The following is a 52,356-nucleotide window of genomic DNA, read 5'->3' as shown; positions in this document are numbered from 1 at the left end:
TCCTTTGCATACTCTTCGGGTGTTTAAGACCCTACTACACAGAGCCTTATAAATATAACCTAAAGTAACTAAACCAACTCAAGCAGCATTCAGCAAACTAGCAACTCAGACCTAATACTGAACCTAACATTAGCATTAAAAGTGAACGAAAACGTGAAACTAAAAATGGTGCAATTACAATTTTTAGATCAAGCTGAGCGAGCAATTTAGTCGAAATTTATATTGAACAATTTATGGGAAAATGCAATGTTTGTGGATTTATATATGCGAATCTCATGTACATATATACACACCCAGGCAGGAAAAATGTTGGGAAACTTAAGAATAAAAACCCCCATTTCTAATCCCTGATAGGAGAAGTCATGACCCATAACTCATGATGTTCTGGCCTTCGATTTCGCCTAGAAAACGCCCGATTCAGTCTGATATTTATACAGATCGCCAGATGGTAGGCTATTGAAGGTCGGTTCGGGATGGGGTTTGTGTTCGGGTTCGGATTCGGGTTTGGGTTCGGGTTCGGGTCCGTCTGCTGGGATATTGTCTGAGCGGCGCCAAAGAAACTGATTAACCATATTATTATTATTATTATAGATATGTACATGTATATATGTGTACCTCTAGTTACACCTAGAAAGATAACGATGACAACCTATCAAAATTAAGCTTTTATACGCCAGAATTTTTTTCTAAACAACTAAAAAAACAAAAACGAAGGTAAACTAAACTAAACAAACTTAAAGAAACACTCAAGAATATACACAATTAATGCAAGCCAGAGAAGAGAGCATAATTAACTCACAACACTCAATTAACGAATACCGGTTACAAAAAGAAGCCCCAAGTGAAAACTAAATTAATTTAAATATACATTATACAATGATAGAAAAAAGCCTTAACCAAGTAAACACGCGCCTCATTTTCGTTTTTCCATTTATTACGTAAGTCCCACAGCAATGCTAAAAAGAAAAAATTTACGAAATACAAAAAATATAACGGCAAAACCAAACATCCTAAATATATACTGAAAATTACAAACAAACAAAATATTTAGCATTATGCTCTAGACTCTAGACGAAAAAGAACCAAAATTTTACAACAACAAAATGAAAGAAGAACAAACGCGATCAAGCAATGTTAAACATTTTCCACCAATTTGAGAAGCATAGTTGCTAAAATACCAAAATAAAATAAAAGAAAAACAAAACAAAAAAAAGAAGAACTACCTAAAAAGAGAAACCGAAACTTATTTCGAACACGCGCCCTTTGTTTTTAAAATCGAAAAGCTGCCTATTTATATATTTACAAACAAACAAACAAACGAAACGAAATGCGAAATGTAATGAACCTGTAAGAGGATTACAATTTAGCTACAAATTAAACAAGCCACTAAACTACTACATAATTCAATTGCAACATTCCATGTAATGAAAATATACCAAAAATAATAATACAAGCATGTAAAAATAGTTTGAAATCAATTGAGTTTTGGTTCAACGCGCCGAAAACTTAGATACATCGAGCTACGGCTTGGCAGAGCAGATTTACAGTTATATACATACATACACCCACATAAGTATATATATACACGTGCATATACGCCGATATATGTACATATATGTAGGTAGTTTATACCATTTAAAGCTTGCTAAGACTCGTCCTTGAGCCACTGTTTAAACGCCAGGAGACAAGCCGCGAAATCGATCAATGAAACAGAAACAGAAACCAAAACAGAAACAGAAACCGAAAAAGTTGTAACATTTATTTGAGAATCGCTGGATTAAAGCCTACAGTTAATGTGTATAGTTACTTGATTATTGCCGAATTCGACCCACACTGACACAACACACACACACACATACTAACACCAACAACAGAATCAGGATCAGACAGGCTATAAGCCCTTATTTCTGGGTCTAAAACGGATCGATCGAAAATAAGGGAACTCAATACTAAGATCGCGGCGAAGCAAAGAATGATGTTTCAAAACCGCAAAAGGCGCAGAACAGAAGCTAAGACACAATAAATGAAAAGAAACAAAGAAAAGAGAAATACATACATAAATGTTTTTAAAAAATACGATTTACTCCTTTGATTTTTGATCGGTGGGTGGGGAGGAGACTATTCATATGGTAAGTAAATCAACGATTGTCATTTGGTTTCTTAAGATAATACATACATACAGACATATGTATGTGTGCATGCCATCCGAATAAGTATGCTACATATTTTGCAATACCCTGTGAGGTATCAAGATGTTTCAAATAAACTTACCACCAGAGAACTGCAGCCAGCCACCGGCACTCTAAGTGCACCCGCTTAACACCGGGTGTCGTGACACTCTATTTGCGGCAATAACAAACACCCGGGTGTTTTGCCACCCGTAATAATAATACAAAATAATGTAAATAATGTTTTGCCACCCGTAATAATAATACAAAATAATGAAAATAATTACTAATACTAAATACTAAATAATACTAAGAACTAAATACTAAAAAATACTAAAATTTAAATATTATTAAATACTAAATAATACTAAATACTAAAAAATACTAAATACGTAATACCAAATAATACTAAATAGTACCAAAATATAGGTGCCCTCCTCTGCGATTCTCAAAAGTCCTACATAAGCAAACCACTTTTTCGACGTTTTTTTTTAAATACAAATTGTGAGTGAGTGGTGCAGTGATATGTGATATATGGCAGCAGAGGATATCAACAATGTGATTTCGACCTACTGGAGGAAGTTCCTGAGCTAGCTATTTTCCAGGAGCTACAAGCAGCTGTCAGCTCTGACGTGGAAAGGAAAGCTTGAGGAAAGGGGTGAGTACCTGGGGGAAAATGGAGAGGGACGCTTAACTTTCTATTAGACACCCGGGTGTTTACGAGACATAAGTAAGTGTTTTTGCCACCCATCCCTTCTTGGGCACTTGCCTCTTTCTGTCTGTTTGCCTTCTCTGTTCTTCGTTGTGAGTGGCGAGTGTGATCGGCTTGCAGACACCCGAATATTTTGAGGTGTGATTAGGGTGGCAAAGAATGCCACTCTTGCAGTTCTCTGATACTTACTACCCACGATTTTTGATTGACAAACAACAATGAGAATATACATTCAGAATTGATTTTTATTGCATCCTTCCGTTCGTCGCATTCATAATAAATATATATAATTTAGTTATTTGCAATATATATATATATAAATGTAGCATTATGTGCCTTTGCTGGAGTGAGGGTGAGGAGGAGTAGGAGGAGCAGGAGGAGGAAGAGGTGGGTGAGGGCCGACAGGAGGAGGTCACGGAGTTCAGAGGTCAGGGAGCAGGAGTATTATGTACACACTTCTCGTGCTCTCTCTCCCGCACTCGCTCTCTCTCTCGCTCTTTCGCTCGCACTCGCTCGCTTTTACTCCGAATTGTACATTAAATAATTAGTGAGAGAGTTTTTGATCTTTAAATGGGAGATTCGATTCGATTTGGTTTGGTTTCGAGTGTTACAAAATAATATTGCATGGGGTTAAAAATATGCTATACGCTATTTGCTAAACTGTAATCCAATATCCATCGTCTAAATATCAGCTATACCAGAAAATGCCAATCCATTTCCGTTTTCCATTCCATTTCCGTTTAGTGAATTAATATCTAAGGAAATGAAAGTAATATTCATCCCAATTGTGTACTGAGTGTGGGCATTTTTTCTTCTTGGGGGCTTTTAATCTCTACAAATATGTCCGCGAGTCATCCGACTGCGACCAAACGGTCGACCACATGTTCTGCGCCAGTTCCTCGTCGTCATCGTCATCGTCGTCTTCGGACTCCGGTTGGGTTTCCCGCACATCATTACGCTTGATCAATGTGTGTGGCTAAAATGTTTGGGCATTGCGACAGACGCCGCAGCCGAGGGCGAACTCCTCGCCGGTGGGCGGATGCATCACGTGCAGCGGGCACTCGTCGCCCAGCAGCTGCTTGGCTTTCGGTCCGGCCGGGCACTGGGGTAACTTGACCTTGGGTATATTGGTCAGTCGCTGGAAATCGTCGTGGCAGGTGTCACAGAAGTGTGTGGTTCCAAAGCAGAAGTACACCGCCACCGAGCAGCAGTAGCGGCACTTGTACTCCAGGAAATCGGTGCCATGCTTGGGACACATCTGTGCTCTGGCCACATCCGAGCAACCGCCGCATACCAGCTCCTCCGGATCGAACTTCTCGCCAATTTCCGCGTCACAGCGCGCCTCGCCGCCGTAGTACGCCTTCTGGCACTTGAAGCACACATAATATGCATACCGATCCATCGCCAGCTGGGTCATGTTGACGTCCTTGCTGTTCGTGTCCTTTACCACGCCCTCGTACTTAATCCTGCAACAAAGAAAAACAATATGAGTTGGTTCACCAAAAAGGTTGTAGTTATCACTTACCGCATGAGAGCCTTGCGTTTGACGTCCTGTTTGAGTCCATTTATCGGCTCCAGGATATCTGCCAGCAGGGGATGCTGGATGTCCGCCTTGCAGATGGGACACAGGGAGAAGCCAAAGGTGATGCGTGGTCCGCTCCACCGCTTCTCCAGCACCGCCTTGCAGCAGTGATAGTGAAACACGTGACCGCACTCCAGCTGCAAAATGGTTAGAAATGAATGGCATGTCCTGGGACATAAGCTAGCATTTCTCTTACATGTATAGAAGGTGCACAGGACAATGCCTCAACGAAGCATATCATGCACATGTCGTCCGCATCCTGGGTGAGCTTCGGATCGCGCTGCTCCTCGGCCAGCTCGTTTTCGCGCGTATGGCACACATGCTGCAGGCAGGGCAGGCACTTTCGCTCGCCCGTGACTCCGCCACACGCATGGCCACACGGCTTGGTCTTTAGACACGAGTTGGCCGCGTACTCCTGGCACTGGGCATCCGCACACACGTTGCCGATCTCGAGCAGTCCAGAGTTGCCGGTTAGGCCGCAGAAGCGACACCTGCCCACCGCCTCCTGTGGACCCGAGATGATCGTGTGACTGCCATCACGGAACTCCACCATGGCCTTCAGCGTCTTGGAATCGGCCAGGGCCAGCAGCCAGAAGAGCTTCGTTCGGCCGCAGGATTCATGTAGCTCCACACGGATGGCCTCCTCCTCCTCCTTGCACACCTGCAATACAAAATGGGACAATACATATATGGGACATTCCAGGTTATGACTACTCACCGTTCGCTTGTGGGAGCGGGTCTTGCGGTTCAGATGCAGAAAGCGATCGCAGTCGCCGCAGAGGGATCCGCAGGTCTCGCACTGGATGATGGCGGCTGTTTCGCCGTCGTCATGGTTGCTGCACAATGGACGCGTGTCGCACAACTTGGACCACTGACCGGAGGATAGCTTCTCCACGTGGTCGCGCTCCAGGACGCACAGACTGGCCAGTGCCAGCCACAACGTGGAGGTCTTGGTGCAGTGCTCTGGCGAGCGGTAGATCTCCTCCAGCCGTGTTAGATTTAACACGGATTCGGCTATGGCCGCCTTGGTGATCTGTGACCACTTCTCGCTGAGCTTACCCTGTAGAAAGACAACGAAAATTAGGAATTGAAAGAGTTATCACATTATTAAAGGCTGTAAGCCTTCACTTACGCTTGCCAAATCTCTTATGAGACTGATAATGCTCTCCGCCTGCTTGGTGGAAATGACTCCGTTGAGGAACCAGCGCTGGTTGAGGTTTCTCTTCGACTCCTTTCTCGGTGGCAAGGCATCGAACTGGAAGGGATCTGTTGCTCCCGGCTCACCGGTGGGTGGTCGTGATCTCAGCTGCTGCACGGAGAGATCTAGGGAACTGCAGAGTCGCACAAAGGCCGGCGTCTTCTCCTGCTGTCCCGCTTTCAGAGCAGCTCCTCCGTTGCCCGATGAACTGCCGGATACGCCTCCAGAACCAGATGGTCCCGTTGAGGCAACTGTAGTTTTTACCTTCACCTGCAACTGCAGTGACTTGGCAATGACGGCCAGGAATATATCAAGCAGACCCAGGCGGCTCATATCGAAATCACTGGCAGACTGATGAGCGATACTATAATCCGCAGGAGGTAATCTTTGCACACCTAGTAGCTCTGCAAAGCTCTCGGGTGATATTTCCGGAAGAATTCGGCGTAACAGAGCCGTAACCTGTCGTTGGACTCGATCACTACCGGTGTGCAGGAGTCCCAGGAGATCCCGGAGCAAACCATGTTGCTGCGAGAGATACGAGCGACCAACTACGCTGCCCGACAGAGCCAGCACCATGCTAAGCATCTCAAAGCAATAGGTATCCGGCGCTCGACTCCGCTCCGGCGTACTCTCGCAGCTGGCGGATGCGGCAGGGGCGGGTGCGGATTGCTGTTGGGGCGACTGTTTCAGGACGTGCGCCAGGTTGGCCAGTTCCCAATCCTCCTTGGCTCGCTGCGCCTCCTTGCGAATGGCGTGCACAATGTGGACGATCACCTGTTTCTGCAGGTGCGACAGTTTGCTGCGCGAGAACAGAATGCCCACCATGTGCTCCCTAAGATCCAGCGAATCGGCCAGCAGGGAGGTACTCGGTGCTCCGCCACTTGGTGGTCCTATGCCCGCCGAGTCCGGTGGCACCAAGTCCGAACTCACATTACTGATCAGTTTACCAAACACCTGGCCGGTAATCAAGCGGAAAACTCTCAGCGTTTCCGCCTCACAAATCTGCTGTTGGATGCGAGAGGCATGGCTTAAACGCAGGTGAGGCTGGTGCTTGTGATCCGCGGGGTCCTCCGCGCCCACTGCTCCTCCGATGGGCAGGCCCAGCAACTTGATTTGTCGCACACGCAGCGTGTTCTCCGGTCCATGGAGCTCCAAGCGGAAATGCGTGCAGCTGTCATCGCAGATCTTCGCCGAGATCCAGGAGCAGGCCTTGGGATCCACGTCCGCCGACTTGATTACATTCGTGTCGCCCAGCGACTGGCCGGCATAGAACACCACGTTGAGCACCTTGTTCTGGAATATGAGTGGTATTAAACCAATGTCAATATCAGCGATCCAAGTGACCTACCTGAATATCTCGACTATTGTCGATGTGCACCAGAAGATAGCGACAGGCGTAGTTGAGCTTGGTCAGTGACAACTCGATGATCTTGCACTTGTTGCGATCCTCCTCGTCGCTCTCCCAAAATGTTTCCGTAGAGTTGTCCGTCAGTGATTCCGCCATGGCTGGACGCGATGACACGGTGACCTCAAACATGCCAGACAGATCTGTATAGCAAAGGAGCCGTGCTCCCGCACCCGATGATCCGCCCGTCGCAGCCGGATGCACCTGATTGTGCTCCGCATCGCAGTCCGGTTTGAGTATCGTGGAAACGGCCATGGCGTCGTTCTGCTCGTCCGACTTGGACAGTATCTTCGAGATGTTGCCAAACACATGCGAACTGTGCAGGAACTGATGATCCGCCTGGCGAAAACGGATGCCAAAGCACTGGATCGCCACCCGTTGCAATGGCGATCCGAGGGGCAGGTGGAGCGTTAGATCCGCCACCGATTGCAAAAGCACGTGCAGCGACTGGGTGATTAGATGGGCGAATCTGCCGCTGATCTGGGTATAGGCCACCGGATGTTCCAGTGCAGGCTCGGAGGCCTCGTCGCCCCTTGCCTCCGGCTGATGGCCACCAGTGGGATTCAGGGAGCTCACAAACCACCACATAAGATCGTGCAGGCACACACCCTGGGTGACACCGCGCAGCAGCCAGTTGAGCGCTTGCAGGGCATAAATCCTGCACGCAGCGATTCTCAAGCTCCTTCGCATGGCTGCCCTCAGGCGGTCCAGTTCGTGTTTTTGAGTGATGAACGCCATGGCGGGACGGGTGAGCAGCAGGCTGCCGCCACCATTCTGGCCAGCTGACTGGTCCAGTCCCAGCGTGCCAGACGCATGCTCCTTGCCGCTTCCGTCGCCGCCAGCTGACTGCATAACGGAAACGCTGGCCAGCAGCTTTTGCGGCACCAGGCGACGCAGATGCTCCGAGGGATAACAAATCAGCAGGGATCCATCACCCTCGCTGGTGGAGTTATTCCTCCGCCTGTAGACCACTTTCGGTTGACCCTCCAGCGGTGGCGCTTGGTGCTGCTGCAGTTGCAGGTGCATCTGCTGCTGCTGCTGGTGGTGCTGCTGCTGCTGTGGGTGGTGCGCTTGCGGGTGGTTATGCTGGGCCAGCGATGCCCAGCCCTGGCCCATCGAGTAGCTGCGATGGAACTTGGATAGATTGCCGCCACCACCACCCACTGAGCCGGCAGCTGTGGCACCTGGCGCCAACGAGCCAGAGAGCATCTCGTAATTGTTCGGTTCGCAGGACTCGTAGGATATCTCCGACAGCGGCTGAGGGCGCGAAAGTTAAGATTTGGTCAGAAAAGGACTTGAAGCTATTATTAATAGCATCATACTCACCCTATCGTAGCCATTATCATTCGAGTTGGGCCCCAAACCAAACATTTCGTATGGCAGATCCTCGTGCCCAGCCGTGCCCAGGCACTCCAAGCAGGCGAAGCTTTCCGGCGCCAGCCACACGTTCTCCGGCGCCACCGGTGGGCCACCCACAAAGCTTTTGCGGAAGGCTCCACTGCCCACACCTGGTCCAAATTTGGAGCCACTCAAGCGAGCTATGCGGCTGCAACGACTGGTGCTCGGCTTCAGATCGGAGTTGCCCAGCTGGTGTTCGATCACCACGGGCATGGCCACCACGGACATTTGCTGTGGGGAGCGCTTGGAGCTGGCGCTATTGGCGGCCAGGCTGCCTGCTCCCCCGGCTGCCGAACTGGAACTGGAGCAGAGCTCCAGCAGGAATGTGGCGTTCTCTCGCATCGTCGTGTACACCTCAGCATTGGCTATCAATGTGGTGGACTTCACGCCAAACAGATTCAGTTCGTTTCCTGCAAATACGATATACGATAAGGATTTGGATTTCCATCTACATGGTATGCAGCGAAAGACTCACCTTCGGCGGCACTGGACTCCAGTTGGCGGGCGGCACTGTTGATGTTGTTGGCGCTGCGACAGGAGGCGAGATAGCGATCGCGGCACGGATCGCACATGAGGAACCAGGATGAGGCACCCTTGCCACCCTCACCGCAGTTGCCGGCCCATCCCTCGCAGAAAATGCCCACGGAATTGTAGCCCTTGCCTTTGGCCGATTTCCCGCAGCCAGGATGGGCAATCCTCATGTGATAGGTCACGGGCATGGGCAGGAATAGTTCGCAGATTTCGCACCAGCTGCCGTCGTCCTTCTTTTTGCGCTTGCACTTCCTGCCCAGATCCTTCTCCCCGGCGGATCCCTGGTCCGAATTCTTGCCCTCCTTGCCCTCGGTGTCCGCATCTCCGTTGAGATCTCGACCACCGGGTGAGAGCAGCCGGGGCTCCCGCTGCTCCAAGGCATTCGACTGTACAATTTGAACGCAACCGGAGCAGATCTGCTCCCACAAATAGACAAGGCATCGCAGAGCCGGCGGCAAAACGCTCACCATTTCGGGCAGAGCTTGCAATTTCTGGGCGGGATCCTCGCCGGAATTGATGGCTCCACCACCACCGCTAAGGAGATTCTTCCGATACTTGCTGCGATTGTGCAGCGAGCAGTTGCCACTCTTAGTGAGCGTTTCCAACGTGCTCGGCCGGATATTGAGATAGTTACCCGCATTGGCCACCTCCACGGAGTGCCGCTGCTGGGCCTTCTGCTCCCGCGATAGCTGCAACCTGGGATCACCGGCCTCGCCGCGACGCGTGACCACGGTGGCGCCCTCCTTGGGCAAGCCGGGATGGAATTTGAGGAAACTGGCACAGGCCATGGCATCGTGGACGACGCCCTCGTGCCAAAGGAGGGCAGCAAACACCGCACGGATGCTCTCCGCGAATGAGGGAGGCATTGCCCGTTTGATGGGACCCATGGCGCTCCGCTTGCCAGCCGAGGAAGCAGTGGAAGTGGTGGCCAGCTGCAGTTCGCTCTGCTGCTCCCCCTGGCCCGTCGTCGTGGTGGTGATCTGCAGTAGGCTCAGCTCGTCCTCGAGGCCACTGGTTTCGCTGGACACGGCGACGGCACTACGTTTGGGCGTATGCTTCGGGGTGGAAAGCAGCGCCGCCGTTTGACTGGCCGAATAGTTGGGTCTCCGCATGCTGGCCAGACTGAATTCCGGATCCTGCTCCTGCTGGCTGCGATTGCCATTGCCGCGCGGCGAGTCCTGGCCACCCATCGCTCGTACCAGCTCGCGCACGGACACTCCGCCGAGTGGTGGCGAATGTGACGGCGTCAGGGGTTGCGATCCATCGACGGCGTCGCCCTTGAACCACTTCTGCAGGGCCTGCAACTTGATGGCTCCGCCGCCCACGACGCCAGCTATGGCGGATCCTATGTGGGCGGGCAGTAGTTCAACGGCGGGCAGTGCCTCCTGTTCCGGCTCCCGAGCATCGGCATCCTCATCTGCCCCCAGCTGCTCCGCCTCCTTCTCGTGCTCCTCCTGCACGTGGGCCTCCCGTTCGGCGAGATCGATGTGCTTCGCTGGATAGAGAAAGGGATTGGTGGACTGGTGACCGGCCAGGAAGCGTCCTGGCTTGGCCTTGGCCGGACTTAGGACTGGACTGGGATCCGGTTCTGGTTCGGGACTCGCCTCGCCACTAGCTGACGGCGTTACAGGCGGCTGCTCCTCCTCCTCTTCCTCGGCCGTGGCGCCCTTGCGCACGGGATTCACCTCCTTGTCGGTCACGGGCTGGAGCAGCATCCTGGCCAGGTGCTGATTGAACTGCAGACACCAGGCCTCCGTCGGATACCAGCCCATGGTGCAGTGCTGCCGTATGGACTCCGTGGACAGGCGCAGCCAGACGCCATCATCGTTCTCGATCTCATCGATGAACGAGATCACGCCGCCCACCCGCACCACGCCCACCTGCTCCGACTGCAGCGTGGGATGGGATCGTATCCGCAGTCCTGAACTGTGACGAGCCTGGAATCGGTATTGGGGATTACATTATTGCAAGATTAGTAATGTACTAATGTTCTGTGACTGGTTAGTCATGTTACTTTGGTGCCAAAAATAGTAATAAATAGATAATCAATAGATAAAGCTAATGGATAAGATTACTTATCTGCCATTATCTGTCTTAAGTAGTGGCACACGATTTGCCTACCTGAAAGCGACGCAGCTTGCTGGGCGCCTGCGGCCTTCGCTGGGCGCTGCTCCTCTGCGTGGGCGGTGGGAGGATGCCCTCCTTGACGTCGACGCGGTAGACCTCCTCCAGCGGTATGCCATCGATGGTCACCGCCAGACAGTAGGCGCCCACCGAACTGGGCGTCCACTGGACACTGAAGGTGCCATCCTCCATGTCCTTGGCGTTGAGCAGTTCCGTGACTCGCGTCTGCACCGGACTCGCATAGCGCAGCTCCTCGAACGAGTAGTTGGTGTAGGGCTTCATGAAGGTAATCGCCTTGAAGACCATCTTCTCCTTGGAGGTGGGCTCGTAGTTGAGACGCGGCGGTGGCGCCATACCGCCCCAGCCCCACGTGTCGCCGGAGGAGCGACGCATCCAAAGATTGGGACCGGGTGCCGCAACGCCAGCTGCTGATGTCCCGGGCGCTCCCGTTCCGGTGGCACTGCCATTCGGACCCGAGCCCGTGGGTATCGCCTTGATTTCCACCTTGAGTTCCGGCACCAAAACCGCATCCCCGTACTGATCCCGTATGGTCACCGTCACCTGGGAGGGCCAGCCGTAGCGCAGTGGCTCCGTGATGGTGTTCAGCTCGCATCTGGCGGAGGCAAAAGCGGCGTATTAATGGGGAAAACAATGGACATGGGATGGGGCAACCTACTTATTGGGATCCAGTCTGGACTCCGGCTGCAGCCAGGCGGCCAAACGGGCGCCCGACGATCCTGGCGCGCCGCTGATAAAGTCCTTGAGGAACTGCCGCTCATTGGACTGCGATCTGCAAAGATATAAATGCTATTTTACAAGGTGCTGAAGCCAATAAAGTAATAACAATAATAATATTTATATATACTCGTAAGTCAATTTGTAAAGATTCTTCTTAGTTTCGCATAATTTGTAGTTATTATTAGTAACATTAATTATATCTCCTGAAACATTTAAATGTTGTTTGTCATTGCAAATGTTGTATGTATTTAGAAAATGCCTTGAAGGTGAACCAATATTTATTTTCCAACTAATGAAATAATGTTGTAGCAGCATAAATGGGCATATACCCGTCAGAATGCATTGGTTGCGGGGTCAATGGTTAGGGTCACGCACCGAACAGGTAGAATCGCGGTGCACTTAAATCCATTCCATTCCACTCCATTCCAATCCCAACCTATCCATCCCATACAATCCAATAAGACGCACAGCATCAAAGTTGGACCGCCCGGCTGACCTGCGGTGCGCAGGCGGAAGAAGTGCGGCACGTAGGGCGACTGGAAGTCGCGGGTAGGGGGTAGGGGGGAGGCGGAGGATGGCTGGAATGGGTCGAAGGGCACGTAACGGCACAGCGGGCGGTGCACGTGTGCGACTGACTGGACAGGCACACACATGCAGCGACGTGTGAGAAAATAAAGGACGTCGCATTGAACACACTCATTCACCGAAAGACCCGTACCCACACTTATGTATCCCTTTGTTTTCTTATCGTGCTCAGAAAGTGATATTACTTTATGATAAGTATTTTGATTACACGCTTAATACAAAATACTTGGTAGCAATACGTATTATATGCACATGATTTAAGGCTAGAGTAATTGATTTAATTTAATTTTAGTCAGACGATGAAAGTTAAGAGATTATAATGATTCATTATAATGACTCGATCCAATAAAAAACTTTGATATGAAATCCAAATGGAGCCTAACAAATGTTCGAATGCGGTCAACAGGTGAGACTTAGCTCGTGACAATCTTTCCGCTTTGGAAAATTGGGGGTTGCGACCGTTAGCATTTTTGGGGGAAAAAGGGAAATGTAAATGAAAATGGAAATGGGATGGGTATTCCAACCGAAACACACGCAAAGCTGCGTACACACATTTGTATTTACATAAAATGCAAATAAAACAATACCAAAAAAAAAAAAAAAAAAATACAAATGAAATGGAAATGGGAAATGGGAAACAAAAAAAGGGGGAATGGGGAAAGTGGAGTTTTAGTGTTCCAATGAAAATGATTATGTCAGTCGAGGGGGGCCCCAGTGTAGTATAGTACACAACCTCATGGATGCGACCCTGCACTTCACGGCGAAACTAAAAACAAAACAAACGCGATAAACGGGGGAGAAGGAACGAGGGGCAAGGATAGAGAGATGGAAATAACAGCAACAGCAACAACAACAACGAAAAGGGCAGTTGTCCCACATGTGTGTGAAAGTGCGTAAGTGTGCGGGAGCTACCTGTGGGAAACACGTTTCCACTGCAATTTGCCCCGTTACCCCCCTGAAACCGCCCCCCAATCCCCCCAGCTCACGCCTACACTTAGAGAAACACTTTTCATGTTTTTCTAATAGCTCAGAGTATACAATTAGCCTTACTTTAACATGAGACTATGAGTGTTTATTTGTAACTGGAATATATTAAATATAATACTTTTAATATTAGTATTTTAGGTAACGTTGGTACCACATTTCGCTCAGTGCACAATCGCACACAAATGGAAGTGGAGCGGAGAGAAACAAGTTGCGGGGTCCCAACTGGAGTTGCACTGCTAGAAAGGGATGGAGTGATAGGCCCAGTCCGGGGGCAGTGAACGAGAGGGAGTGCGACGGGTAGACGTGTGTGCTCCCTATTGCGGCAATGTAATCGTTCATTCATTCATTCATTCAATTCAGTTTTTATCGTGCCACAAAATGCGGAAGAGTTGCCTTGTCCAAAGGAGCAGCCAAATGAAAGTGGGGGACAGAGAAAGAGGGAAAGAGGGGATAGCCAGAACGCAAGAAAGAGACAAAGACAAACAAAATATATAACATTCATCACAACCTTTATCGCACACTCAACTTTAGGAAAAAGTCGAACCACTACGATATATACCATATATAATGTGATCGTATGAACAACATCATCGTATATTTGTATCAATTGTGATTTCATGAATTCTAAAGAAAAACAGTCATTTGATAACTATAAATACGACATGTAATACGGGATTACCCACAAGAAATGTAATAAGAACAAAATCGAACTTACTAAAAATATTATAAATTGAACTGATATGAGCGGCAATTTGTAAACAATATAAAAAAACCAATAATCCTAAAACGATTTTTGGAAACAAATGTCTGCAATACCTACAAATCGTGTATATCACGTAAACTCCTGCGAAATCATCTGAAAATTGAACGTGAATATCATGGGAGTCTGGTAATTAACTCTTAGGCTATAAAATCACTTTAAATATTTCAAATGATATGGGTATTTTATTGATCCAAAATAATAAAAACGAAATGTTTGGCTTGAGTTCACTCAAATATCCCTGGGGATTCCTCTGGCACGCCCCCATTATAAGTTGATTTTTGTTTTGGAAATCGGGGAGGTTTTCGGAAAGGAAAATATCGTGATAAAAACCGAAACTCAGACAGAAATCACCGATACGACGATGTAATAATTGAGTGGTTCAGATAGGGCGGGGAACCCGTATCTCTGTCCAACCCGGAATGATCATCTCTCACTCTCTTTCACACACTCTCTCTCTCTCTCTCGCTCTCTCTCTTACTATTTTCCTCTGCAACTTCCGCTTTCCGTTATGCCGTCAAATTGAACGCAAATTGATTTGCCGCAATATGTGGGGGATGCACCAAAATGGGGGGAAGGGTCAATATCCATTGCTCCCTAATGGCTTCAATTAAATTTACTAACCAATTTCTTCCCTAACGAAACACTTTTCTACTTTGAAGTTTCTTCGGACTTATAACTATTGAAATTTGATATGGATTTTGTAACCAATATTAGAAGAACGTTACAAAGTATTTACACTGCTTAACACAAATGTGTAGCAAAGCTTAAGTGGACTATAGGAATATGCATTGGATCAGAAAAGATAACAATAAAGGGCGACTTTAAGTGGATTTCAGCTGTTCTTGTTCTTTTATATATATGTATGTATATTTCTTCTTATTCTTCTTGTTATTTTCTTCTCAGGTTTATCTACTCCAGAGAGTCAGCTTCTTACATACACATGGACGTCTATGAACTCAGCATGAAATGAAATAAGAAGCGCAGTTCAGCGGATTTAATTTATTTAAGCCCCACGGAGAAGCCGCGAGATGATCAGCTGTCTGGAGAGAGAGAGAGCTAGTGACAGCGAGAGAGAGAAGAAATAGTATGCAGGGAGAGGCATACACTGGGCGAAACTCTTCTACTTCCACCATTCCCCAAGAGTAGATAATAAACATTGAGTAGGTTTGATTTAATGAGAAGTTATAAATATTCATAAATATTTTCCATTAACGCAGTTAATCAAAAAAATATACCTCAGTTGAATTAATTTTCAAGATACTACAAGGTATACTTTGCAGTGCATTGTCTTATACCACATGAGAGCATGAGAGCGGACGGAGAGAGTGCTATCTCATCGGTAAGGTGGAACATGGAAACGGAACACCAGCACTACTCACCGATCGCCGAAGCGAGTTTCATTCTTCAACGAACTGCCCTCGAAGAAGCAACAAGTTGGGCGCACGCAAACGGCACTCGCGACGATCATTGTGTTGGTTGGAATAGACGACATATATTATTTTTTTTTGCATTTTTTTTCTCAAGTTTTTTTTCTTAAACATTTCTGCGGATGACGAAGAGCCGCATTAATATGTGTTTTAGTGCGTGCGATCGTGAAAAGAAAAGAAGAGAGGCGAAATAGTGCGGAGTGACCTAAGCGGTTTATGTTATTGAGAAAATCGATTGCCGAAACGAAAACGAAACTGTTATAGCACAAATAAACAAAATACCAAAATAATAAGAGAAAAGTTTAGCTTAAGTGAAGGCAACGAGTGAAGACAAAGTGCAGAAAACCAAAATGAATTGGGAATGGATTACACTGGTCCTAGTCGGCATCATTGCTTCGTTTTCTGGCCAAGATGCATTAACCTATCCGGAGCGCACCGATCGTCTGCCCATCTGGGGTGGCTATTCCCAAATTGGTGGGGCGCCGCTGGTGGATGCCGCCCACCGGGAGAATCGAGACAGCAGAGAGAACAGGGTGGACCTGTGCCAACACTGTTTCTGCACCAATCTTAAGGCCATCTGCGACTACCAGCTGAACAAAACGGTGAGTTTAGGTTTTGACACATTTACATATGTATCACTCATTGATCCGCAGTCGCACAAAACCGCACCAAAGCGGTTTTCAATATTACTTGATTGGTCATCGCTTCTGATATCTAGATATTAGGGTTTTCAGTTGACAAAAGGGTTAACAGGGACCAAACTAATGTAGTTCTTCTTGGCTTAATTCAAACCGCATTTGGAAGTGACCATTCCAGAACATTCGGAAGCTTCCAACTGCAAAGGCTTATCTTTTAGCCAAGTCAAGAACAAGCTTTCTGCAACTAGAACTTCCTGCAATCGAACGTGCAGTAAAGCTGCACATACATTTACATATGTACATACATATGTAAGTAAGGTGTCAAGTGATTCATATCAATATTTTATATAGATAAGTGGCACTTTTACTGGACACTGGACACTTTGAAATTTGTTAACCTTGTATTTTGTCTGTTTTGGTGTGACGTTTTTAAATGGACTTCATTATATTGTTGTTGATAAAACCACTTGATACCAAAAGTGGCCCAACATATCTTATGCTAACACTAGGTGCACTTCAACAACAATGCCAATGTAAAACAAGAGAGTTCCTCGACTATCAGATACCCGTTGCTAGTGGAAGCTAGTTAAAGATATTTTAACATTATCTGGAATATCGACAGAAATGAATACTCGATGAGTAACAAGTATATTTACAATATGAATGTATGAATGTAGTGGCATGGTCAATCCATTATTTAAAAGATTATTGCAATAATTCGTATTTTCATATAATAATTTCGAATAAACGCACTAGATGATCTGCTTAATAGATCGCCGATTAACCCGATTTGCAAGCCAAATATTTTAGCAACGCCGTGCTTTTTATTTCAAGTGTGATTTACAGTCATTAATCAAATGGCGTCATACCGATAAGAAATTAATATGGCGGATCCTTCTTTGTACCGAAATTTGAACAAAATTTTCTCGTTGTAATGCTAGCTGAATTTTAAGATTTTCGAATGTAATACCTCCATATTTTAAAAACTTTGCTGAAATATTTTTCTGGATCAAACGGTTACCAAAAAAATCCAAAGCTTAATTAATTTCACACCAAAAAAATAATGTATACAAAATATTTACTGTATACTTATTTCCATGTACTTCAAAGATTTGATCGCCTTGCAAACAAAAAAACAACAATTTTTTTCGCTTAATGTGTAAAGTGTAAAGTATTCGACCCTGGAATTTTGGGGGAAAATTATAGTTTTCCGGACTTGAGAAAATGCGCTTTGCCAGCACTTTTTGATTAATAGCACGCCGAATTGAAATGTAAACAAAAGCCAAAGCTGCGTGCAAAATAAAATGAATGAAAGAACGAAATGAAATGAAATTAAATGAAAGAAGGCGGCGCCGTTGCCGCTCCCTCTTCCACTTGCCGCCCCCTCTACAAGGTGGAACGCCCCACCCCAAACCCCCCCTCTCCGCTCCACCAACCCGTTTGACAGGTTATGCTAATGAGTCAGGTGTGCGTGTGTGTGTGTGTGCATTTGTTGCTGTTCTCTGCGGCTCTCAGAAAAAAAAGAGCAAGTGCAAGTGATTGCAAACTGAATTTGTGGATTCTTACTATATAGACACTAGATAGCAATCTTTATCAAAAAATATAAATATGTATATATTTTCAAATATTATGTTCTTATTAGTCATATAATTATGCTTGGAACTGGGAACACACTCATTAGCTATATATTTCATTACAAAAACAAGTTAATGTGTCAATAAGTTTAACGATCTTGCAGATCACATGAACTACGGTTCATTAAACTAATAAGAATATTGAAAATGCAAGTGATTGCTATTTATAATTGAATTTCCACACCGATAAGGATAAGGGGCTGCAGTAAATAATGCTTTAATTAATTTACTTAGATTTGCAGTCGCTGGCACTTAGTGTTATACTTGTCATACTTAATTGAAAGCAACTATAAAGTATGTATTTCGATTAACAGAAATAAGAAGGTCATTTTAATTATTCGGACTACGTGCGCGTATATAGATTTCATTGAGCAGGGAATACATACAATTCGAAATTGATTTTGTTATTTATTAAGCCAATATGTTTAGAAAACAAATCAGAGTGCCGTTCCAAGAACTAAGAGCCGTTTCTCCACACAAATCAGTAATCAATAATCCAAATGCTCCACTTTTCCGCTACTCAAGATCTGTGTATATATATACATATAAACATACATATGTATATGGAAAAGACATATGACCTATGCATGTTTTGTTCGCTGCGATCCAAAAATATATCTTCTAGTTCCATAATAGATGCAGATATGCCTTCTATCGCCTCTATCGCCTTCCAAGCCATTGGATTCTGCACTTCCTCAGCAATTGAGTGAACTTAGATGCTTTTTCCAGCGGATGTGGGTGACACTTTCCCCACCCCCACCCCCACCCCCTCCCTCTGCCACTTATCGCTTCTTTGTGAGCGATTGAATTCGAGTATGTGCGCCGCATGTGTCGTCATCTTATAGATACATAATTGTATTTATTTATTTGCTGCGTGGGCCTGCAGTTCAGTATCAGTTCTCTGTGTGCAAAGTGGACAGAAACCGAAAGCGAACTGAAAATCGAAAAGCGAAAAACGAAATACGAAAAACGGGTGGATAACCATCAGAACCAAGTGGAAATGCATTCCACCCACTTTTCCTGCCCGAATAGCTCCCTTGAAATCTATTGATTGACAATAATAAGCCAGAGAGACCTCTTATATAGTGTCGACAGCTGGAGAACACTGGAAAAAAAAGCAGGGCAAACTCCTCGAGACAAAAGTGGTTTAGGCATATGCAGCTGCACTGCGAGAAGAATTGACATCAATGCTCTTGTCAAAATTGCTAACGTAAACTACTTTACTACTTTACTACCTTACTGTTTACTACTGTACTGCAGCTTCTTGAGTTTGCTGCTTTAATTTATTTTGTAAGTAAATGCGAAAACTGCCATATATTTCAACATTTTCTAGCTGTGCAAAGAAAGAGGAATTTGGGGTGGGGGCTTATTTTGGTTTCGAGTGTTTCTGCATTAGTGGAATGCGCCTACTTAAATTCCCATTTCGAATGGCTACTTAAACTACTTGGGACCAAATGTTATGGCTGTGAGCTGCTAAAAATCCATCAATTGCCTCAAATTGAATGCTCGTTCCACAAAAACAACAATAAACCAGCAACAAAGTGAGACGACGAGGAAAAGCGGAAAAAGAGGAGTGTGAATGCAATGAGGTGGGCCACAAAAATACATGTATGCATGTACATATATCACAGAAAATCAGAAGTCAGCGCGCTAGGAGGTATCTGAATGTGCACTATCTGTAGAGGTAAAGATACAATATACAATATACAACATGCAATATACAAGATACGAGATACAAGAGATATAGAGCTAGTAGTAGGAGAAAATGTGCATAAGATAGCATTTTGCAAATAATTCCGTCAATCGGTAAACAACTTTCGATTGTTTACACAAGCCAACACAGCCATTGAAAGCGAGTTTTCCACTTCGATATGGAAATGGGTACAGAAACATTATCAAAACATATGCACTCGATGTGTGTACACACTTTGGCTGCACAAATCTGTGTGAAATGTGTGATCCATAAAGCGGGAGTCTCAAAAACCATAAAAACCTCAGTCATTCGGGATGGTGTCATTTGTGAAAATACAAAAAAGATCTTATGTTATCTTAAGAAATAATTCCCGATATATATTATATGTATATTCGTATTTGGTTGCAAATTCATATGATATAAAAATGAAAGTAAAGTGAGATATAGAAATGGTACTTTCTGTTTAAACTTATATTACGAGTCCCAGACATTCGATAAACAATGTTAGTTTGATTCGCAGCCAAGAGGAAGTTACATAAATGTTGTTTATAATCATGCAATTGGTAAACAGAAGGATATTTCAGTGTCGATCGAGCGGATAAACATTTTCGCAGTATAGTATTTTCATTGAAGAAAGCAGTTTTCAGCAAAAAACATTTGCTAATAAAAAACGGTGCAAAAATGCCAGTTGGTAGTTAATGCAATAATACAGCAAAGAGTGTGTTTTCATCATTTTTACTTATCGCATCGCTCCAACTACTGTTTTGTAAACTGTTTTCAAATGCAAAAAGCAATATTATCTAATTATTTCTTGGGTACAAAGGGGGCGAATTAAATGTGGTATGTTTCTCGGAAAAGAAAAGAATTCTTTGCCAGCAAGTCACGTAGTCATAGTGAACGTGTCAAGGTTGCATTATCTCGAATATACAGATAATGCTACGATAACACACCAGATGCACTCGCTGCAGGGCATGTGTGTCCTGGGAAATGCATTGGGAAAGTCCTTTTCCTACCATTTTCCAGCCATGTGACCAGCATGCCATTTGAATTTTGGTTTTCGGTTTTCGGCTTTCAGTTTTCTTGGGCGCATAAAACATATAATGAAATGAAGAGATATAGATACAGATACTGAAAGAGAGCGAGGTGGATCATAATTTATTTTTAATTGGCTTTGTTTGGTTATTTATGTTCTGTTTTTGGTTTTGGCACTTCCAGCCAGGCGACGGCAGCTATTTCCGCTTGTCTGCCACGCCTTCCGCCGATCCGCCCCCCACCCCGACCATCCCATATCTTCCAAAACTCCATACCCATACTCCATACTCCATACTCCATACTATATGATTCCGTTCCAAAAATATATCGCTTAAAGTTGTCGCCGACGAAAAAATGCCCGGAAAATGTGAAAATCGTGAGGCGGAATCTTTTGGAGAAAAGCGCCCTTAGATATATCGGTTTGGATCAGACAAAGAGTGAGAGATTCTATATATAGAGCGTAGATGTTAATATATTGACCATATCTACACAGGGAGAAAAGTCTTTATCAAAGATACTTCCACTCTGAAGGTACATTTATTGTGAAATTGAAGCAAAGTTCTGTGTGGCTTTTACTTAAAGTTCGAATGTATGACTTATCTTAGGAATTATGACTTATCTTTAGGATTTTCTTTTCGTATATATAGAAGCTACCGATGTGGATATATATATGTTTAATACTATGACGATATATGGACGTCGACTGACGAGATGGATCTTCATAAACTTTTTCAGACATTTTGGCCACAATTTTGTTTGTTATTCCTTGTCGACTGATGGTTCCCATAAACTTGAAACCGAATGTGGACGATGGGGCGGAGAATGGGAAATGAGAGGAAAAACAATGTAAAAAAAAAAAAGAGGGAAAATGGGGAAGGGAAGCGCTTGGAAAAACTGTCTGTCAGACAAACAAGCAAATTAAAACTCACACGTAATTGAGACTTCCTCTTTAGGAGGAGAAAAGAGCGAGAAACTGGAGCAATTGAAAGAAATTGCGCCCAAAGGCGTGTAACAAACAGACCGAGAAGCACAAAAAAAGGGGGGCATTCAGCAGGAAGAGGGCAAAAAAAAAAAATATAAATACAAATACAAATCCTAATAATAATAATAGTAATAATAATAAAAACGAAAGCAAAGAAGGCCACAAATCTGGGAAAGAAGCCAGCGAACGGGGAATGGTGTGCTAGTGCCAATGCAGCTGTGGGGGGCTAAAGATCCAGATTCAGGTTCGGATCCAAAGACATTGAACCCAGCAACTTCGAGGCCAGACAAAAGAGCAGGTGGCCAGACTTTCCGATCGAGACGTGCATTTTAAGTACCAAATAGCCCCCTCCGTCCAGAGCTCCACCATTATGGCAACTGCTATGTTGTGTCAATACTCAGCGTTAGTCAGATTTGTTTAATTTCTTTTGGATTTGTTGTAATAATACGCACTTTAGGGCTGGCTTTGTTTATTGCAAGTATTTCACAAGAAGTGTACTCTATACTCCAGCTTGTGAATCGAGTTGCGTGTGAGTCAGCCACAAATCAAACAGAATGGACATACATATGAATGAAAAGCAAACATTATTAATTTATTAATATTGTGATTAATACTTTTTCTTCTGTTCTGCGAATTAATCATTCCAACGCTGGCTTAGATAACGAAATCGTACGCATTTGAAACATAACATTTCCTATTCTAACTTCCGTTTTAGGAAATCAAAGGAAAAGTTTTCTTTTAATTCATATTATTTAACAAAATCACTTCAAAATGATCTAAGATAATCTGAAAGCACATGTTCCTCGTCAAAAAAAAAATCTCTGAAACGATGGGATTTCTTGAGAAATGCTCTGCTCTACACTCCGCTCGGCTTTCCATTCACTTAAGGGCCGAGGTAATCCAGATTCATTAACGCAATGAGCACGATCTTTGGCACTTCAGTGCGATCGTCATCCGCCATCATTTGCGACCATATGCCGTGGTGGACATCTCGTCAGTGGCCATCGCCAGCACTCTGGGTTGCAACTATTTTCACTTAATTTAATGAGAAAATTGCACCCCCGGGTGATGGTTCGAATGTGAGTTCGAGTTCGAGTTCCTCCACCGCTTGGGCTTCTGCCTCTTCAATGGAGCAATGAACGTTGCGGTCAAGTTGGCGTTGTTGTCGTCTGATGTGGCTGCGTTGTTACTGCTGCTGCTGCTGCTGCTGTTGCAGTTGCTGCATCTCCCATTGTTGCTGTCGCAGACACTGCGTTTAAAAATAACACTAGAGTGAGGGATACAGACCGCAAGAAATGTAAGTCAAGCGGCACAGACCCCCGGCAACAGCAGCTCCAGATGAACAAAAAAAAACGTAGAAAACGAAGAAAATTGCAATAGCTGCCGAAAAGTGAGTCATATTCGGTAGATAAGCTAGCTCTTAAAAAGGTTTACAAAGGATTAAACCATGCCAACAAGTTGCTCCAATCAATTGAAATACTTTGTTATTTATAGCCAATTAATTAGTTATTGAGTAGCTAATAAATATGCCTTTAAAATAAGTATATAAGTATACACTTTAGCTATGGCTTTTGCATACATAATATATATGGTAAATAATAAGTTGAAATAAGCCGTGATAAGATAAGAATCACACATTATATGGGTTGAATCACAAGAGTTAGTGGCAGTAGTAAACTCATTTCATATCTGGTTTATCTGTTATCTCCCACAGCTCCCAAACGAATTTAACGACAAATTATTGGTGCCACTGAACATCAAGTACATTGAGGTGCGACTGACTGCTGGCACCCAGTTCGTGATGTACGAGAACTTCTTCCAGGACAACCAGGTGAACTACTTTGGCGTGATCGGAGTGGGGAAAGATGACCAGGTGGAAATAACCAGCAATGCATTTAGCCACAACAAAGGTGGCTATCCCAGCATCGAAATACGAAATGTATTGCGCGTTTTTTTGCGCGAAAAGTTCCTGACAGGTAAGGGATCAGAGTATTTTCTATCTGGATCGGAATTAAAATTATACATTTTCAGGTGCGGAATACAAGCTGCTGGTGGAGGATGTTGCACAGCTGACCGTATTCTCCAATGCCCTGCAGATGACCAATCTGGACTGCTCCCTCAAGCGGATCAAGCAGCTGAATATGATGAAGAACGCTTTCAATCCCGGCGTTGCCAAGTATGGAATAAATGTGAGTAACTTGCAATGGTAGTAAATAAGTTGAATATATGATTGCCTACCCTTAGCATTCAAAATGACAGTGATTTGATATATTCATAAATCATTCGTTTCTACAGCTCCGCGTCGAGGATTCGTACATCAATCAGCTGGGTATCTTCGGCGTGTCCATGGGCAAGGTGAGCCTACTGCGCTGCCACATCGACATGATCATGAGCAACGCCTTCGATGTCACCAGCATCAAGGAGCTGATCATCGAGGGCTGCAAAATCTCGGTGATCGAGACGCAGGCGCTAACCAACAAATTGCACAGCGACAAAGTGGCCATTCTGGACACGGTGATCGGTACGATTGAGGGCCAGGCAATCAGCCAGAGTGGTATTACCACCATGATTATGTTTGGAAATACGTGAGTCTATATATATATATCTCCTCCTCCATACTAAATCATTTTCCCCTTCTTGCCCATGCAGAATCACAAGAATACGTTCGAATGCCATTCAAATAGCCGCCGTTAGTCTGTTCATACGCAACAATTCAATGAGCCACGTGGAGCCCAATTGGTTGAGTGTCAGCCAGGCCGATCAAGTGGAGATTGCCAATAATCGCTTCCAGGACTATGGACGCTGTGAGCTGAACATTGCCTCCTCGAACTGCAGTTTCCGCAACAATGTACTGCAGAATCCGCAATCGGGCAGCCTCAATTTCACCTGTCGCGTCCACCAGGTGCGCGTGGGCAACGAGTGCACGTGCAACAAGTCCTGGCTATCGGAGCTAACCGATCACGATCTGGAATCGGAGATCATGTGCCAGGTGGCTGAGCGCGATGGTGACTGCTTCAATGCCACCAATACGAATGTCCGCCGGTATGTCAACGAGGCGTGTGGCAGCAATGTGACCCGTTACTGTATGGCTGGCCAGTGGCTGTCCAAGGCGGACAGTGATCAGTTCAGCGACTCCAAATTGACCATCACAATGATAGCCTCTGCGATTGCGATTTCCACCCTGTTGCTTATTACCATTGTCTGGGTGGGTGCCAAGATTTGGCGCAGTGGATGTGGCACCGCTGGCGGTGGCAGGGCCACTGATAAATGCCTCATCGAGGACGACATTCGCGAACAACTGTACCGACAGGCAATGGAACTGAGCGAGGGCAGTGCGGCGCGCAAGGGTATACTGAAGCTGATCAACGGTCATCTGGGCAAGAATGAGTGCCACGAACGGATCTTCTTTGTCCTGGAGAATATGCCGCAAAAGTCGCAGCTGATCGAACACCTGCTGCTTAAGCACATATCGCAGAGTCACCCGGCGACTCCTAGTGACACCAGTGACTCGATGGGTGAGGCATATGCCATGAACGGTTACATTCCGAGTGTCAGGGACAGTGCCATAGCCCAACAACCGCCACAACCCAGCGCGCCCAGTCCCAATCCCAGTGAGGGCCGATTCGATGATGAGCCCATCTACCAGGAGCCGGATCAGCCGCTCATCTGCGGCGAATACTCATTGCCGCCGCATTCCGCCGAGGATCCGTACTCGGAGCCGTTCAATGCGACGAGTAAGTACGGCAATGATCTCAACTACAACTACAACTACAATTGCAATGGCACCAACAACAGCCGCAGTTGCGGGCGGAACCGCCGGTCCGAACTGCCGATACCCAATCGAATGCAATAGCTGGTCTATCTAAAAAATATATTATATGTATATAACTATTCAATATTGTACTTATAACCCTAAATGTTTAATAACGTATGTAGCGGATATTGGCTATTTAATATTTATTAAGTCAATCGAATCCCAGGTAAACACGAATATCGAAAACATTTAAGTACGCGAAACTTCGATCTGTATATAATAAAACTCGAAAGCCAAGGAGATACACCTAAAGGAATAATACAAACAAATTGCGACATAAAAGCGTAATTTGCATAACTATTAACTTAACTATAAACTTAACAAAGCACATATATGTTTTTTCTAAGTGTCTCCCCACTTTACTCTCACACATGTACGGTAGTTTTAGCACCCAAATATTATTGTACATTCACCCAAAATTATTACACAAGAAAACACAAGGAGTCGAGTCACAAACACAAATGAGCAAAAAGGCAGTTCACAAATGCGGAACGTATTAACCCACAAAGGTAGTAAAAACAAATCGTAGTTAAATCTTTCCAAATGCTACCCTAAAACATGGTGATGGTTTCCAAATTCTCTCTTTCTATAAAAATCTTCGGTATATTTATGTTGTATGGATAGATTGTATTTCTATGTGTAACCGTAACTAGATCTATATTAAATATATATTAATCCCTATATCGTGGTGTAATCAACTTGTAAACAAGTTCCTTTACTGAAACCATACCATTATTTTTTGCAGATACGAACGACATGCCACCGGCATATCAATATGCCACGCCCATGCGCATCCTGACACGCCCACGGACACAGCAGCAGCCATCGACGATGGTCAGCTATGCCACGCCCGTTTGGCGGTCCACTCCAAGTGCCACGCCCACCAGCCGCCCGCCCTCGGGATCACAGGGCTCGGCCAGCGCCACATCGCCAAGAGCTGTCAAGGATCTGAGGCAGGCTCTACAGAACTCGCCACAGTTCCATCCCAACCAGCTGACCTCAACGCGCAACCAAAGACAAATCCTGCAGATCCTGCCGCCGCTCCAGCCGCCGCCCTACAGCCAGAGGTCACTGGGTCACAAGGGTCAGCCGCGGAGGCGCAGCTTCGAGTGCCTCGATGGCGCTGCCAGCCTGGCGGCCATGGAGCACATGGACTCCGGCTCGGATCACTCCGGCGGCAGCGATGTTACCGTCCAAATCGCCGATGTGATCGACTACGCGGATGCCTAAAAGTATGCAGACTTCCCAAATATATATAGTATTTTATATATATAACTACAAATCTGCCACAACTGTCACATCTGCCACCCACAAAGAAGAGTAAAGGATGAGATAATGATGAGAGGAAAAACAAAAAATACCGAAAACACTATGTGATAATCTCTGGATATGCGATGTACTGAGGAGCGTTACGCATATGTTGATATAGCTTTACAGCTAGGGAGAACCGATCGAGGAGATATATGTACCATAAGCTAGATTAAGTGAATTAAATTTAAATAAAAAGCCCGACCGACAATTTGTCTACCGATAGAATTTATTTCGGGGCTTGACTGCAAACGCCAAGTTTTCAAATTTACAATCATATATCCCAAAAGGCTGAGTTATCGTATATTTTTTTTTTAAAACACATATCTTGTATCCGAATAAACAGAGCACATTTTTAAGTGCTGCAAGAAGGTATGAGAATATATTTTCGTAATGGCATTGAACATTTGCATTAAGCTTTAAATTGTATAATTAGTTATAATTTCAAGTTCTCAGGAACCACACACTGAAGTGACAATAGCTCCAGCATTGCAATAAACAAACCGTAGAACATATACATCCGATTTTCATCGAGAGGGTGGCATATCAAATGGCCGACTTCTCGGTTACTTGAACAAAGCGCTCGCCTATGAGACATAAATATTAATCGCTATTGGCTTACACAGCTGTTTTGAACATACGGCTACTATAAACAAGAACTGAAACTGCAAATAATATCAAATTGAAGCCCAATGACAGGGAGACAAAGCCGAAGCAAAATGCCAGGCGGGTGTGCTGAAATTGCATTTTGAAATGTTGCCTAACTTGATTTGCAAGCGCGATCGACGAGCTGTTTTCGTTGCGAATTAAATGTTGTTGCGGCTTTTGCAGCAGCGGCTGCCATGCAAATGCGTTCTAAAAGCCTTTTCGAGTTATTAATGTGCATATATGGTCAGTAAGTCAGTCAGTCAGCTTGATCAGCCTGATCAAAATAAGCGCGGCACTGCGAGAAAACCAATTGAATTGTATCAAATTGGCACTAAAGGAGGTTTATTCATAAATTTAAATGTTAATAAATAAAATATATCAAACATGTAACAGACGAAAGATCCTAAGTATATAACTTGAAAGAATTAAATCAGGAATATATAAGGTATTTTAAACACCTTTAGTTCAAACCCATGTTTATATGCTCCCAGTGCAGATAAAAAGAAATGTGTTGGCAAAAAGCAGCATAAATCTGTTAAATAGAATAGGCAAATTTATTACCCAACTACATCACAGCCATCCATTTTAAAAAGTTAAATCGCGTGCTTGCTAATAAATTCTCCTAAACAGCCATAAATATAAAATGCTCAATTTGCCACACTATTTTTTCAGTTACAGATATGACTTCACCTATTTATATAGACAGCTTGGAAATAACAGTTTTAGGGTAGATTAAACTAGTAATCTAACTCGGCAATTTCCAAAACATTAGTTTGTATGTACATATTTACATGGTCGTATGTATGTGTATGTACATATGTACATAGCTCAAATCTTGAAAAGCGAACCGCTAAGTGCTGCATGTTTGCCGTGGCCGGCGAGTAAATTTGATTTGATTTGTGTTGATCTACTGTCCACCTCTTCATTCTCCCCTTCTCATCCTTTTCTTCTCTTCGCTTCTCTTCTCCTCCGCACTCTTTTTTGGCCCCTCTTTCGCCGCTTTTTGCGGGGGCTTCTCAAAAGCGGCAAGTGTCAAGCAATGCGTGGCATCGTTCAATTAAGCGCAGCGCAAGAAATTCAGATACAGATTTAAATTAAAATCCATGTTCAGCTTCAACTTGACATACACTCGGAAAAGGAAGAGGGCAAAGCGGAATTTTAAGTTATAATTTCATAAAGTTCGAAACTTCTTTCCAAACGTATAAATACCATTTAATTTTGGTTTTAATCGTTGATTTTTAGCACTATTAGCCAATATTGTGAGATATTTAATAATGCCAAATGCCAACTTGAAGAACATTTCTCTGAGTGCAGCTAGTAAACGCAGAAATTCTGCACCTTTTTTTGTGGTATTTTTTTCAGTTCTGAGTTCTCAGTTTTGAGCTTGCGATCGTTGGAGAGACGCAGCCGCAGCCAAAGTGGCGCTGAAATCCGCTCCCAAAGAGAGCGGAGAGCACGCCAAATTGGAGACTTTAATAGTGATGAAAGCGCCGAAAATGGCGGAAAAACGCTAAGTAAAATGAATAAATCTACATATGAACATTACGTATACGACTCATTGGTGGCAAATTACGCATACGCCAAGTTGAACGGGCCTACAGTTCAGTTCAATTTATTTATTTAGTTCTTCAGGGTTTCGTTGTTAGCACTGCATAAAACTCAATTAATGTAGTTAGCTATCTAGCTATAGGCTTGTTCCACGAAGTCCGCTGCATGGCTGGCAGAATAATAGCCAAAAGCGCATCACTGACTTCTGGCCGGAGGTTGGGCACTCGCGTTTGGCGTTCGCCGCTTTGGCGCTCAGTTTGTCATTTGCACGCGCTTACGCCGGTTGGCCGCCCAACAAAAACAAGCCGTTGTAGTGGAGAAACCGCCGGAGCGCTCGCGTGTTTTTAGTTTTAGCAGCTAATAGAAATAAATGCGACTATTTACTTGGGCAATTTGCGACTAAGGTGCGCTTAAGCACATCACATATTTTTTTTTGAAGTGTTTCCCATAGTTTTCATATGTGCCAAAAGTGTGTTTGTGTGTGTGCGTTTCTGGAACCGCCATAAAGTTCAAAGTAATAAAACGTCAAAAAAAAAGTAATAGGGAGAGAAGGAAAAACTGTTTGCGTTTTGCCTTTGCAAATATGCTGGGGGACAAGCCAAAAACAAAAAGAACGGAATTCAAACAAACGGAGAGAAAGAATTCTTCCCTCTTTCAGCTCTCTTCTCCTGTTTTTTTTTTCTCGCTGATCATGATCAACACACGGCCCACGCATAAAAAAAAACAAAACAAACGAAACACACAAACAAATCAAAGCCTCAAACTAGAATTTAGCATCTCTCCATTCTTGTGTTTTATACTTGTTTTGTTTTTTTTGTTTTTTTGCAATTCCCCCGGGGAATATAAATTAGCAGTGTGGATTTGTGAACAAACGCCCCCTTGCTAAATAAAATAGATATTTGTATATACATACGTATGTACGTATTTAAATTGGCAGACACCTTGCCATATATCCATATCCATTATGTCCGCTGCCCGTCATCGTCGTATTTCGATATTTCAAGGTTAAATGACGTCGGAGGAAAGCAAACGTTAAGTAAAAATCTGTTTTTAGTTCGCGTTTGCAATAAAAACAGTTTCGGAACGGCAAAAAGTGCAACCCCAAAGTCATTGTTACAAAAAGGTATTTGCAATTCGCACCAAGTCACAGTCAAGACTCCAGAAAACGAACTCTACTGCAAATTTATATGATCAATAATGAAATATCAAATATCACAAAAATCTCCAGATCAATACATTGAAATGTTATATATTCTGATTAAAAAATGACAAGCCAAAGACCTAATCCCCAAGGAATCCACATTGCTTTTCTTTGCACCTTTTCAGACTTTCAGTCGGTTAATTTGTATTGTGAGATATGTTTCACATAAGGAACTTTTACTTTTATGAAAGGTTAATCAAAAATTGTGCCAAGTGTATGAAAAGAGGTGGCGGAGAACGAAAAGCAAAGCAAATGCACGAGTTTCAAGTAGTAGAAAGCAAAGAGCAGGCTAAAATCATTAACCCCGTCAAGTGGCCTCAGCATTTTACATACTACTGCTTTTTCGCTTTTTTTAAGGCTGGTTGGACCTTTGGCTAAATGAGCTTCTGCGGCACATTCGCTTTTAAGAATTATCTTCGGGCTTTGAAAGAAAGTCGGCGACAGTTTGGCAACAGATAAGATTTGCCATGTTGCTGCAAAGCTTGTAGTTCATTTTTTATAGCCATCTTTGCGGAGAAAATACACATTGAGAAATAACGTGGAAAAGGCAATGACAGGATATCCCAAAAAGGCGTAGGTTTTCTAGCAAGTAAAAATATATGTTATTCTATTTATATAAAGAGTTTTAAAATCAAACAGAAACATTTTTAAAACAATCGTTTCATTGCAAGTCTATAATATGTGTTATATCGAGGTGAAACTTGAATTCTCAATATTTCAGCATGACTGATTTCCCCAGACGTAAATACTCCAGTTAGTCATTAAGTTTACCGTTAATGCCATTCAGCTGTGTAAGCAGCATGGAGTAAGACGTTTAAAAAGTAACTGGTAACGAAACACACATGTGTCATCGTCATCCTGCGAGAATTGAGTCAAATGTGTGGTGTGGCAATCACTCGACTACTGACTCATTTCGTTATCTTATCGGATGTATCGATACAAGGTGGTGATAAGATAGTGCCTTGGAAACCGTTTCGAATCGGGTAACCCAGTTACTACCACGGTGTGAACCAGTTCATTGCAATGCTAGCATTCGATTCGTTCGGTTGTGCTTCGATTAAATTCCAGTCAATGGTTGCAAGTCCATGAAATGTGCTAACTGCCATTCGCACATGTGATTGTGGCCAAAATAACGATAGTGGATTGCAAGAATCCTAAATGATTTTTAATGCACAGTTGAAAAGCTTATGAATATTAACTGAAATATTGCACGATTCCATTTGCCACCTGTCATTATTGAGACACCAAATTGTGGATTTAGTAATAGTAAGTAAAGATTAGATTCAATTCCTCAGACAGCAATATTGCCTTATAAAGGACAACTTTAAGTCCGAAAGGGTAGATCTGATAGGACAAAAAAACTCCATTTATATAATAATTGCCTCCTAATTGAGCGTAATAAAGGGGCGTAGTCCAAGGGGGTTTTATGGGCAGTGATTGTACGGATTTTACGGTGCGTGCGCGCGACTTTTTACTCGGCAGGAAATGCAATTGCGCTTTAATTCAATTTCCTAACCGCAAGTCAACTCAATGAATGTCACTTCATTCACTTCATTCACTTGATTCACTTGATTCAACCCCAAAGGGTTGGCCACCGGGTCTGCAACGCATCCGGAATTCTAAGGCCCCGGCCCATGGGGTGCAATGTACATACTTCAGCGTAGAAACAATGATACAAATAGGGACAATAAATATTACGAGTATGACTTTATAAATGAATTTCCCTTGTTCATAGTGAGACATTATATCTGCATTATCTTTATAACACACTATCTTGACAGTATATTTCAAACAAAGCCAGTAAAGTACATCCATTAACTTGTAAGCACAGCGGATTAATCTGTTCCTGAAACTGCATTATCAAATACACTTATTAAAGGGCTTTTAGCTAAAGATTTTCAAATACTGCAGTTTGAATATATATGTTAAGTGGGTAATACGAATATAGCGCTATGTCATACTTGGCATAATCGTATGTGATTCTGAACTTGGAGCCTCTGGAATGCCCAATCGTGCCGGTTTCTCGAATTCCCCGACTCGTGCGCAAATATTTAAGCAGTCGCCACTTGAGATCGAGATGGAGACTCGACTCGACTCGACTCTCGGACTCTCGACTAAATTTTTCTCTCGCGCAAATTGAGTTCTATAAACAAATGGAAATCGAAATGGCCATAAACAAATAACAAAGCATAATTGCTTAGGCTCAGGCTACCATCAGAGACCCAGACGAAGTCTCCATTTCCATTTCCAGGGCCAGAGAGATTTTCAGTCCAGAGTTTTGGTCGATCGTGCATGTGCGACCTCAGAATTCAATTAGCGGATGGAGGAAGCGGTGGTGATTGGAGGGCAGGAGAAACTGCCGACGAACGAAGTGATCACAATTGGAGAGGGTGTTGTGATTCAATTAGACCCTCGTCCACGTCCACGTCCAAGTCCACAACTTGAAAAACGAGTGTGTTTGCAGATCGTTGGGCAATGTCGTTAGCTGATTATGATCGACACTCTCAACTGCCACCAAAGTAGTTGGTCGAAAATTCGTCTCAAGATCGGCAATCGATCACAGTTGCAAGTTGATTATGTCGTCTTGCAACACTTTTTTTACTCACACTTAACTGCCCCTGAAACTTTCAGAAGAACTGATACGCCAAGAATATTCACAATTTGCAGTAACTAAAGACCAAATAATTCAAAAACATTCAAAAATGTTAGAGTATAAACAATAAGCTCCTAGTCTCGATCCACATAAGAAATAAAATAATAACTTACATATGTTAACCAATCCCAGTTCAGAATAGAACCTTTTACTTGTGAAAAGAGTTTTCAGTAACGTAGAATAACTTTTTTAAACATCTTGTAACTACTACAACAACTAAAAGAATGGCTTAAGATTTTGGATTCCCGCCAATATATTACTCTCTTATCTTAAAAAAAGCAAAACATTCTTTAAATTGTCGAAGTGAGTTTCCTTTTTTGAGTGAGCTTTTGGCGGTTGTGGGCTTTAGAGTGGACGTAGCATCATCTACAGCCGTGGACGTATAAATAGCACACATCAGAACAGTAACTTTAGATCGATTATTTCAGAAGTATTTGGCTTTCGATTCCAAAAATTTTGATGTGAATCGATTATTGCTCTCTTCTACATGACATACAACCCAAAAATTTACCGTTATCATTTTTTTCTTCTGCTTTATGCTTAATTTTCGTTCGCGAGCGACTATTTAGCGTGGTCACAGAAATAGCACACTTTAAAGAACTTACAGCAAATTCCGGGTAAAAAGTGGTTTTCCTAAGTTTTTTCGTCATTTCGTCAACAAATTATTGTAATTTAATACAAAAGTTAAAAAAATGGGTCGAGGAAAGCATTGTTCAGTTGAAGAAAGGAGGATGATATTCAACCTTACTGAATCTGGCAATACACCTGCTGAAATTGCCGAAATAATGAAATGTTCGAGGAAAATGGTTTACAATGCACTGAAGGTAGCAAAGGAAAACTCAGCATATTTGACCAATAAAAAAAAACGGCAACCAAAGCCACGAAAAACTGATCCTCGTACAGATATGCTCATAGTACGGAAGAGCAAGGCGGATCCTTTCAAGTCCTCCCGCGAAATTATGGAGGAAATAAATAAAGAATGTGGCACAAATGTATCGAGGAAATTAGTGGCAAGAAGACTAAATGAAGCTTCCCTCTTTGGACGCATCAGCAGAAAAAAACCGCTCCTGTCAAAACGCAACATATCGCAACGACTAAGTTTCGCACGGGCCCACCGGGATAAGGACCTGAGTTTTTGGAAAAACATCCTTTGGAGCGATGAAACAAAAATTAATAAAATAGGACCCGATGGGAAAACATTTGTTCGTCGTCCAAAAGGCCAAGCTCTTAACCCCAGGTACACCATGAAGACTGTTAAGCACGGTGCCGGTTCCATTATGTGCTGGGGTGCATTTTCCTGGCGTGGTGTGGGTCCGCTTTACCGGATCAATGGCGTAATGGATCGCTTTATGTATGTGGACATTCTCAAAAATCAAATGGAACCATTTACGTTTGAGAACATGCCTCTGAAATGGACATTCCAGCACGACAACGACCCAAAGCACACATCTCGTGTCGTTAAAAAGTGGTTGAAGGACGAATCCATCCAAGTTCTGGAATGGCCGGCTCAAAGCCCTGACCTAAATCCTATAGAAAATCTATGGAATGATGTCAAGGTTATGATATCCAAAAAAAAATTTTCGAATCTTGACGATTTGTGGAAAGGTGTCCAAGAAGCCTGGAACTCCATTCCAAAGGAGAGATGTCAGAAGCTTGTGGAGAGTATGGGTCGAAGATGTAACGCAGTCATCGAAAATCATGGATACTCAACCAAATATTAAATTTGCTTTACATTAATTACTTTTAAACTTATTTTTTATGATTAATTTAAGATATTATGAAATTGTGCTATTTCTGTGACCACGCATTTTTCGTTGTTTTTTAGTTTTTTAATTTCCACATCTTTTCTTTTAAACATTTATTCATTTTGATTAATTAATTAATTAGTTTATAAGCTAAGCTATGAAGAACAAAAGCTGTTTTATTTCCAAGAAATATTTGTTAATTAAAAAAACTATTCAAAAAGATGAACTTCATTTTGTGCTATTTATACGTCCACGGCTGTATATCATCAGCTAAAAAGAGTGAAATATGGGGCTTGATTACAGAGCGAGACACACACACAAACACACATACAGGGCACCCAGACACACACAAATGCAAACGCACACAACAATAAAACGAGCTTCACGTGTATTACAGATAAGGAACACCTTCAAAGATAAGGCCGGAGCGAAACGGGCTACAATCAGCACTTCCACGGAACGCTTACGGCGGAGAGCAGTGCTCGGCGGAGCGGATGGTAAACACAACTGGAAAATGAACAAAGAGTGGGCCGGAGAATAGAGAAGGCGAACAGTGTGAGGGCGCGCAAAAGGCAGCAGTTAATATGAGTGAATAATTGGCCACAGGCGGACCAGTCGACCAATCATGCGGAATATCAGAAATCTCAAGGATCCGACGACATGGACGCGCATCCTGCTGCCGTTCCTCGCCTGCCTACTCCTCGCTGTCCAGGCGGATCAGGCGGACCTGGCGAAGGTCACCTGCGGGGAGTACGGCAATACCATCACCTGCGACTGCAACAACTCCGACCAGGTGAGTCAGTTATTCGGCAAATAGATAATGTTTGCATAGCGTTTGGTAAATTACTGAAAACATTAAATGATATCAGATCATAATATTATGCAAAAATGGCTGACATTTCTGCAATTTTTCGAATTTGCATTGCTTATTTTTTGATACTAAAATATTGTTTTATAATTAATTTATGACAAATACATGCTTCGTAGTACATCAGGTTTCTGCCCCAGTTACCAATGAGTAATAATTTAAGCAACATTTTATCGCTTATTCATTATCTATAGGCCGAACTGTTAGATTAGTTAGATTGTTGTGCTGTTTCAAGCAGATGTTACACATATTTAACACGCATTCCTGGAAGACTTATTCTTCTATTTATACTCCCATATTAGAAGATCATAATCACGAAATGTTATACATTTTTGAATAAACCTCATCCGTTTCATTGATTGCAGCCCATGGCTTTGCCGATTTTGCGTGGAAATGTCTACATGATTGAGATTCGCAATTGCCGCGATCTTCTGGTGGAGGCCAATCGACTGGCGGACACGATGGGTCTGCGCAAAGTGCTCTTCCGCCAGGTGGGTCAGCTGGTGCTCCGCGAGCACGCGCTCAGTGTGCCGCGATATGCCAGCAACAAGGCACTGATCGTGGAGTTCGAGCAGACGGGCCTCAAGCTGATCGAATCGCATGCCATCAACGGCAACATCGAGGAGATCTCATTCGTGGGCGGGCGGATTGAGCTGATGAAGCCATTCGGGTTCACCACCACCAAGGATAGTGCCATACTGCTCAAGCTGGACGGGGTCACCATTCAGCGCATCGAGAGTCAAGTGAGTGAAAGTATTTTATGGTAACCAGATTACTAGATTACTCAAATCCTGATTGTGCTTATAGGCCTTCAAGAAATTCGCCGTGGAGCAGATGAGCATCGCCAACTGCCAATTCCTGGGCGATCTGCCCACGCGCGCCTTCTACGAGCTGGAGGTCACCAACGAGCTGAGTCTGCGGAGTAATCAGTTCCAGGAGGTCCACTCCCATGCCTTCTCCTTCAAGCGTAAGTCTCCATTGGTATGCAATTGTGGGCCAAAACATAATCAGATCTCCCGCAGTTGTCTCCAAGTTAAGCCTGAGTGATAACCATTTCCTATCCGTGGATGGTGAGTGGTTGGAGGCACAAATCCGGGATGCGGTGACAATACGAGGTAACGATTTCGGGGCCACCAGTGAGATCGCCTTCCGCAGCCTCGCCGTCCATCGTTCGTATCAGTTGAGCGAGCGCCTGGAGCTGCGCTTCCACAACAACAGCCTGCGCAGCTCACGACCAGGTGCCGATCCTCGGATAGATGGCACCGCTGAGCAGGTGGCACCACAACCCCTCCGATTCGACAATAGCTTCGCGCTTAACGTACGCGATCTGCGCTATGATAACGCCTGGAGCTGTGAGCAGCTGGACAGGAATGTGGAGCCACCATTGCCGCGAGCGGAGTTCTTTCGACTGCACAGCGATCAGCTGATGTTCCATCCGCCCGATATGGGCGGACCAAGCCAAACCCAGCCGTATACCCCGCTGCGATCGCTGATCACCGATGAGTGCCGGGAGCGCAGCTATATGGCCTACATTATATCGGGAAGTGTTCTTCTGGGACTGCTGCTGCTCCTCCTGATCCTCTTGCTGTGGTGGCGAGTGGTGCAAAAGCGGCGACGTCGCAAGCTGGACGTAGTGCAGCCGGAGCCGCGCACCTACAAGGAAACCCAGATCGTATACCAAATCGAGAACGCCGGCCTGCTAAAGACTGATTTGTAGACGCCAAGGAAAGACACATATAGCACAGAGGCCACAGAGCATCTACCCACAAGAGACATAGAGCTGAATGAAGCTAGAGGAGCGGTGGGCGGTGGAGTGGTTGGAGCACCATTGCCACCATTATCACCACCGATCATACGGAACCACCAATGCGTGACCTTTCGCTGTACCAAAACCATAGCCTACAGTTAGTCGTAATATATATATCTTAATCTAATTATTCATAACTCGCAAAGTTCGTCAGTTGTAAGTGGCCCATGTAAATAGTCGCATGTAGGCTGGGATCTTGCCCAGAAATATCCAGGTGGGTTAGCCATATCCCACCAAGTACGTATATGGAATAAATCTATATAAAGCTATATGGTTGCATATATGTTAATACTATTTGGAATCGTAATGGTAAAGATATTTAAAATTAGGCAATTTGGAGGGCAAAGTCAGCTAATAAAATATTGCTTACAAATAGCGGATGACACATGAGATGGACATATAAACAAAAGTTTTATTGGTCCACTGAATTTCGAAAATATTTTTAGAAGCTTGACACATGTTTACAAGACAATCGTAAACTTCTGAAGGGAAGTCCATTTCTGTTTTCGATACTTGAATATTTAAAAATACTCTTCCTTTACAAATACACCAAGGTTTTTAAATAGTAATAGTACTATAAAAACTCACCCGATGGGCAAATAGGATTCCAAAGCCTGGTGAACGGTCAACTGGGGTTCAGATAGGGCGAATCCTTTAGAGAGCAGTGTGTGATGAGTGTTGATGGTCTCCTCGATGCCGCTCATGTCCTCCACGTCTTTGTCATCTGATGTGATGCATATATACATTAAATATAATCCCAAGTAATAGTATTGCTTGCATAAGTCACCTGGCAGATTGAGCTCCTTCTTCATCAGATTGGCACTGCACATGCCGCCCAAATAGGCCAACTCCTGTTCCAGTCGTATCAGACACGAGTTGCTGGCATTGATCTGAGCGAGATGGGAGAACACAGGAACACAGTTTAGAAAGAGATGGCATTACACACGAAATCAACGCACCGATGTGGGATTGTCGTAGCCCACCACTAGACACTTGAAGCCAAAGCGATTGTTGTGCGGATCCTGGGCATAGAGTGAGGCCGTTTCCAAGGAGAACTCCACGCAGTTGCCGGGCAGGATGAGGACATTGTGTAGCCAGGTGGAAGCACTGAAACAAATCGAATCATATATGATTATAAATCCTGATTGGGATGTGTTCCTACTTACGTATTGAACTTCTTGACCACAATCCACTCCCTGTCATTGGGATCCTGGCTGCGCAGCGGCGTGGAACTGGGCGCGGAGGCAGAGCCCGGAGCATTGCCGCCCCCTGGACTGCGGCAGCAACTGGCCATGGTCAACTGGACACTGGCGGAGCGTTGGTGTGTGTTCGGCGCTGCTCCACTTCCGGCAATGCCGCCGCCCGTGGTGCGTCTCCTGTCGCCCGCACCATGCACATTGTTGTCCGCCTGCTCCAGATAGTCATCCACATGCGGCACTGGCGGCGCCTGCGATGCTGGACGCATTGGAATCGACAGCAGCAGGTAATCCTCCAGCTGAGCAGTGCCACACTGCGGGTCAAACTCGATGGTAAGCCACTGCACGCAGGGCGGGAACTCCACGCGATAGCTACTAATGCTGGCACTCTTGTACGGATGATCACTCTCCACCACACAGTAGTGGTTACTGGTGGTGCTGCTCGAATTGGAATTGCCGGAACCAGAGGTCTGTGTGGCAAAAAGAGCCGGCTCCGGTTGTCGCTGATCCTTGGACACGTGCAACTGATTTAGGGCAGCGATGTGCGGCAGTATCTCCTTGATCAAACCCAGAATCTGGACGGAACTCTTTGGATCACTGCAGGCCAGATTGGCAATGTGTGCATAGACCAGTGGCAATAGCGTATGGAACATATTGGAGGCGGCCAGATTGAAGACCTCCAGCAGCTGCACTGCGGCCGCTTGACTGCCCACTCCAGCCACTCCGCCGGATCCATCGGCCACACTAACTCCGGAACCGGCAGCCATGCCGGCCACCTCCAGAGGAGCCTCCTCCGAATCGGAGTGCAGATGCTGGGGCATTGACTGTTGAGCTGGCTGCTCGGCGAACTCAAAGTCTGTAGTGCGTTCATTGCCGTTTATCGGAACACTTTGACTCTGACTTTGGCTTACACTCTGGCTTTGGCCATTTCTCAGGTCCGCCGATTCCTCCACTTCGGTGGCGCCGATCTCGATTTCCATCTCGAAGGGATTCGTGGATCGCTTGTCGAACTTCAGGGTCTCCATGAGACCCTTGCTGAAGGACTCAATGCGCTTGCCCAAATCCCTGGCCGTGGACAGCTGCGGATCCAGGGCTGTTGGCAGGGCAGCCGTCCTGGAATTGTTCGCCCAATTGATGTCCATGTGCTCCTCGATGGGTGTGATATTGTGCTCGGAATCGATGGTCTGCGTGTGATTGGAACTGTTATCCGAAGGCGAACAAGATGCAGCCATTGCATTGCGTGCCAAAATCAGCAGTTCAGTGCACTTTTTGGTTATATCGGCGGCGATTTGCAGGGCTGTGTCGCGGGTGGAGACCTCATGGGGTCCAAGAAGCATCATGCGATCCTCCATATGCGTTGCCACATTGGTGCCATCGCCCGTTCGTCCGCTGGCCGAGTTTCCATCCTGTTTCATTGGCGTGCTGTAGTACAGAATACACGGCAATTGACCCCTGGCTGGAGTGGTTCCATTGAAGCTAAGATCGCAGGCATAGAAGTGGAACTGGGCGCCACATGGTCCTCGGACCGCCGGCATTCCCGCATCGCCGGAGCAAGTTCTTGCTCCTTGGGAGCACAGCCGCAGGGCGTAGCGAGCATTCTCCTTGATGTGCACCGGATGGTCAAATTTAATCTCCGCCAGATCGTTGTGAACCGCATCCTGATCGTAGCTACCGGACACCGACTCCAGGGTCTCCCACTTGTGCTGCGGCTGCAGATCCGCCGTATTATCGTACAGCAACTCCAACTGATAGTCATAGCTGCCGGATCCCGAGTAAACCATGGCGCCAGCTATGGCCACACCAGGTCGATCCACGGCGAAGGCAATGGCATCGGGTCCAAAGTTTCCGGTATTCCAGGTCCTGCTCACATCGCAGCGGGCAAAGCGAGCTCCCGTCGAATGGAGCGTTCTGGGTGGCATGAACAGCTTGTCGTACTCGCCCATCGCCGTTTGGTAGACAATCTCGGCCAGAACTCTGGCCAGCAGATGACAACAGTTGTCAATCAGGCCTTGATTCACACACTCCTTACTTCCGGGATAGCTGCCGCCAAGACAGCTCCGGCTGTATATCGCCTCTATGCGGGAACGTATGGGAGTGGCAATTATGTCCAGCAGACGCACGAGCACATCCTTGAATGTCCAGGAATTGCTCAGGAAATCACTCTTCTCCTGCTGTGTGCGATAGATCATTTGCTCCACCAGCACGGGATACGGATGGGCATCCGTGGAGGAGAGCATGGGCAAGCCGGAGTTGTCGCTGGGACTGATGATCGACTGGCGTTCGTTCCCAGCCGCACTTAGGAGCGAGAATGTGGCCCTGAGCTTCACCGATGGCGAGCACAATCCAGCTAGGATCGCACTGAGCAGGCGGGAATGCAAGGCTCCCCGATCCATCTGGGCGAGCAGATCGCACAAGCAGTTCCACTTCAACGAGGACGTCGGGTAGAATGCATCGAAGCAGGCGACAAAGCTCAGGTGACACTCGTCGAGGATCTCCAGCGAAAGTTCATAGCCTACAAAGTAACAGATACCATAATAAATACGTTATACGTAACTTTCAGACCTGAAACTCACCCTCATCCGTGCCTATATCCTTGAAGATGTCATCGCAAAAGATGCCAATGAGCAGAGCTCTAACATTGCCAATGCACTCCGCCAGCTGGATGTTCTCCATGTTGGTCTTCCGGGTGACGGGAGTGCCGCTGCCAGGTGCCACCGCTGCCGAGGCCGATGTGGATGTAGATGGTGCTCCTCCGCTGCTGGCACTGCTTATCATGGCCGGGGCAACCGATGGCGAGGGGTCACCAAAGTACTTGGCCATTACGGCTGCATTGCCCGCCACGCGCGGCGCATTCTTGTCTGAAATTGGAGGAGTACATTAGCAAAGTGGGAGATTCAAATGCAAGCAGATGTGTTTACCTTTGTTTGCCTTAGACTGAGCCATCTTGGTAGTGGTCACTACGCCACTGCCATGGGCTGCATTGGATCCACCGCCCGTGGCCAGCGATGAGGAGGAGCTCCGCTGCGGGTAAATCTCGTTTGTGTACTTGCGCAGCAGGCGCAGACACGACTTGATGACATAGCCGAGGTACTGCAGCGACTGTTGCAGCTGCAGTGGCCGGGAGCGATCGCGCTCCTCGCGCAGCTGCAGCTTGAAGCAGTCCCACGACCAGCTTAGCAGCACCACCAGGCTTTCGAAGCACTCGCGACTCACGCTGTTGGCAAAGGCGCGGGAAATACGCTGCACAGGATCGGCGTCCATTTGGGCCGGCGTCTGTTTGCAGTCCTGGGTGACCAGTCGGTACAGAATGGCCGGTATCTGGCCGGAGTTGACGTCGGTGCCATTGTTGGCCTTCTTGCTGGACTTGAAGGAGAACACCACCTGATCCTCGGTGGTCACGGACGCCTGGCCGCAGGATCCGCAATCGGAGGAGGGTCCAGCGATCCGGGCCCACACCAAATACCATCTGCCAGCTACCGCACTGACCGGTTTGGGCAGCAGAATGTGATGTTTGCTCCTGGCGCCGCACTCGTAGGGCACCTCCTTGGTCTCGCTAATCAGGATGCCTTCCTTCTCGTAGCCACCACCATCGCCGCCCAAATCGAAGAGCTTCAGCTTGCAACTGTACTCGCCGCGACCGCCGAACATACCGAAGCCACAGATCACAATGTCGGTGTCCGCCGAGAAGCGTATGGCCTCCACACTATGACCGGAGTAGCCCCAGCCGCCGCCGAAGTTATCGAACCGGTTGACTACCTGGAATTCACCGGCCTGCGTTTCCGCCGTCTGTTGGGTTTGCTTCAACAGCGGCTGCTCGAAGCAACCGGGTATGTTGTCCTGCGCCGAGGTGAGGATGTCGAGACAGGCGAGTAAGTTCAGGGAGGCCTGCGAGCGGGCCACACGGGAATCCACCCGATCCGGCAAAGATAACTCCGGCGAGAGCAACGATCGATAGGTGGCCGCGTTCTGGAAGAGAGCAAGCGTCTAGAGGAACAATACAAAAAACTGATTTCGTGTGCTAGCTTACCGCTTCGCTCTCGTTGATGTCACTGGCCACCACATTGTGACAGCGCAGTTTCCGTGCGGCTCCATCGAAAACCCAGAGAACATAGTAGGTGGGATCCATGGTGAAGGCCAGTTGCGGTGGCGATGGAATGGGTTCCGGGGAATTGGTTCCCTGCTTGCCGCCACGACGACTCCTTGGCACAGATCCCGCTGATGACGGTGTTCCAGGTGCTACTACTGCTGCTGCTGCTGCAGCAGATGATGCCACCTCCGGTTGCTGTTCCTCAAAGATCTGATTCCTGGCCTCGTGCATGCTGCGGGACATCTGCTCGTTGATGGGCACTCCAGCCGTGGCTGTGCCCGTCAAGGCCGTAATAAGCGACGAAGTGGAGGCATGGGCCGGTGAGTCCGCCACTGGAGTCACGGCCACATCCAAATTGGAGTTAATCTCCGGCTGCTGTTGCTCCGGCTGAGCTTGCATCAGTTTCACAAAGTTGGTTTGTCCACGATAATGGGCAGTACAGCTACCATCCCGCCGATTAATGGAGAGCGTGTGGAAGGACAGCGGAATGCTGGGAATGAGCACTGTTTCAGGGATGAGTAAGAGATTGGTAATTGATTTGATATGAATCTTGTGAGCTGCCACTTACATATCGTCTTCTTATTGGCCACCACATGCATCTTGGGCAGCATTTGTGCCGTGATCAGGGACTCGTCGATCTTGATAAAGGTTTGATCGCCATTGGCGCCAATCCAGGTTACCTTCTTGCCATAACAAGGGCCCAAGCCACTGCAAAGTATAATAGATAATCATGAGCAATCATTATTCTACTAATTCATTCGGCTTTTTTCATACAAGACGGCTCCGGGTGAACAATTCCACAGGAACTTCTGACGCTGGGTGAGCACCGGCAGCAGTGGCGGCATCTCCTTGGAGCCGCTGGGCTGCACGTTGCCTGGCGATTGAGATCGCTCCGGTCCAGGCATTCCCACTGGCCCAACTGTTGGCGATCCTCCTGCTCCGCCATCGGATCCAGCTCCCACCGGAGAGTCATCGTCCTGCGGCGGAGGCTTTAGTCCATAATCACTGGGCAGCCGTCCCAGTTGGCCCTTCTGGTAATTGCCAAACGTGTAGACCATTCCTTTCGATGTCAGCAGTACGGTGTGGTTGCTCCCAGCGGCCACTTGACTGATAGCACCGGGTACCTGGACCCGAACTGGTCCGCTCACCGGCTGCAGATCACCACTGCCCAACTGGCCATACTGATTGCTTCCAAAAGTGTAGACCTCACCGGCCAGGGTGAGCACCACCGTATGGTGCAATCCACAAGCCACCTGCACCACAGGCGATGAGCTGGTGAGCTGTAGCAGCTGCGGCGCCAGTGGAGCCACTCGAGGCGGATCCTTGTCCAGGTCAGTGGGCGTGGCAGCTCCACCTCCGGCGGCTCCTGTTTCCAGTTCACCCTTGCGCTCTTTGCGACGCATGATGAGGGTTTTGGAGCGCTGCTGGCGCTGTTGTACGTCACTTGGTGGAGGTTTGAGTTCCGTTTTTGCCTCTGCAAGTAGGGAATGGTATTAAACATGCAACTAAGGATTGCTCGAACGGCAGATGAACTCACCATCGCTATCCTGGAGGGCAATGCAGGCGGCGCACAGTCCACACTTGGCACAGCCCGCATCTCCGTGGCCACAGGGACATATGCTGCCCGCCAGACGCTGATCCAGTGGTACATTTAGAGCGGAGACACAGCTGATATTGTATCCCGTGCATTCGCGACAGATGACGCACACGCGGCACTGGCCCTGCACCAGATTATGGTCATCGTAGTCGCACAGCGTGGAGAAGTCCAGTTTGAGGCGCTTGTCCAGTGGCAGCAGGGATGCAAAACAGGCGGCTGCCGTTGAGGATGAGGCAAATGGCGGCACATCCTTCACCGGCTGCAACTTGTTGAATATCCTGCCACACTGGCCCTTGTTGTTCAGCCCGAACGAGAAGAGCTGCCCCTTCGCATTTAGGGCCACACAATGGGCCTTGCCCAGCGCCACCTTGGTCACATGCTGGTCCATCAGCTCACTGACGAAACCCATGGCATCGCAGTGGGCTGTATCCTTGCCGTACATGATCAGCTTTCCGGTTTTGGTCACAAATGCAGAGGTGCCATTGTTGCAGGCGGCATGCACCACCACATGGCCATCGATCTTGGTCATCTTCTTCGGCTTAACCGCCTTCGGTTGCCTACGGTTCTTGCTGCTATCGCCATCTTCACCGCGCCGGGCTGTGCCCGCAAAGAAAACGGTGCCATCATCGTTGACCAACAGTGAATGAATGCCATCGTGTCCCACGGCCACATGGACTATATTGGCCGCCTTGGAGATGACCAGCTCGGTGAGCTTGAGTGTCGGAGTGCGGCCCACGCACTTCAATCCGAGGGCAGCCGATTTTCCATAATAGTAGACCCGACCATTACTGGCGCGCACCAAGCCAAACTCCTTGCCGCAGGCCATGCCCATTACATCCACATCCGCATCTCTGCAGGGAGCGGGTAGCTTTGGCTCGAAACTATTGTGCGCCGACTGGATGCGCTGGATCTGATACTGATTGAGCAGCTCATCCTCGAAGGCCGCGTATCCCAAGGTCCGGAACTTCTTGCGCGCCAACTGCAGCGGCAGCTCGAAGGGCGGCGGATCAATGTTGTAGCTATTATGGTACAGATTCAGTTTCTTCACCACCAGTGTATCCTATTTGAATAAATAATCTCATATAGTTAAACATTTAACTTAAAAACAGATACTTACATCGCGATTGCTGCAGATGGCGTGCAGTGAGTCGTCGTCCGTGAAGAGCACGTAGTTAAGTCCTTCGCGCATGTGCAGCATGCTCAAGGGACTCATCGCCTTGATGGCCAGCGTGTCCAGGCCCACCATTTGCAGTTGGTCACCAGCACTGCGGCGACAGGTGCGCCGAAAGTAGAGCTGCCCGCCACTGTAGCCCAGCCAGGCGCTCCTCTCGTGGCTGAAGTCCTCGTTCTGGGCATAGACGTGACCCTTGTAGGATCCCCCAAAGCCAGTGCCGATCTTCAGCAGCGTTCCGCCATAGAGCAGATACACAAACACTCCATCGCAGGCCATTGCAGGCGAGGTGATGGGAGCACCCGTGCTCAAGGGCGGCAGCTTCAGGGGAAACTATAAAAAAATGGGAAGTTCATATATGTAAGCAGGCATAAAATAGCTTTAACCATGTCCAGCACTCACCTCATCGATCAGCGAATTGTGCGGCACTCCGTGGCTGTGGAAATCCGGCCTGGTGGGCTTATTCAACGCCGCACTGATCACCGTGTGCTGCAACGTGGCCAGCACCACCGGCAGCTGGACAATCTGGGCGGAGAGCTGACGCGGCGTCATCAGCATGGCGGCAATGGCCTTGAGCATCTTGCCCGTATCACCGCGTGCGATGCACAGTCCCAGGAGCGCGGCACAGGCCATGGCCGACCAGTTGGCCTCCGCACCGGTGGCCGAATTGAGTGCGGCCGGCATGGTGGCCAAATCGAGGAGCAGATCGTACAGCGGAATGATCAGCTCCTCCGGTTCTAGCTTGAAACTCTCCGGCTGCTGGCCCTGGATGACGTCCAGCAGTGCCTTCAATGCCTTGGTGCACAGCAGCGGATGAACGTGCCGGGCATCGGCGATCAGCTCGAAGAGACTGCGCAATCCAGCGCCCACAATCAGCGGCACTGTGGCATAGACGGGCTCCCGTTCGGTGGGCTCCTCCGTGTCCGAATCCGCATCGCTGTTGGCGCTATCCCGACGTGGTCGCTTCTCCGCTGGCAAACCGGGTCCTCCGACCACCACCGGCACTGGAGCCGGTACCCGGCCATCGACTATGACTCCAACTGGTCCGCCAGGTCCGGCATTGCCAGGCCCAACGGCTCCGTGCATGGCCAAGTGGGCGTGGCAGGAGCAATCGAGAAGGTTGCTTATCATGCAGCTGTGGGCACACATCATGCAGCAGGCTGAGTTAAGGTTGTTGCTCCACTTCTTCAGACTCGAGCCGCCCGGACCACCGGCTGCTCCGCCCTCATGGAACAGGGAGTAGCGTGTCTCTGCCTCCAGCACCGTGGATCGAATGGCCGAGAAGACCGCGAACTTGGACGCATTCGGATCGAGTTCAATGTGCGCCACCGGAAACGAGGGCAGGATCATCAGTTGTTCCTTGACCAGCGGTGGATCCAGCGGATTCACCAGTCCACCAGCTCCCGCATTCCCCTCCAGAACCGCTGCTGCAGCTGCCGCGGCCATTGCGGCCGCCGACTTGTCCTTCCGACTTTTGCGCTTCGTTAACACCTTGCGATCGTGTTGCATTTTTCTGAAACAGGAAGAAATATATGGGTTTCAAAATATTCCACAAAATGTATGATCAACTTGAATTGCAAATCAAGAAACTATTAAAATCGAAAAGGCGTTCAGCTATTCAGAAAATTTCTGCTTCATTTCAGCTTCAGGAACAAAAGTTCTAAAATTCCTTAAGAACTCCCTTCAAAATAATATTTTGTAATAAAAAAAAACACATTTTTGAATGAAAAACCTCTTTCCATTTTTATCCCCCTAAATGTGTATCTGTTCGACAGGTGGGAACTATATTTTGTATTTCCAACTTTGAAAAAGGTTTTTGATTTCGCGTGAACTGTTATTATTTTATATACTATATAAGATAAGTTTATTATTAAAACGCGCGGATTACTTGCAAACTGACTCAGTTGAAAAACAAAACTTCTGAAAATATTTAGGGACACTAATCCAACGCCAAGTCGTAAATCAAAAACGCATCCCAACTAACTGAAAGAGGGAACAAGCTTAATGTTGCGAGGTCCTGGCGAAGGATTTGCATTTGTTTTTGTTTGCCTATGGGAAGCTTTTCGCTCTTATTGGCTCTTATCAGCCTGTAAGCTTTCATCCTGGATGGCGGTCGTTATTTTTGGACGACAGATGCACATGAACACATATCGGGCACCAAGGTGCAAGCTTTTGGGTCTACATATATGTATGTACATAGGTACATATGTATGTATGTACATAAACGCACACATGTGACCACTGATGCGAGCGTGTGCATCCGGAACTTTGCATCCTGCAGCTGACAGGTGGTTTTCAATACAGTTGGATACATCTCAAGTGCGGTTCCTTTGCTCCCCATTTACCCACAAAGAAGCAATTACGGCCTGGGAATTACATGTTTATGTAAGCTTCTTAAGAAACACTTCATTTCCAGAAATTGATGAAGTGCACTTAATGCATTTTCAAACTTGAATGGTTACAAAGTGGTGATATCAAACATTAAAGGAATAATATACAATGCTTTATATTTTCGAAAAGAAGTTCCTTTGTGGAAAAACGACTAAGCTCGTGGAAACCAAAAACCCAAACCTTGGCACAAAAGATTAAGTATTCTAAAGCAATTTAGCAGTAATCAATAAAAACAAGACAGTTCAGCACGCCTTCAGCAAAATCGATGTTCTTGAGCTGAGTCGACATTTCGCCCACTAACTGTTGTCCAGGTGTACAACTAAGGTAACCTTAAGGCCAAGGTTGGCCAAATTGGCTAGAGTATCTAAAGTTTGTATGGAAGTTATTCATGTAACCCCTTTTAACTTCGTTTCCAAGTTGTTTAATCTTAAGTGTTTAAGCTTTCATTCATGTTAAACTCCTATACATTTTGATTTACCAGTCTTATAGCTGCTGTAATAGTGAATGTTACTCAATATTAGGTTTTCCTTAGAAAATGCACTATCTTTCATAAATACTAGTAAAGGGTTGTACTTCAAATTTCCTACTTTTAAATATATTTTTGGCATTAGATTTAATTTTTATTCGGCAGAACGCAGATCGGGATTCGATATGATATGATATATAATCGTTTGATATGGTTTTCCAACGATAATACATTTTTGGCGGGTTAATGGGGAGAGACATCCCAAGCGCCGCACCATCGCCCCGTGGGCCATCAGTGGGTTAATGCAGGTCGCGAGGCTCTCGGCAGTCAGCTGATTGCGAGCAGCGCTCAGCTGTTCGGCGCAGGACTGTCCACTTCCGCCCGTTGCAACCCCCAAAAGTCGGGGGGTGCTGCGACAGCGCGGAGAGCGAATGTGAAATGTGTAGGGGTTGAAGACCCAGATTGGAAGCCGAAGCCGAGTGCAGCGATCGATTTTTCAACCCCAAGTCGGATGGGCTGTACGGGACGTAGGGGATGTAGGGGTTAGGGGGTGGGAACTGTATGGGACTCTGGGACATCTAGTTATCCAGATGCTGGCGGGGATTACCTGCGCGTGTTGTTCGTGTACAGCTCGTAGAAGTGGTCGCCATACTTGAGCGGATTGAGCAGGCCAACCATTTTGGCCCGATTTCCCGTTAGATCCAGTGCTCCAATCGATATTTTCTATATATTCTAATGCTCCGTTACCGTTACCGTTACTGTTACCGTCTACCGTTACCACGTTATGCTCACTCTCTCCCGTTTTTCTCTTCTCTTCTTTGGCTAATGATTTATATTGCACAGCGGTTAAACAAATTATGAATTAACAACTAGAATTGAACTATTTTGCCGAGCATCGTCTGGCAATTCGAGTGCCCTTTGTTTTTGCCATTTGCCTTTTGTCACTTTCACGCAAAAAAAAAGGAAACACACACCGAACGACAACGCAACGGTACAATGGGAACGAGAGAACTAAAAGTTTCGTCCCGCTCTCTTCACCCCCTTGGCTGTTGTTGTTTTTGTACGCTTCCTGCGAGAGAGGGTGCTCAGCTGTGCGGGAGACAGTGTTGGTAAGAAAATGGCATGTCCTATTTCGGGTTTATCATCTTAAATATTTCGGAGCTTTCCGATTAAAGTTATGTCGGAGTTTAAAGTATTTTAAATTGCATACACAAAAATGCCATGCTGCCCACAAAAAATATTTAAATAAAGCATATTTAAAATATTTAAATAAATGAATTAAAAATTTATTTCCGGCACTTGCTAAGGTTTTTAAATTTTCCATTATGACACTGCGCATAAGTACCAAACCTGAAGTTGCGCATTTTTTGTTCAACTTTGAAAATCCGTTTGCCTTTTCCTTAAAAGTTCCGTTACAAAAGTTTACATTTTAAAATATTTCATTTCCATTACAACACAGCAACTGTTTGTTCAGTGCTGAAAAACGCCAACGCACCGCGAGCTGGCAACTCTGTCTAGCAGCTGTCACAGCAACAAAAACAACAGGGGCAAGAAGAAGAACTTTGACAGCTGCGGCGCAACCAAAATCGAAGAAAAACATTTTACGTAATTTAATTGTGCGAATTTCAATGGCTTGCGAGTGTACTAAAACGCTTTTTCCCCACCCGCAGGATGGGCAACGCGCTGACGCACTACTTGAAACCGGACGTGATGCCCGGCCCGGATGTGGTGCCCACCTTTGACCCACTGCTGGGCTTCGAGTCGCGCAAGGAGCGTGTGATGATCGCCACCCAGGAGGAGATGGAGTCCGCCAAGCTGCCGCTGGAATTCCGCGACTACTGCGCCCACCTGGCCATCGCCTACCAGGCCTGCCGCAGCGACACCTTCCCGTTTGTGTACAAGTGCGCCCACCAGAAGCACGAGTACCTCACCTGCGAGTACGAGGACTACGTGCTCCGCATGAAGGAGTTCGAGCGGGAGCGCCGGCTGCTGGAGCGCCAAAAGCGCCTCAACAAGGCAGCCTAGGCTTAAGCTAGAGACCCCTATACAAAAACACCCCCAAAAACACCATCAGGTGACGCTCCTGGCCGCGGATTCACTGCCACTGCCCCATGTTGCAAGCTAGTTTCCAGCGGAAATGTCAATAAACAACTCCATGCTAGTAATAATGCGGATCTGCTAACCATTTTTTTTTATTATCCATTAAACGATTGAAAAACTGTTCGAAAAAACCGACGAGTGTCTTGAAGATGTGGATCGTGAAGAGATCATCGATATATAAATGGATTACGGTGGATGAGCCGTGGGTGAAAAGTATGGATGTTATTGGAAGCTATAGTTGATCAGAGTGGATATATAAATAAACAAATCGTTCGATGTATCTTCCAACTATTTATTTTTTAAACACAATTACTCGAAAAGTGTCACCAGTTGAATTCATTTAAAGCGCCTTCAAAACGAAATATATCCGATACTCGCCAGCGAATAGAATATAATCAAGTTAAGTAGATTGCATAGATTCCAATTGTCAGCGTAGTTCCTAATGCAATTTTTGTGTTTACCTCAAATAGGTAATTGGAATACAATGGCCTTTGGTCGTCAACAAGTATTCCCTATCTAACCAGTTGACAATTTTAAGAACATTTAACAACTGTAAAATGTTCATACAGGAAAAAACTTTCAACCAATTAATTTTTATTATTTATGTGCAAGAAGTTGCCTAGCTTAGAGGAAACCCTTTAAAAACGCTTCCATTAAGGCAGAATTATTAAAGAAAAGAAAGAAAACTCCCGTGTAGGCAGTAAAACACCTTTTATTCACTGGTTTCTGCAATTTTAAGCTTAATATCAAACTCATCTCCTGGCTTAATCGTACAATTGCTTTCGTTTAACAATGCAACGAACATGCGCGCACACACAACACACCCCGTATATCACAAGCACACACCCGCATATCTATAAATATATACGGAATACTATATCTCCTGACTAATATATGATATATATATGCATATGTATGGAAACTAACGAACTACTGATGATGGCAAGTGGTTTGTTTTATAAATTACATTCTAACTAGTGGGGGAGGATCCAGCTGCCGGATGGCTTTTACTCATTCAATAAATGCATCCTCGTTGCTCCGGCACGCAAATCTTTGGTAGAGGCTTCTCCTCGGCACCAGACACAGGACCGACCCATCAAATGCCCAATTTGCGCCACAGATTATGCATGCGTCCGCCGGTGGCAAAGATGCTGCGCAGCATGAACACCTGGATGAGGCCAACCCCGATCATGGCGCTGATCTGCAGCATAGACCAGTGGTTGACCTTCTGGAAATTGGACTCGGCCAGATTGCGATCGCGTGCCTCGTGCGATCGCAGGACATCCTGCAACTGGCGGGCCTTGTTGAGCTGCAGACGAATGCGTCCAATGAAGTCCATGATGTCCTGCACCTTCATATCGTAATACTCGTCCCGCGAAAGCCCCGTAAGCTCATCCACCTCGTTCCACTGCGTGTCACCCTGTAGCTCCTCGCCCTCGCGCTCCACAATCAGCTCGAAGAACACCGTCTTGCGGTTAAACATGCTGAAACTGTTGTCGAAGCAGAACCGATAGTCGCCCTCCTTGGCCACCTCGTGGCGATGCACATTCTCCGGTTTCTTGAAGTCACTAACTATCACCAATCCAATGGGATCCAGCAAAGTGAAGCTGATGTCCAGGTCACCGTGCCCGCCATCGATGACTTGGTACTCAAAGTCGATGGTCTCGCCCTGACGCACCGAGTGGTAAAGGCACTCCGTTTTGCCGGCGTCCACATAGACGGTCATCTCCTTGTCGTAGGCCTCCGCATCCTGGATGCCCAGCAGAAGTGCTGCGATGAGAGGGAGCAGGACCAACCCAGGCATTCCCAGCCAGATCTGGACGCAGTGACGCAAAGGTAATGAGTAATGGTGGCTAAATTTAGCCGGCTCTTTATCTTACCGCTTGCATTGTGAGCTGTTTAACCTAATATTAAAAATACAAAATGCTTACCGCGACAGTGTGCCCGTTTACCGCGCAGAGATGGGAAATTTAAAAAGCGTTCACACTTTTCGCTGCTTTTCAGCAATGCCAAGTCAACTATTTTTCTTAGCTAGATTTGGCTACTTTTAGATTCTGCAGTTTTATACAAATATCTTAGCTATGTAATGTCATAATCCTAATCCTAAAAATTTTGTTTAATTAAATAAAAAAAATTATGTTGTTCGCATTTTAAAAGAG

General features: G+C 46.1%; 5 protein-coding genes across 6 annotated transcripts; 3 read left to right on the top strand and 2 right to left on the bottom strand.

Annotated features, from left to right (window-relative positions):
• Window positions 1-3,139: 3,139 nt before the first annotated feature.
• Window positions 3,140-48,907, bottom strand: LOC122624774 (E3 ubiquitin-protein ligase highwire). Its single transcript, XM_043804472.1, has 23 exons — window positions 48,705-48,907; window positions 45,643-46,753; window positions 45,187-45,573; window positions 44,010-45,129; window positions 43,247-43,946; window positions 43,041-43,180; window positions 42,413-42,975; window positions 41,304-42,351; window positions 40,959-41,243; window positions 38,356-40,897; window positions 38,149-38,296; window positions 37,977-38,079; window positions 37,778-37,913; window positions 11,795-11,908; window positions 11,116-11,731; window positions 8,939-10,931; window positions 8,392-8,873; window positions 7,009-8,322; window positions 5,595-6,953; window positions 5,181-5,522; window positions 4,659-5,123; window positions 4,406-4,599; window positions 3,140-4,346 (listed from the first exon to the last, which is right to left on the bottom strand). Exons 1-23 carry the CDS (start codon window positions 48,773-48,775, stop codon window positions 3,857-3,859), a joined length of 15,723 nt encoding a protein of 5,240 aa, XP_043660407.1. The 5' UTR covers window positions 48,776-48,907; the 3' UTR covers window positions 3,140-3,856.
• Window positions 15,607-26,930, top strand: LOC122624775. The gene is made up of 6 exons (XM_043804473.1): window positions 15,607-16,220; window positions 23,312-23,573; window positions 23,629-23,786; window positions 23,893-24,182; window positions 24,247-25,331; window positions 26,157-26,930. Exons 1-6 carry the CDS (start codon window positions 15,969-15,971, stop codon window positions 26,639-26,641), a joined length of 2,532 nt encoding a protein of 843 aa, XP_043660408.1. The 5' UTR covers window positions 15,607-15,968; the 3' UTR covers window positions 26,642-26,930.
• Window positions 29,165-37,458, top strand: LOC122624776. Its single transcript, XM_043804476.1, has 5 exons — window positions 29,165-29,319; window positions 34,912-35,307; window positions 35,748-36,125; window positions 36,190-36,349; window positions 36,405-37,458. Exons 2-5 carry the CDS (start codon window positions 35,140-35,142, stop codon window positions 37,097-37,099), a joined length of 1,401 nt encoding a protein of 466 aa, XP_043660411.1. The 5' UTR covers window positions 29,165-29,319; window positions 34,912-35,139; the 3' UTR covers window positions 37,100-37,458.
• A 635-nt stretch (window positions 48,908-49,542) lies between the features above and the next one.
• On the top strand, window positions 49,543-50,488 carry LOC122623570 (NADH dehydrogenase [ubiquinone] 1 beta subcomplex subunit 7). The gene is made up of 2 exons (XM_043802796.1): window positions 49,543-49,702; window positions 49,768-50,488. Exon 2 carries the CDS (start codon window positions 49,769-49,771, stop codon window positions 50,120-50,122), a length of 354 nt encoding a protein of 117 aa, XP_043658731.1. The 5' UTR covers window positions 49,543-49,702; window position 49,768; the 3' UTR covers window positions 50,123-50,488.
• A 403-nt stretch (window positions 50,489-50,891) lies between these two features.
• LOC122623567 (transmembrane emp24 domain-containing protein 5) lies at window positions 50,892-52,152 on the bottom strand. 2 transcript variants are annotated; one of them, XM_043802794.1, is made up of 2 exons: window positions 52,078-52,152; window positions 50,892-52,013 (listed from the first exon to the last, which is right to left on the bottom strand). In XM_043802794.1, exons 1-2 carry the CDS (start codon window positions 52,084-52,086, stop codon window positions 51,294-51,296), a joined length of 729 nt encoding a protein of 242 aa, XP_043658729.1. In that variant the 5' UTR covers window positions 52,087-52,152; the 3' UTR covers window positions 50,892-51,293. The 2 variants fall into 2 exon arrangements, with proteins under 2 accessions (XP_043658729.1, XP_043658730.1); XM_043802795.1 differs by having other exon boundaries at window positions 52,129-52,152.
• Window positions 52,153-52,356: the final 204 nt, after the last annotated feature.

Source organism: Drosophila teissieri, chromosome X (genome assembly GCF_016746235.2).
Source record: "Drosophila teissieri strain GT53w chromosome X, Prin_Dtei_1.1, whole genome shotgun sequence".
Taxonomy (NCBI): domain Eukaryota; kingdom Metazoa; phylum Arthropoda; class Insecta; order Diptera; family Drosophilidae; genus Drosophila; species Drosophila teissieri.
The sequence above is the reverse complement of the archived record's forward strand: the minus strand, read 5'-3'. Positions and strand labels throughout refer to the sequence as shown.

Coding starts and splice junctions, on each gene's coding strand:
- LOC122624775 (XM_043804473.1), top strand. CDS start 15,969: ATGAATTGGGAATGGATTACACTGGTCCTAGTCGGCATCATTGCTTCG. Junction 23,787..23,892: donor TTGCCAAGTATGGAATAAAT/GTGAGTAACTTG, acceptor TCGTTTCTACAG/CTCCGCGTCGAGGATTCGTA. Junction 25,332..26,156: donor GGAGCCGTTCAATGCGACGA/GTAAGTACGGCA, acceptor TATTTTTTGCAG/ATACGAACGACATGCCACCG.
- LOC122624776 (XM_043804476.1), top strand. CDS start 35,140: ATGCGGAATATCAGAAATCTCAAGGATCCGACGACATGGACGCGCATC. Junction 36,126..36,189: donor TTCAGCGCATCGAGAGTCAA/GTGAGTGAAAGT, acceptor TTGTGCTTATAG/GCCTTCAAGAAATTCGCCGT. Junction 36,350..36,404: donor CCATGCCTTCTCCTTCAAGC/GTAAGTCTCCAT, acceptor GATCTCCCGCAG/TTGTCTCCAAGTTAAGCCTG.
- LOC122624774 (XM_043804472.1), bottom strand. CDS start 48,775: ATGGTTGGCCTGCTCAATCCGCTCAAGTATGGCGACCACTTCTACGAG. Junction 46,754..48,704: donor TACACGAACAACACGCGCAG/GTAATCCCCGCC, acceptor TTCCTGTTTCAG/AAAAATGCAACACGATCGCA. Junction 41,244..41,303: donor TCAGTCTAAGGCAAACAAAG/GTAAACACATCT, acceptor CTCCAATTTCAG/ACAAGAATGCGCCGCGCGTG.
- LOC122623570 (XM_043802796.1), top strand. CDS start 49,769: ATGGGCAACGCGCTGACGCACTACTTGAAACCGGACGTGATGCCCGGC.